Source organism: Microtus oregoni, unplaced genomic scaffold, assembly GCF_018167655.1.
Source record: "Microtus oregoni isolate MIOR12 unplaced genomic scaffold, Mior012 000000F_ref0000247, whole genome shotgun sequence".
Lineage (NCBI taxonomy): Eukaryota > Metazoa > Chordata > Mammalia > Rodentia > Cricetidae > Microtus > Microtus oregoni.
Genome location: NW_024543059.1, coordinates 41,063,607 through 41,135,695, shown reverse-complemented (window position 1 = coordinate 41,135,695; position 72,089 = coordinate 41,063,607). Strand labels below are relative to the sequence as shown.

The 72,089-nt window shown below is 39.3% G+C and overlaps 1 protein-coding gene and 3 pseudogenes across 1 annotated transcript; 3 read left to right on the top strand and 1 right to left on the bottom strand.

Moving 5' to 3' along the window:
• The first annotated feature begins 12,494 nt into the window (after positions 1 to 12,494).
• LOC121461989 lies at positions 12,495 to 15,330 on the top strand (annotated as a pseudogene).
• A 4,250-nt stretch (positions 15,331 to 19,580) lies between these two features.
• LOC121461911 (mas-related G-protein coupled receptor member B2-like) lies at positions 19,581 to 23,165 on the bottom strand. The gene is given in 2 exon segments (XM_041673311.1): positions 19,581 to 20,568; positions 23,155 to 23,165. Coding segments are annotated over 2 exon segments (999 nt in total).
• Positions 23,166 to 38,174: 15,009 nt separating this feature from the next.
• LOC121461829 lies at positions 38,175 to 44,047 on the top strand (annotated as a pseudogene).
• A 4,971-nt stretch (positions 44,048 to 49,018) lies between these two features.
• On the top strand, positions 49,019 to 64,752 carry LOC121461765 (annotated as a pseudogene).
• Positions 64,753 to 72,089: the final 7,337 nt, after the last annotated feature.

Genomic DNA, 72,089 nt, shown 5'->3' with positions numbered 1-72,089 from the left:
GAGGATGTGCCAATGAGTCAATGCAAATGACTGGGAAACTATCTGTGGAGTAGCATGTCAACTCCCATGAGGATGTGCCAATGAGTAAATGCAAATGACTGGGAAACTATCTGTGGAGTAGCGTGTCAACTCCCGTGAGGATGTGCCAATGAGTCAATGCAAATGACTGGGAAACTATCTGTGGAGTAGCATGTCAACTCCCGTGAGGATGTGCCAATGAGTCAATGCAAATGACTGGGAAACTATCTGTGGAGTAGCGTGTCAACTCCCGTGAGGATGTGCCAATGAGTCAATGCAAATGACTGGGAAACTATCTGTGGAGTAGCATGTCAACTCCCATGAGGATGTGCCAATGAGTCAATGCAAATGACTGGGAAACTATCTGTGGAGTAGCGTGTCAACTCCCGTGAGGATGTGCCAATGAGTCAATGCAAATGACTGGGAAACTATCTGTGGAGTAGCATGTCAACTCCCGTGAGGATGTGCCAATGAGTCAATGCAAATGACTGGGAAACTATCTGTGGAGTAGCGTGTCAACTCCCGTGAGGATGTGCCAATGAGTCAATGCAAATGACTGGGAAACTATCTGTGGAGTAGCGTGTCAACTCCCGTGAGGATGTGCCAATGAGTCAATGCAAATGACCGGGAAACTATCTGTGGAGTAGCATGTCAACTCCCGTGAGGATGTGCCAATGAGTCAATGCAAATGACCGGGAAACTATCTGTGGAGTAGCATGTCAACTCCCGTGAGGATGTGCCAATGAGTCAATGCAAATGACTGGGAAACTATCTGTGGAGTAGCGTGTCAACTCCCGTGAGGATGTGCCAATGAGTCAATGCAAATGACTGGGAAACTATCTGTGGAGTAGCGTGTCAACTCCCGTGAGGATGTGCCAATGAGTCAATGCAAATGACTGGGAAACTATCTGTGGAGTAGCGTGTCAACTCCCGTGAGGATGTGCCAATGAGTCAATGCAAATGACCGGGAAACTATCTGTGGAGTAGCATGTCAACTCCCGTGAGGATGTGCCAATGAGTCAATGCAAATGACCGGGAAACTATCTGTGGAGTAGCATGTCAACTCCCGTGAGGATGTGCCAATGAGTCAATGCAAATGACTGGGAAACTATCTGTGGAGTAGCGTGTCAACTCCCGTGAGGATGTGCCAATGAGTCAATGCAAATGACTGGGAAACTATCTGTGGAGTAGCGTGTCAACTCCCGTGAGGATGTGCCAATGAGTCAATGCAAATGACTGGGAAACTATCTGTGGAGTAGCGTGTCAACTCCCGTGAGGATGTGCCAATGAGTCAATGCAAATGACTGGGAAACTATCTGTGGAGTAGCGTGTCAACTCCCGTGAGGATGTGCCAATGAGTCAATGCAAATGACTGGGAAACTATCTGTGGAGTAGCGTGTCAACTCCCGTGAGGATGTGCCAATGAGTCAATGCAAATGACCGGGAAACTATCTGTGGAGTAGCATGTCAACTCCCGTGAGGATGTGCCAATGAGTCAATGCAAATGACTGGGAAACTATCTGTGGAGTAGCATGTCAACTCCCGTGAGGATGTGCCAATGAGTCAATGCAAATGACTGGGAAACTATCTGTGGAGTAGCGTGTCAACTCCCGTGAGGATGTGCCAATGAGTCAATGCAAATGACTGGGAAACTATCTGTGGAGTAGCGTGTCAACTCCCGTGAGGATGTGCCAATGAATCAATGCAAATGACTGGGAAACTATCTGTGGAGTAGCGTGTCAACTCCCGTGAGGATGTGCCAATGGGCAGTTTTGCTGAGCCATACAATTGCATACTTTCAGGATTTTGAGAATTCTCCATACTGATTTTCATAGTGACTGTTTAATGGTCACACCATGTCAGTGGGCAGCATTTTACTAAACTCCACTCCATTTTCAAATTCTTTTATTTGTTCCACTGCCCCTAATAGGTAACTTTTATTTTTTATGAAAAAATAGTCTTGATTTTTTTTTGATTTAGTTATGTGTCAGACATTCACTATTTAGCATGCCTTTTACAATGTCATGCAGGTGTTGGTATGTCTTACAGTTTCCCACAGAAGGACAAGCATCTTTCTAGTACCAGTGTAGTCTCACACAGGTGGCCCTGAATAGTCAGAGAGGTTGGCAATAGTCCTGGATATGTGAGTAATTTCTGAGCATAGACTGGCCTAGAGTGAGACCAAGCTTGTCCGAATGTGAACTCACAGACTATCACAATATGCATAGTTCTGAAATAGAATGGAAATGCATACTGTGTGAGGTTACACCTACACCATAGAGACAGAGTTGTGACCCCAGCATATTTCACTAAGCACTGGTTAAAATAGTTATTATTACCTGAATGTAATATATAATCCTTTAAGCTATTGTACAGATCTTCCCAGTATAAAAATTTATCTACTCAGTACAATGTTCCAGGACAAAGAGTTCTGCTTCTTAAACCAATGATTAGGCCTTACCACACACTATGTAGTCAAAGATTTATATACTATTAATAAAGGAAGTGTCCTTGGATTCCTAGATAGATTATAGGTAAAGTGGCACTGAGTCCCAAAGCTTTAAGAATTTTCAGAACCTGGGATTGATCCAAAGCTTGAAGGAGACATGTTGATGATGACCCTCAAAACATTGATCTGTATTACTGGAGCAGAGTTTTCAGCCTGGTTGGAAACACTTTTATAGTTTTGTATAGACCATTGGCTTGGTCATTGTTGTGTTACTCAAAGATGAAGGGCAAGTAATGGTGACACTCCCTTGGACACCAAGACTTCTAACAAGCTTATGTGTTAAGCCTCATAATCACAGCAATATGCACATTCTTTGTAAGGGACCATGTACCTACAGTATGATTTGCAGATACCCAGTCCTGTCTAATGAGTGCATAGGTTACAGTTAGATGTTTCTTTATGCTGCTCTCCCCAAGTCCTGATCTGTCTTCACAGTTTCTCTTCTGCTAGTGTGAGTTCATTTTCTGAAAGGCTTGACATTGAGCTCTAAATAAAACTCCCTGCTGTTCTCCTTGCCATCTGCACAGCAGGTAAATTCTTACCCCTTCCTTAGTCTGACACACACCATTGGAAGATGAGAATTAAAGAGAGATGTTTTCTTTTTGCTAGTGCTGCTCTAATGACTCTCCTGTGAACATAGATTTGGAGGTCGTCAATTAGGGACTCCATTCAACACTGAACTTCACAAAGCAGATCTGGTAGTGGCATTTGAATCAAAGCCTAGACTTAATTTTCTCTTAGTTCCCCAAAGCTTGTATTCCTGTACAAATCATGGTGTTCAGAGTTGGAAGAAATATTACAAGCAACTCTTTCCTTTCCATCTACATTAATGTTATCTACATTTTGGTCATATAACAATGAGAAACTTGCCTCTTACCCATTTCCTTAGATGTTGTAATAGCTGTGCATCTTCATGTTACAGACAGTGAAGAAATGGTCACTCAGAATCATACTGAGCAAAGCTAAAAGATTGCCTAACTTCCCACTTTTATGAACTCAAATAGTCATAAAAACTCTAGGTTGATAAATAAGTAATTCAAGTTTTAAATATTTATTTTGTGTAAGCTTTTGTGTTTTTAAAATTCAACCATGTAGATACTATAGATAAAGCTTGGAGGTCAAAAGATTACCCTCAGGACTTAATGATACCTTGTGATACCTTGGGAAATCCATAGCTAAACCCTGGTGGTTGGTCATAAGGCTGGATGCAAGACTTTCTGCCTTGAGCCAGCACATAAATAAAAAACATTGTTATAATAATATTCATTTGAGCAAAAGAAGAACAAAAATGATTGGAATGCAAAAGATTGAAATACTAAATAAGTTTGAGAACATAGTTCATTATTCATGAGAATCTGTGCTCAATACCCACAAATATAAACATAAATGAGTGAAATGTCCCAAACACATAAGAGCTATGTATTGTTCAACTGTAATCTATCTATATAAATATTCACTGTTTAATACAGAAACTTCATATAGAAACCTGTGGTACATTAAATATAAAAACCAACAGGATTATCTAAGAGACTCCTAAAACAAATAGGTTATTTCTCTGTTTCCTTCCCAGATGTGGAAGGTAAGACCATATTTCTGAGGACACAATACAATTTAGACACAAAGTCCAGAGGCCCCTGAGTTGAAACTTACTTCAATGCTTTCTCCCTGAGAACTAGTTCTACAGAGCAAGAAGAAACGATGCAAACTCTCAAAGAAGAGGAACAATCAATAGTCCTGTTCAGCTATAAACCACAACCATATGCAGCATTTCATGATAACCATAAGGGCAAATAGTGGTACACACGCCATGGTGATAACTAATAGTTCTCCAATTATACTTGAAATGAATTCATTTCATAAAGGAAATCATAACTGGCACTGAAAATCTAGCCATCCACCAGGGCTACTTAAGTAATTGATATTGGAGGAGAAACTACAACCACCATTTTACTAAACCAAGAAAACTATTAAATATAATCTATACTTTTGTTCTTGTAACCACTGATAATTACATTCCTCACCCTTCATCAAAAAAACCTTGTTTTTACAACAGATGGAAACCAATACAGAAAACCACAAGCAATCAAAATACAGTTGTGGAGGCCAGTCCTAGTAGATACATCTGTAAGGCAACCCATGCACCTAAGTCTTTGGTATCACTGAAGAACAGGTGAGGTGGGTAGCAGAAAGTTATTAAGATCAAGAGTTTCTAAAAATGTGTGAGATTGTGTCTCTGGGTAATATCAAATACTACACCCATGCAGTCTCACCAACATGATTGATTAAACATAAACTGAACAAAGACAGCAAAAATAAATATGCCAAACTAGATGGAAATAAAATGGGGATAAGCCATGATCTTACACAACAAACTACAGACAATTAAGGAATGCTGAAAGTGGAAGAAATAGTCTTCCCCTAGAAATGGTACACAAACTGCCTACAAAAGGTTCAAGTGTGAAAAAAGTAACATATAGCATTTGTCTGAGTTGGAAAATATTAGTATTTGATGGTGTTTTGGTACTATGTCAAAGGAGATAACCAACAGTAATAGGTTTCCACCTACGGAACAAGATTTCCTCCATCATGTTTTGTTGCCCTCATTCATAAGACTGTGCATGGATCTCTGTTTTGGAATGGCCTCAGATGCAACCAGGGAGCAGTTTTTTACTCTCATAACAGTTATACCACTATTGCACCAAAAGGCACATCTTGCCTGAAGGTTTGGACTATATTCCATAGAATTCATAACTTCTTGAGAAAAATTACACATGATTCCTTCAGTGCAAGGTTCCTGTTACATGTGAAGAGCATGTTTACATAATGCAAAGTTCTTGTTCCATGTGAAAAGCATGTTTACATGTTTGGAAATGTGGCTAGTTTTGGTCATTAGATGTTTACCAAGCAATAAGTTGCAGGAGAAGGTGATACTGAGAACTGGTCATAATTTATGAATGTGTTCAGTGATGAACTGTATATCTGCCACTATCAAGCACTGGTTCAAATAGTTATTATCTGAACCATATCCTTATGTAATCCTTTAGGCTACAGTATAGATCTTCCCAGTATAACCTTTTAACTACTCAGTACAAAGTTTCAGGACAATGAGTTCTGCTTATTCTTAACTCCAATAAATTAGGGCTTACTACACACTACGTAGCCAAAGATTTTAATACTTTTAGTAAAGGCAGTTCCTTTGGACACCTAGACTGATTATATGTTAGGGGGCACTGAATCCCAAAGCTTTAAGAATATTCAGAACCTTGGGATTGATCCAGGCATAAGGGTATAGGCAGAGGCTGCTCATTCATTTCCCAGCTTCCCAGACCCGAAATATTCACACAGAAACTATATCGATTAAAACACCGCTTGGCCTATTAGGTTAGGATTCATATTAACTAACTCATACATCTTAAATTAATGCCTTTCTCTGTTGTCACAAGGTTGTGGCATACTAGGTAATGTTCTGTCCCACATCTGTCTCCTTCAGTGGTTATATGGCATCTCCCTGACTCAGCCTTCTTTTTCTCTTCTGTCAGCATGGAATTTCCACCTGGCCCTGTTCTTCGCTGCCATAGACCCAAAGCAGATTCTTTATTAACCAATGGTAATAAAACATATTAAGAGAGTACAGATTGGAATCTCACATCATCTCCTCTTTTCTGTCTAAACAAAAAGTGATGTGGGAGTGTCATATATCAATCTTTTGATTTCATTGGTTAAGCAATAAAGAAACTGCTTGGCCCTCATAGGTTAAAACATAGGTGGGAGGAGTAAACAGAAGAGAAGGCTGGGAGAAAGAAGCTGAGTCAGGGAGTCGCCATGATTCTCCCACTCCAGGCAGACGCAGGTTAAGATCATTCCTGGTAAGCCAGCTCGTGGGCTACACAGATTATAAGAAATGGGCTAGTCCAGGTGTGAGAGTTAGCCGAGAAAAGGCTAGATATAATGGGCCAAGCGGTGTTTAAAAGAATACAGTTTCCGTGTAATTATTTCGGGGCATAAGCTAAGCTAGCCATGTAGGTGGCCAGGGTGCTGGGGATGCAGCCCCATCGCTCTTATTTCAACAAAAAAAGGAAGTTTTGAACTTTAAAGCTAGCAAGATTGCATACAATAAAACAATTATCAAGCAAGAATTTTAGTTACAATATTTAGTCCATTTATATTTGGCAAATTAAGGAAAGTATTCTATAATCTATCCTATCTTTGTGAATCTATAGTTTTATATCTAATTTATGCTTAGAAGGAAAACTATAACAATAAATATCTATTCTTTAACTTCATCAGAGACCACAGAAAGATATATTACCTAAGTAAACAAAAATGCATTGTAAGCAACATAAAACTCTAGAATTGACAGAGACATTTTCTGCCTGTTCAGTCACTCACCCAAAATTCTTCATAACATAGGGGCATTCATCTTTAGCCTACAGGCCAACTTTTCCATGATGCAGACTTTTCCATGGTGCAGGAAACTTAAAGACAGTTCAGCCTCTATTGACAATTTGTCAGTCACTTTCTTCTGTATCCTGTAGAATGTCTGGTGGGCTCTTTCATGAAGCAGGAGCCCTGAAGGACTATTTTACCTTCATTAGGCATCTTTAGTAGGTAATTTTCTGTGAGTACTGCATGTCCAGTTTGTGCACCATACCATCAATCAGTCCAGGCAAGAGCAATTTCTTGCCCAAATAGCTAACAAAATTCATAAGGATCCTCTTCAATGCCCATCATCCTCTTCAAGTAGATTGGTACTGCCATGAGCAGATGAGTCTTATTATCATGAAAAATCCTATGTTCTTAAAACATTTTAAATGCCATATTCTGTTAGCCACGTGGTTGTGGCTTACTGGGTAAAGTTCTGTCCAATGTCTGTCTCTTTCAGCAGTTACTTGGCTCTACTTTATTTTTCTCCTCTATCTGCTTAGAATCCCAACTCTGCTCTATTCTTCACTGCCACAGACCCAAAGCAGCTCCTTTCTTAAGCAATGCTAATAAGACATATTCACAGAATGCAGGGGGGAATTCTGGTCCAACTTTTAGAGTTTTGTATAATACTATTAGCTAGGTCATCGTTGTGTTACTCAAGGATGGAGGGTATGTGATAAAGATACTCCCTTGGCCAATAAGACAATTAACAAGCTTATATGTAGTCAAGTCTCATAACCACAACAATATACACATTCTTTGCAAGGTACCATGAGCCTACAATATGATTGGCAGTGATGTGGGCCAATAGTCAAGGTTGTCCGATGAGTGCATAGGTCTCAGATGTTTCTGCAGGCAGCTCTAGCTCTAGTCCTGGTCTATCTTTGGAGCTTATTTTTCAACTAGTGCTAGATCATTTTCTGAAAGCTTTGGCACTGACTCTGAACAAAACCCTCTGCTCTTCTTATCTTCTGTGCAGCAGGTAAATTTTTACTCCTCCCTCAGTCTGAGACACACTGTTGGAGGGTAGGTATTAAAAAAAGATGTTTTCTATTTGCTAATGCTGCTCTAATGGGTCAACTGTGAACATAGATTTGGAGGTAGTCAAGCAGGGTCTTTATCCAGCACTGAACTTTACAAAGCAGATCTGGTAGCGGCCTTTGAATCAAAGCCTAGACTTCATTTTCTGTCAGTTTCCCAAGCTTGTAGTATTTCCATACACATCATGGTGGTCAGAATTAGGAAAAGCATTGCAAGCAACCTCTTCTTTTTTATCTACATCAATGTGCCCTGTAATTTAATTATACTATAACGAGAAATTTTGGTTTTTTTACCCATTTCCTTAGTTTTTGTTAATTGCTGTGTAACTTCATGTTGTTATGATGAAATAATCATTCATAATCATATTGAACCAAAATATGGCTCTACTTCTCATTTTTATTAACTTCAAATACACACTTTAAACCTAGTTTGATAAATGAATACTTAAAGTTTTTAAATTTGTCTTTTTTGTATGCTTGTATATTTTTATTAATTTGACTACATAGATACACTGAATAAAGTTTGGCAGTCAGAAGAGTACCCTCAGGAGTTAATTCTCCAGTTATATCTTGTGAAATCTAGAGGTAAAGCTCTGGTAGTCAGTTTGGATGCAAGATTTTCTGAGCCAGGCCATAAATAAATATTGTAAAGTATATCAAGTCAGGGCAAAAAAATGTTGTGCTAATAATATTCAATTGAGCCAAAGAAGGGCAAAAAAGATTGAAATGCAAAACATCAAAATACTGAATAAGGATGAGAATATAGCTCATTATTCATGACAACTGTGGACAATACCCATAGTATGAACATAAGTGAGTGAAATGTCCAAAACATATAAGAGCTGTGTATTTTCAATAATAATATACCTATGTAAATATGCATTATCTAAGATGGAAACTAAATACAGAGACTTGTGGTACATTAAATATGAAGACCAACAGAGTTATCTAAGAGACTTCTAAAACATACAGGGTATTTCTTTTGGGTTCCCTCCCAGAGGCACAAGGTAAGGCCCTATTGATGAGGACATAATGCAATTCGGACACAGAGTTCAGTGGCCCCTGAGTTGGAACTGAATTGAATGCCTCCTCCCTAAGAACAAGTTTTACAGAACAAGAAGAAACCATACAAACTTTCAAAGGAGAGGAACAACCAATAGTCCTATTAAGCTATAAACCACAATAATGTCCAGCATGTCATGATAACCAAAAGGGTAAACAGTGGTACACATACCTATGAGATAACTAAAATCTCTCTAATTATACTTAAAAGATGAAAAATACACAGAGTCTGGATTCTGTATATTATTTCATTATCTTTGACTTTTATGACTGCTGAAGAAGAAGCAACAGCTGCTAAAAGACATTTGACTATAAATGCTGATGGATTATTCCAATATATATTTTGAAAATGCATTGACTTCAAAATTTAATTCAAAAGTTATATTACTTTGGAGAAGAAGTTTTGCTTTTGTTTCCACAGAAAATAAGAAGTTGTAGATTTATTCTGGCTAAGAAAAGTCAGGTTTGATCAAGGAAGGTCCCTATAAGATTATCAACACCCCTAATCAGTAGGAAGTAGCCTGGAAAACTATCCCCACATTCCCCAAAAATGGACAATGCATGCCTTTCTTTGTTTAGAGTGTTGGTTACAAGTTGTATGGATAATGGTCAAGAAGAAAGTTGAAGAAAGGAGATTAATTTCAGAGTTCTTGTTCTGAAAAAAAAAGGGTAAAGTTCTGTGGAACTTTAAACCCTATAAGAATTTGTCTCTTACACTTGTTTAATAAAATGCGGATTGGCCAGTGGTCCATCAGTGCTGCCGGAGCTCCTTCTGCTCCTTCAGCTAATAGCCACTGAGATACCAGCCCATTGGGGCTTGTTCTCTCTCTTTAAAAAAGCAGTGGCTGTCCTCCTTTCTCTCTCTGGCTTCCGGCTCTGCTTCTGGCTACTAGGCTCCTTTCCTGATCGTGTAGGGCTGTTATCTGTGATGGTGATCTGTAAGTTTTTCCCCTTTAAATAAATAACCATTCTATTAATCATAATTCCAAACTGGTGTGGGATTGTTTGTGACTTACACCTTCAAGGCAGGAAATATAGGTGGGGTGACCAGAACAGAAAAATTCTGAAGAGGAAAGGCAGAGTTTGCAGTCATCATCTAGACACAGAGGAAGCAAGATGAGAATGCCTCACTGATAAAAGGTACCAAATTACATGGCTAACACAGACATGAATTGTATCTAATTTAAGATATAAGAGTTAATAAGAAGGCTGAGCTAATAGGCCAATTAGTTTATAATTAATGTAAACTTCTGTGTGTTTCATTGAGATTGAATGGCTGCAGGACTTGGTTGGACATATATCTCTGTCAACATATAAGTCTGTTGTGAGATCGTGTCTCTAGGTAATATAAAAAGCTATACTCATACATTTTCACCAACGTTATTGACTAAACATGAGCTGAACAAAGATAAACTAGATGGGGATAAGACCACAAGGCCTCAGTCCTACACAACAAACTATAGACAATTAAGGAATGTTGAATGTGGGAGAAATAGTCTTTCCCTAGAAAGAGCAAACAAACTGCCTACAAAAGTGTCAAGTGTGAAAGCAAATAACATATAGACTGGCACATTATTTATAGGAATATATGTGTGTGTAGGTATATGAAGGCGTAAGTCACAAACAATGCCACATCAGTTTGAAATTATGATTAATAGGGTGGTATTTATTTAAAGGGGAAAAAACTTACAGATCACTGTCCCAGGCAACAGCTCTCTACGCAACCAGGAAGGGAGTCTAGTCGCCGGCAGAGCAGGAAGTGAAGAGAGAGAGGAGAGGGAAGTGGCCGCTTTTTTAAAGGGAGAGAGACCACGCCCCAATGGGCTGGTATCTCAGCGGCTATAGGCTGGAGGAGGGAGGACCTCCTGCAACACCTCCCCCTTTTGTTTAAATAAGATAGTTCTAAACCTACTATGAAATTATATACAATAAGTACAAATATCCTATTCTAACTAGCTTAGGTCTTGTATAATAAATAACTTGGCCAAGTCATGAGAGAAAAGTAACTACATCTATATAGTCTTCAACCCCATTGAAGATCTGAGAAGGGAAATAATGTTACCTGGGTAATTAGGAAGTTCAGTAAAACAACTTCCAAAACATGCAACAGATCACAGAGACAACTAGCTACCTGGGCAATCACCCAAAGTCACGTTAGCATCGTTGAAGCAACCAACTTTGGCTAAGGCCTAACATAACTGACATACCATTTTCAAAGGCAAGCAACTTTTCAAAACTATCTTACCCTGTCTTGGCAGGATATGACAGTCCTGTTTTATCCATTGATGCACGCTCTGTATCTTTGTCAGTGGTTGAGGTACAGGCATTTCTTTGTCCCAAGGCCAGTTCTGCCAAAAAGAAAGGCTCCAGGTGGAGTGTCTTTGGTGCTCAACATTCTCTTGGGAATAGAGCGGTGTTGCCAGGAGCAATTGTGTCTCACTACCACAAAACTCTGAGTTAGATTAAAGGCCATTTTCTACAGCTCTTTGAAGAAGTTGAAGATTATCTATCTATACTGAGTATAATCTCTATATATCTAAAGAACCTGATTAGTCTAATTATAAATGACAAACTTAGATGACTATTAGTCTATATAATTCTTAATATCTATCTAACTTAAAGACTAAGACAATAAACGACTGTGAAACAAATGAGGACAATGACCTCCAAATATAGACAATGTACAAATATACATTGCAGTAGGTAAATATATATCAATACACAAACATTATATAAGTATCTTAATCAGAGGTAGAAATGTACACTGCAATATGGTAAATATATACAATATATATATATCAATACAATATATGTCAATACATAAAAATGTTTTAAACAGAGGTAGAAACATGTATGCATACAATAGTCAATATATAGGGAATGACAATATTATAACACTTAACACTTTTGATGAATAAGGTACATGAAAGGAATAGCACTGGTCAATGACATTGAGTAATATAAATGCAAGATGAAATAAAATTTATTTTTTAATTCATTTCCTGTTGCTGTGATGAAACACCATGAAAAAGGTTATTACAACTTTCAAAAGGAAACATAATTTGGGCACTCATAATCCCCAAGGACAAGCCCATAGCACAAGTACAAGCATGAGCGTGCAAACGCACAATGAATAAGCAAATCTGGCCAAAACAACCTGTCAGTAGACCAAAAACATAGTAACTAATAATGCATACTCCTCTCCAAGCACAAAATGTGAGCAGCGACCACCCGTTTCAAAAGGACCAACCAAAAATGTTCCTGAAGCAGCTTAATTTTCCTAACTCCATAAAATGCACAACCTTTTTACAATAAAGAGCTTCTGTATTGGAATCTCATGGAGTCTGTGTCATTGCCTTCACAGGAAATGTGCTCCCAGGAAATGGGGATCACACAACAGGCAGCAGTAACAAGCCTGCAACAACCGGCACCCAACGTGGATGGACCTTTATCTTTTGCTCACTTTTTGTGTCCTCCTTATACTCTTTGGGACATTTTTCTTTCTTGTTTATTCTCTCAGCTGCTGTCCCAATTCTGACTTTCCACCAGAATCTTCAGTTTGCCCCCTTCAGCTGTTTTTGGTGAGTTTATCCCTATTTTTGTTTTCTAAGCCCTTGGTGACTTGGAACTTTCTTTACTGGTCCTACAGTTTACTTTATTTTTCCCTGTTTTCCTTCCTGATTAGGAGCTCTCCATTGTGATTTGTTCATCCTGGTACCTCCTCATAAGGGATGACCACCCAGGAGGTAGAAATAATAAAGGGCACCCCAACAGGTCCTATTCACCCAGAGACACCATGTAAGCATATGGCCATGGCCTAACAAATCAAGGAAGCTTCTCACTATAAACAGCATACTCTGTATGCTAACACTACTTTCCCTTGCCCTTCCATCCTTGTCCTTATGCAGACTCCTCACAGTCTGAGAGTAACTGATGACTTTAGCCTGGATCCACTCTCCAGGATTGTATAAAGGTGGCTCTCTTGTTTTACAGGGAGTCCTGACCATTCTTCTGAGTGTGGACTATTGGATTTCCTCTCCTAGTTTCTCTTCTCAACTAATCCAGTTACATGACCAGCTATTAAAGGCCATTAGGACAGTGGTGGGTCTCAGTTCACAGAAAGGCATTGACTGTTTGACTGTGGTTGAATACCCTTTCCCTTCCTGGATTGGCAAGTTCTCCTCAGACAGTGGCTACTTCCACTAGCTTGACCTTTGATCTGAATGCAGGGTCTGAGATGAAGTTGTTGCCTCTCTCCCTGTATCTTCTGACTGCTTTCTTCTTTGCTGTCCCTCATTACAGGATCCCCTGGGGCCTATCAAGAATGGTACCTTTTCCCCAGAGGATGGGGCCTTTCCTTCTCTACCAACACTGCCACCCCTTCTTCCCCTAAGTTGGCAAGAGTTCAGTGAGCCCCATGCAAGGGGCATGCTGCCCTGGCTCTCACCCACCATTTTTACTCTACCTAGCCTCCCATCCACAATGTGCAGAACCTGGAGCAGAAGCTGCCTTTTCTGGCCATTTTGCTGAGCTATTCTTGCAGCACTTAGAAGTTGAGGCGGACTCACTTTCCCCAACAGCCTTGGCCCAGTTGAGCCATGGTGTGGAAATTCTACCACCACATGACTTGTCCCTTGACAGCCACAGGGACATCTCTATCTTCTGAGGACCTAGCTGGTCCTCTTTTTTCCTCGGTATCTTTGTTTTCTACAATATCCTCAAAACTGAAGCTCAAGAAATGCTTTTTCCTTGGGTCACTCAGTCAGAGCTTCTGTATAAGCTATACTGCAGTGGTGAGAGGCTTTGACACTTTTTACTCAGATGGGCTTCTGGAGAGTACATCAGGCTCTCCAAACCTAGGTGGAAATAGCAACTCCAACTCCTCTGGTGGTGCTGGGACTGTTGGTAGGGGATTGTCTAGTGATGGCACATCACCTGGGGAGAGATGGACTTCGAGAGGCTGAAATTGAGTCATGGAGGGGGAACATTGAAATATGGGGCAGGAATAGTACAGAGAGAAGTATTTCTTGGTTTTATGGGTGCTGACGAGGTTGCCCCTGACCCAGCAGGAGTTGGTCATGGAGGAGGGGCAGCTGGGTTGACCTCAGGGGGAGTAGGACAGCCTCAGTTGGAGAAATATCATCTATGGCTCTGAAGTGAGGAAGAAGGAGGAGGAGAAATTTGCTTGGAGTTCTTCATACCATCCAAGGTACCTCAAGCCTGACTCAGTATTCCCTGTTCACTGATATGCACACAGACACTGCCCTAGAGATGCCTGTCAGGTTGAACCCATTTGTGGTTAAGATAGATGGCCCTTCAGAGTATACTCTGGAGACAACTGATGGGCTTCATGTGAAGGCCTTGGTTTCTGACATACAGCAGTACCTAAGCCCAGGACTCTGCCCTGCTATCAGCCCCCATCCCATGATCCTTCCCCTGGCCTTGGGGACCTCTTTTATCATAAAGGATAACACAGACATCCTGGAGTTGTGTCCTACCTGAATCATAGAGAATAAGCCCAGCTAGTATCTGCTGCTGAGACCCAGTGAGAGTAACGGCCACCTGTCTCAGGTGGCTTATGGGGACCTTTCTGACCAGCCATCAGCATCCTTCTCTTCGAGTTTGCCTCCATTGCTGCCTCCCACTTTGACTCAACAGAACTGCTTCCTCTGCATTCCTATTCAGTAGGGGTCCCTGGAGGGGAAATTCATTCTTTCTCTACACCCCTTCCTTCCCTGGATATTCCAGAAGCAGACACAGGGCCATTTATGTTCTGGGGAAGTCAGAGGGTGCTGAGGGGGGTTAGCTCCTACCAGGATATCCTTGGTTCCACGGCATGCTCTCTCGACTCAAGGCTGCCCAGTTAGTGATGGAAGGAGGCACTAACTCCCGTGGTATCTTCCTGGTATGTCACAGTGAGAAAAGATGTAGGAATATGTCCTCACTTTCAACTTCCAGGGCAAGGCCAAACAGCTGTGTGTCATTGAATGATGAGGGTCAGTGCTAGGTCAAACATCTGTGTTCCAGTCCATTTTAGATGTATTTGACCACTTCCAGGTGCATCCCAACCCTATGGAATCTGGAGGCTCCAGTGATGTTGTCCTTGTCAGCTGTGTGCCTTCCCAGTGGCAGCAGGAGCAGGTTGGGTGTCGTGAAACAGTGTGCAAGGGTAATCCATACTACCCTAATTCTCCTTATTTTGATCAAGCACTTAGAAAATGGACCATGCAGCTTCAAACCCATTATGATTGGTACTCTGTTAAAGGCCATTCTTGACCCCTCAGTTTTCCTCCAGTAATGTTCAGCCTATGTGGACACAATGGAAACCCAAGTCCTTAAAAATTTAAAATTTGGACTTAATGTCACACTTGACAAGCTTACTGACCATGGTCAATATACTGACCCTGTCTCACAATCCATGACAGGCCTACATGCCTATTTCCAACAAGTGCCCAACCTTAGCCTTCAAGGCCCTCAAACTTTGTATGACCAAGGACAGTGTAGGCTATTTCTGCAATCTTGTCCATCAGGATGCAGAACCATTTCCTGAATCTTTGACCCGTGTCACCATGACATATCTTACATGTTAGAAATGAAAATATTCATAAGTGAGTCTTGGCCACCTGTGATATTGAAACACAGAAGAGGTCCATTTATATATACCCTTATGGCTTCTATCAGTGCCTTGGTAAATGCCAAATTTGGCAAGGATAATAATTTTACCCTGTAAGACTGTACTTGCTGAGGATGTAGACAGTCTGGCCACTTATGTAGGGATTTCCCAGGGCTCATCCAAGACCTAATACCCTAAATGGCAAGAGGGCTATCATTGGGCATGAGTCTGTAGAAGCTCCTAGTGGGTCCTGATCTGAATGATAGACTGGACAATGGCTTCATACTCCTGGCACATGAAGTAAGTGGTGTGCCTTGCTTTGCAATGGTTAAGGTGAACTGTTTCTCATCCACTAGGCAGATATCTTTGATTTCAGAAGCACAGAGATGTCATTTAAAAAAAATGGATTGCCCCAATACTTTTGTTCTTTCTGCTGAGGTTACTTGAACAGCAATAGAACCCATCTTAATAGAGATTTTGGTGTCTTTATGAGCAAGCTTGAGAGCACTGTGGAACACCTTTAGGTCCTCTTCCAGTGCCAAGGGGGCAGGAAGGAGTTTCTGTTGCTCATGTTCTATGGGCTCAGGCAGTGTCCCAAGGTGAGAAGGGGAGGATGGGGGGAACTTGGGGAAATGGGATGATTGGGATAAAGGAAGGTTGGATAGGGGAGCAGGGAAGCACATATCTTAATTAAGGGAGCCATCTTAGGGTTGGCAAGAGACATGGACCTAGAGGGGCTCCTAGGTGCCCAGGGCGATATCCCCAGTTAGTTCCTGGGGCAGCTGAAGATAGGGAACCTGAAATGACCCTATCCTATAGCCATACTGATGAATATCTTGCATATCACCATAGAACCTTCATCTGGCGATGGATGGAGATAGAGACAGAGACCCATACTGGAGCACCAGACTGAGCTCCCAAGGTCCAAATGAGGAGGAGAAGGAGGGAGAACATGAGCAAAGAAGTCAGGACCACAAGGGGTGCACCCACCCACGGAGACAGTGGGGCTGATCTATTGGGAGCTCAACAAGGCCAGCTGGACTGTGACTGAAAAAGCAGGGGATAAAACCGGACTCTCTGAATATGGCAGACAATGAGGGCTGCTGAGAAGCCAAGGACAATGGCACTAGGTTTTGATCCTACTTCATGTTCTGGCTTTGTGGGAGCCTAGTCAGTTTGGATGTTCACCTTCCTAGACCAGGATGGAGGGGGGAGGACTTTGGATTTTCCACAGGGCAGGGAACCCTGACTGCTCTTTGGACTGGAGAGGGAGGGGAAGAGGAGTGGGAGGAGGGGGAGGGAAATGGGAGGCTGGGAGGAGGCAGAAATTTTTTTTCAATAAAAAAAGAAAAGAAAAGAAAAAAATATAACGTTATGCAGCACCATCAAAAATACTATTCTCCAGGCTAGTATAGCCTTTACAGATGCAAAAAAACTAATTTTAGGTTAATAATAATCTAAATGAATGATAAGGGAAGGGCCTATACTCAGCCAAATCCTGGATCAGTATAACTAGGGGAGTTATTGGTGCTCCTTAATGTGTTGGAAATGACCCAGTCAGAACCTGTAAATATTTTCTCAGATAGCTGTTTGGCCACAGAAACATACAAAATACTATCTTTTACAAAATTAAAGTCCCCAAAGGATTCCATCTCCAAAATCATTCAAACTAATCAAGACTTATTACAGTCCAGAGGACACAGTTGACACATATCCCATATCAGATTGTATACAGGACTGCCAGGAAAGCTAGAAATAGGCAACCACAGAGTAATCTGCCTAATTACTACTAAGACAGTGTATTGCCTTTGCTAGAACAGGTTAGGCTCCTTCTTCAGCAATTTTATTTGTCCCCTCAAATTTTGAACAAGCTTTTACCTGGTTTACCCTTGCTTAACTGTAACATTGAACCAGAATCCATACAACTTAACACAAATCAAACCATTGGATTTGTCTACCACATTGTTTGGCCAAGTATAGAATCACATAAAATCCCTGCTAGACCCCTCTAAAATTGTTGCACGGTATCTTATGGGAGGGGTGGTGGCGGCTCTAATATTTCTACTTAAGTGTCTCCTACAGCTAAGATTCTAACACAGTGGGTCAACAAGGCAACACTCCAGGTGTTAATGGTTACGGAGCACACTGAACCAAAACCTCCAAGGTGGTACATCCTTGGCTAACACAAATACAGGAGACCATTTAAAGAACTAGTTCTCTTAAGAGTCTCCCCATACTTATGACTTCTTGGGACCTTCCCGGGGCCCAAACCATTGAGGAATGGTGATCAAAAATGGGTAAGAGCCTGTCCAGTGGGTCAAGCTTAGACAGAGAGAGAGAGAGAGTTAAAGAAAGAGAGAGAAGAAATGGAAATAAAGTAGATTTTTGAAACCGTAAAGTGCACCCCCTCTAACACATCTCCACAGTGAGGTCTCACCTCCTGATCATTTCCAAACCTCTCCACAATGTAGGAACCAAGAATTCACCATTGCCATTCCAACCACCACAGTAATAAACAGCATGAGATCTCTACAAAATAACAGTACATTGCTCTCAAAACTTTTGCTAAATATGAAGTTTTTGCCACAAGAGAAAAGTGAGTATTTACACGAGATGATGTATGCAGCAGTTTGTTCAGCTGTACCAACCACTTCATGACATGATGTATGCGTCAGTTTGTTCAGCTGTACCAACCATTTCATGACATGTATACCCATCTTCATGCTACAGTCCTCCAGTTTGCACTCTACAGTTTAGTTAAGTAGAGAAATTTGGACAGTACTGATCTCTCAGGCAGAGTTTTTGACTGAAGAGGAAATGGAAAGGAGGAGAGTAAAGAGATCTTCTGGGACTTCATTGCTTCTTAGTCTTGTACCCAAACTTGCTTAAGGAAATTTGTTGGGTTTTCCTCTTTGATTTGGTCATATATTGCTCTCTTAATTGTGCTTCAGTTGAAATTATCACATACTTCAGTTTTAAAATTTACATATCATTTTATAGAAAAATGTGACTAAAATAAGCATAATTCAAGAAATAAAAGCTGTGGGCACTGGTAATGGTATAAATTTGAAGCATGGTTAATTTCAGTGGAACCTGGTATAAAGAACTTCACTGAAAATTTGTCTTAAGGGATTAGACAATGAAGAAGAGGAAATCATGGCAAAGAAAAGAGAGGAAGAGAAACAACTTAATCAAGGAATGCAAAGCAAGACCTTCTGAAGAGAATCACAGACGACAGTCTCCCTCTACATTCAGACGTGTGTGGAGGTTGACAGATCTCATTACAAAACCTGACCAGACTCTTCCAATGTGGAAAACGGTAGATATAGTGAATTTGAAACGAAGGAAACCACTGGGTAAAAAGAGATTCAAGATAGACTCTTGAGAATGCATATTTGTTTACTAAGCAATTTGTGTAAGAAAGACAAATAAATTACTCAAAACCTATAGAAATGAATAATAACTGGCATTATAAGGTATATCTATCTATATCACTCTTGAAGAACTGAAAAATGTTGTTTGTAAAAAGGGAAGTTTAGCAAATTATAACAATTATTTAAGCAGTATAGTTTCAGTGACTAAAGAAATGCATCAACTTTCTGCACCTTTGACGCAGTCAGATAAAGGAGGGATTTCTCAAGAGAGGAGCAGTTTTTGCCCCCAGAGTACTCACAAGGAGCCCCATCAAGTGGATATGATGAGGTCCTGTGTAAGACAGTTTCAGAAATGCTGCAGTCAGTGTTTGCAGAAAAAGTTTTGTGCCACTCAACTTTCACAGAAATGTTTGTTCTTTTTAAAAACTGACTGGGGTTAGGTGACAAACAGAACAAGGTTGTGAAATAAGCCTACACATAAGAAAAAATTCTCTATCAAAACTACTTGTTTCTGATCAGAGCATCTCTGAGAGGCTGCACTAGACTGTTCACAGTTCTCCTGGCTCTCATGAAGAGCCACTCTCTCCATCATTTTCCTCCTCAGGAGTGTCCTGCAGAGCTCTCTGAAGAAGCAATTTCAGAGTCTTCTGCTGAAACCTGTCATGCCTGATGGAGCCAACAAAGAAGTAAATGATGGGGTTGGCACAGCTGTTAACACAGGATAGGAATATTGTCACATAAAGGTAATGCCTTTTAAAATTATACAAATACAAAAACCATATGTAAAAAATCCAGTAGATCCCCAAGGGGAGACCAAAGATTAGGAAGAAAAGCAGAGTGAGTATAATAATAACAAACAGTCTGGTCACAGGGATCCGCTGTGAGCCACAGATGATCCTTACCAGCAGGGTGAGGCTGGACCCACAGAGAACCACAAATAAAACAAATAACCACAGTGCTGTGAGGTAATCTAATGACTGACACCATAAATGTGAAAAACTATTGAATAGAAAGCCACATGCCTCGCTATGCAGGAGACTCAAGAGCAGGGACAGAGCCCAAAGCAAGGCACATGTGACAGCTGATGTGTGCCTTGGGCGTCGGCAGCGATACCAGATGGGCCACAAAACAGACAGGCAGCGCTCGACACTAATGGCGCTGAGAATGCTCAGGCCAGAAACATAAGCAAATCTTGACACAGCAATAGAAAACCAAGAGGTGTAGATGGAAATGACCAAAAAAAGGCAACGTACAAATTGAAAACTCAGGAAGAGAAAGTCAGCCATAGCCAGGTTGAGGATGTAGACAGAGAAGGCATTCCTGTGCATGCGGAAGCCCAGAATCCACAACACTATGGCATTTCCTGCCATCCCAACCAGGGCAAAGATGATGGAAAGATAAATTGTGGCTTGGATTACGATTTCCCATTGTGAAGAACCAGAGTAGGTGCTTCCATTTGGTGCTGTGATGGTAGTCTCCCAGGTTAAGATGTTGGAATCCTTGTTTAGGAAATCTCCACTAGTGTTCCTAGAACAAAAAATAAAAAGACATGAGCAGATGCTGTGTACTCTCTGTTTCCCAGGACTACCCTGCTCTGTGGTAATGAGTGAGCTGATTCATGAGGAAATGAAACAGGATTATAGAGATTAAGTATAATTTATCAAATTCAGTATTTCTAGAGCTTTAATTTAAATCCAGTTTGTATTTTTGGGCTGTCTACAACCCATGGACTGTACTGATAAAGGTGCAGTTGGTGGTCCCATAGAGATACTCAGTGTCTCTGACCATGTGAGAAAGAAACAAAATGGTGAACCCAATTTTTTTTTCTGTGCTAAAATTGCTCCTTCTCTGGTACAGAAACTTGGAAGCCAGAAACATGACAATCAGCTGCTCTCAGTACTGGCAGGGAGAGTCTGTCAAATCTGAAAATATGAAAATCATGAAAGAAAGACATGAAGAAATGACAAATCTTACTAAAATATATATGAAAGGAAGCAGACCAATAGACTAAGACTAATAAGTCTCAATTTCAGATGTAAAACTAGAAATCATAAAAAAAAATCTTTGAAAATATCAAGAACATTTCTAGTTTGTTGTTATATCACAATTATCTATCTCTCTACTGAGACATATTAAGAAATTGAGACTTTTCACTGAACAAAAGAATAAATTAATGATAGACGCAAGAGTAGCTACAGATTGAGAGCAAATCTTTTACATAAATAATTTAGAGCAAGTTAGTAACACAAAACGCATAGAAAAGGAAGAAAATTTTATTGCTGAACTTTCTGTCAGTCGAAAATTCTAGTGTGTTTGAAAGAATGACTTATGCTTCAAGATGACAAATGATGGGCTTTCTCATACCCAAATCCATAAAAGTACAAATAAATGTTGATGCTCATAGTCTTGAAGAGTTTCAGTCCAGAATTTAGATATTGATTTGAGGTTAACTGAACTTCTAAACCTGTTAAAGTATAAACAAGAAATTTTGCAGAACAAGGAAAGAAGAGCCATCTGGCTTGATAGAGGGATTGTGACACAGAAATATCTACAGGGGAGACAGAGTGTTATAGAAACCATCTACAAGGCATGGTAGCTTCCCTGTGGAATACCAGACAGTAGAGAATGGGCTAGGAAGAGTTCCATGAATTCGCAAACAATCTAAATTACACAGTGCGGCCCAGAAATGCCTGGGCTGAAGGTAAATAAAGGAAACAATAACCATGAAAGAATGGAAGGAAAGAAAGAAAGGAGAGATGGAGGGAGAGAAAGAGAGAGGGAGAAAGGAAGGAAAGGAGGGAGAGAGGGAGGAAGAAAGAAATGAAAGGGGGGATAGAAAAAGACCTCCAATTTCGAGACCTCTGGGGCTTGATTTAGAGACCAACCCTGAGTATCCTTTCTGCAAATGATTGATCTGAGATAAAAAAAAAACAAAAAACAGAAGATTAATTCCATGACCTTACAGAATTAAGGATATCCTTTAATTTGCAAAAATACAGGGGCAATCCAACAATAGTGACTACCAAATGCACATGAAAAAGAGCCTATATAACATGATGCAGTGGTGAGTGTCAGGAGTAGATGTCACATAACAGAGCTGATGCTAAAGGATACAGGCATATGTGTCAGTTTACCCACAAAGTAAAACCTATCCCCAAATAACAGAGTTCTGTGTAAACATCTGAGAGCTGGAAGAGCACAGAAAGATAATGTTCCACATCCTGAGAGAATATGTAACTGTTTTTCAAGTATCACACCCATCCTGATTGAAACCACTCTCCTTGTTTACACCCTCTTGGGGCTATCCTAGCTATCCAGTTTGATAACCCACTTTGGCCTTCTCTGCAGATACGCACAGGCTCCTGATAAGAAACTCCCTCCCAAATATTGTTCTTTGGCATTCCCTCAAAAGTATGTAGTCCACAACCAACATGGGCACTTCAAAATGGTGACCAAAAACTTACCAAAATATATAAGCAAAAACTAAAATCCAGATGCCCAGGTCCCATTGTAAAATTGCAAACAATATGAAAAAGAAAAGCAATATATCTCTGCTAAAGTCCATGAATCCTATAATATGTAACCAAAGGAAGTACAATTTAGATGAAGCTCAAGACATGGGATTCAAAGAACAATTAAAAGCGTGAAGTGAATGTCCTTGAGATTCCATATTATCTCAATCAGAATGACTATCATTAAGAATCCAAAGGCAGGAAATGCTCATGAAGATATGGGGAAGGAGGAAGACTCAGTTACAGATGTTGGTGAGAGTGCAAACTGAAGCTACCACTACAGAAATCAGTATGTTGATTCCTCAGAAAGTGAGATAGAACTGTTATAGTAAGTGTACTAGCTAATTTCATGTCAACTTGACACAAGATAGTATCAGCAGGGAGGAGGGAGGCTCTACTGAGAAAATTCCTACATTAGATATGGCTGTCCACAAACCTATAGGGCATTTTCTTAGTGACATAGCAGAAGAGCCCAGCCTATTAGGAGTGGTGTCATCTCTGAGCTGATAGTTCTGAATTCTATGACAAATACAGTTATGAGGTCAGAGACTAAGAAAAATTAATAATACTTTTAGGAAAAAGGTCTCAGAAAACATCTTACCTTTCCTCCATTCTGTTTACTGGTCTGTGGCAAACAGAAATGTTCCATAAGTCAGTCATCAATATGAAACACGTCTGTAGTGCAGAAACTGTAGAGAGAATGATGTTGAAGAAAAAATAATCAAGAAAGGAAGAAAGGTCTGTCCCTTCCTATACTTGGATCTGGTTATAAATGAGGGTGTTTCCTTTGAGTTATGCTCTTCAATATTTGTTGGTCTCTATATTTTATCCAATGGCCAGGCAAATCCCATGACTCCTCTTCCTTATTTGTGTTTCTTGAACCCAAAAGGCTGCAAAGTCAAACTGTGTGAGCCAGTGCTGTCACATTGTCTGGGTATCCATCCTAACTTAATCTTTGCAAAACTAGGAAACAATGAAGCAACAAACATAAAGATCATAATCATATCTGATGGATTTGTTGAATAGTGACATGGAATCTATCAGGTAGGTGTCGTGATCTTCAAACTACAATGCTTCCATCACATAGCTAGCTAAGGAGGGACCTAAGGAACGAAGGAATGCAATCTCCTGAGACATAGATTTTACTTCTAATAGGCAGAAGACAGCCAAGAAAGAGGTCAATTAAAGACTCAGCAGCAGGGCCATAAAAAAGAGTCAATATATCCTCTCCAAGAATGCTGGATTAAAATAATTGTATGAAGGGCAAATTGAAGGAAACCAAAAAGGCAGCAGAAAAGGATAAAACTTCAAGTAATATGGTGCAACGAGACTCGGAACCAAGAAGCTGGTGATTTAATTGCAATGAATGGGGAGCAGCAATGTGGAGGGCCTTGACTCCGAGAAAGCAGGACAGTAAGAAGTCACATCTATGTGGTTTCAGAGGCATCTCTCATGGTGTCTGCCTCCCACTTGACCTTGTGAAACTCATTAACTGTTTTTGCAAAGACAATTTCTTAGTAGCACTAGAACATTTCTCTTTTTATTATGTTAGCACGTGTGTTGGTATGTGTCTGATAAAGTGTGTACAGACATCTCCACTCTGCTTTTGGAGGACAGAGCTCAGTGTCTTTTTTTTTATCACTCTCCACTCTTGAGGAAGATCATCTGTTTAAAACTGGAGCCAGTCCACTCAGCCAGTCTAGTTAATGGTCATTCCCCATGGACAGTCAAGTGCTATGAATATAGGCAGGCCACAACTCAGCAAAAATGTGGGTGTTGGGATTTGAATTCAAGTCCTCACATTTGCAGAGCAAGTGCTTTACCCACAGAACCACCTCCAGAGTCTGAGAAGATTTTATGATAGAGGATATCCAACCCCACCTTTACCACCTTTTAAATATAATGTTTTTGAAGAGATAGGATTATTCACCTGATTTATTTTTTGGTTTTTGCTTGCATGTTGGTTTGGTTGGTTGGTTGATTGGTTGGCTTTTTTTTGTTAACCAGGAAATAATGTGATATGGATTAAATAGTGAAGATATTCTTGCTTCTTCAGTGAACCAAAAGCACAACACAGTCTGTTTCCTGTCAGATCCACTAAAGCAAGAAAGCTCAACAACCAAATGAACTCATCCTGGGTCCTCTATTCTTTGACAAAAGTCTTATAATGAAGTTGGAACATTCAGTATTCCCAACATTGCAACCCAGTATCCTGAACCTTACTATGTCCTAAAATTAGAAGGGAGGTCTGAGCAGGCCATGTGGGGCAGTGATAGGACTCTGGGCCAATCACTGCTTCTATCCAGGAATAGGAGAGAAAACTGGGGCCCTCAGTCATGAAGCAATGTCACTCTCAGTGACTTGGAAGCTCCTTCCTAGAGGAAGAAAGGAAATCATGATGGAGACATTAAGGTGGTGTCTCCTTTTGCTCAGATGTATGTGCGGATACCATACTTCTTGAGTATGAATATCTAAGGGGCTTGGCATTGTGAGGAGAGGAGGCCTTTTGTATATTGTGCAATTGAGAACTTAGTTCCATGTCAGAGTTATATTAAGTGTTCATAGAATATAGAATCATTATTGGGAGTATGGCATGAAAAGCAGGAAGATACGTCAGAAAAAGGAAACAATAAAGGATGAAGGGAGAGGCTATATTGTTGTTGAAAATATGAGTCAATTCCACACAGTTATTTTGTTAATAAATTAGTTCTTTTTTACTTCCATATATATGCACTGCATTCTGGTTACTCTCCCTTTCTTCTTTCCCTCCCATTCTTTCCAGACCCACTACTTCTTTATGATTATCTATTTTATATTCATGACTTTTGGTTTGATTTTGTATCCCAGAGTTAAAGTAGGCTCAATATATAACCGTGAGTTTGCAATGAGCCATCACAGTCTAGTGGGCTCAAAGGAGCTACAAAACTTGATACAATGCTTTCCCCACTCCCAGAAACTGCTATCTGTCAATATTTCAACAGCAAGTGGCATCAAGCTATGAGTCCCTTCTCTCTTGAAAGCTGACTGTTCAGAGGACCCAGTGTGTTTAGGCTCAGAGCCAGTAGATAAAACGGCTGTGTGTTCATGATAGCCATAACCATGTCATGCTTACAATATAGCACTTTACAGCATTTTCCCTAGCATCAGCTCTTATATTCCTTGAACTCCCTCTTTGGGACCATTCCCTAATATCACGGGTGATGGTATAAATGCCTTGTTTAGGGACAAACTCTGTACCATCCTTTATTGCTAACACCTTGTATAGCCATAGGTCTCTGATTACCCGTGCACTCACTGAAAACCTTCTCTGCATATGTTTGAGAGGAGATATTTGTCTAGGTATATAAACAATAATATTTGAAGATTGTTTCATATTATGTCAACTTAACTATGAAACACTAGTAGTTTCACAGTAAGGATTTGAAATATCCTCAGGTGTAAGTACATGACTGGATTTACACTACAATGCTTGAATAATGAATCATTATGGTATGGTAGAAGAGAACTGAAAGCTTTTCAGAGTCCATTTAGGTGATTGCTGTTAATATTTTCATTCTAAGGTTAAGGAGAAAGAAGTACTTAAGGGTGAAGACAAGGAGGGAGGAATCTGAGGAAAAATGAACTCTCAAACATTGTAACATGGGGGCCTGCTTGTTGGGGTTTCTATCCTGCCCAGTTCCCACAGCTGGAAAGTCCCAAAGAAAACCACACAGAGGTATCCATAAGTTATAAACTGATTGGCCCATTAGCTTAGGCTTTGTATCAGTTCTTATAACTTATATCAGCCCAATATTCTAATCTATATTAGCCACATGGCTCAGTACCTTTTTCAGCGGGGTAGGACACATCCTGCTTCTTCAGTATCTGGACAGGACTGTAGAGGAATGGGCTTCCTCCTCCCAGAATTCTCCTGTTCTCCTTGCCCCAGCTCTATTTTCTGTCTGGTTGTTTCACCTATACTTCCCGCCTACCTACTGGCCAATCAGCATTTATTTAAAACATAATTGACAGAATAAAGAATTGTCCCACAACAAAATTTGTTTTTTTTATTCTCAGCAAAATCCAGAAATCAAGGAGAAAACTATCAAAAAGAGAAAAATAAATAAGGGCAAATAATATAGACAGCTAAAAGCACCATCTCTTTCTTGCTTCAGAGCAGACAGCTGTCAATCATCCACACAGCTGAATACTCATCTGGGCTGGAAGAATCTGAATGGAAAAAAGTTGTATTCTCATTAGAGATGAGAGTCAGGATAAAGCATCAGTCACATGCACTGCAGTCCTTCACCATGGCTGGTTAATGATTGGATGGAAAGCCACAGCTCTCTTTTCCTCTCTTAGGCCAACTTTGTCTTTTCATTCCCTGCAGGGAACACAGTTTGCTTGTCTATTGATGAGCTGGCTTGTTCATGTCCCTTTTGTTAAAACAATGCCCTATATATGTCTAGACTTGTCTGGTGTTTGTGACTGCAACCAAGGTTTCAGCACATGTGCATTAAAGAACCTGATGCTTAAGTACAAAGACATTGTTGAAATCACATGGTCCAGAGTCAGCTGAACAACAACCAGAATCACCTGGATAATTCTTTCAATTTTCCCCATTACACAGCCATGAGAAATGTTACTTGTGTGGTGTCCCAGAGAAAACCTTCACATACATGAAAAAAGTGACTATCAACCAGAAGAATGGAGATACTCTGTTTCTGATCAATTTTTGTATTCCTATACAACATAGTGATTCTTAGAGTTCATACTCAAAAAAAGTTATTCCCATTCTCAGCCTCTCTTGATACTAGATGATAGCACATGACTGATAAACAGGAGGTGAATAAACTTTTTTACAAATATTCCCTCGATCCTGGTGTCAGTATCTGTAGCACAGATTCCTTTTCCTTCAAATTAGACAGCTGATGCATTTCTGAGTCAAGTGGGACCAGAAATATGAGAGACCTTCCCATGTGTGTCAAGTTCTAACAATCTTTCCTTCTGTTGAAGTCACTATTCCGAATGTATAGAACCAAACTCCACAAGCTTTAAAACACAAATTCCTACATATTCCCATTTTCCACATTTCAATCGATTCTCAAGGCAGTTATACTATGAGTAAGATCATTCCACAGAAGTGATGCTGGATAAGGGGGATTAAACACCTGGTACAAGTTCATATAGGCTGATTCATCACACTGGATAAAGTCCCAGAATAGTGCCTAAGTAAGGCAATACCACCTTTCCTGTGACCCATATCATAGCTACTACAACCAATTCTGAATTCTTTTAGCTTTTCTCCATCCCATCAGTCCAGGTACTATAACTCTCTCTGCCACAACATGCTTCTGTGTTCCTCCTAGACATTCTTACCCCTTTCCAAAAATTCTGCATTAAAGATATATCTGTGACCATTTTCTTTCATACCTTCTGTTTTCTGAGGAAGAGTGACTATGTATGCATGCATGCATGCATGCATGCATTATGTATGTATGTATATATGTATGTATGTATGTATGTATTATGTATGTATGTATGTTTGAAAGTAGCTGTGAATAAATAGAAATCTATAATACTTGGAAATATTAATAACAGTTTTGGATTTGTCCTTTATTAACCTCCTCTCTTCTTAAAACCAAGACTTTTTATCACAAGTTTACTGAGGCAGCCTATGCCTGGGAATCCACTGACCATGCCAGTCTGGCAACTGTGTAGGCAGTTTTCACTATTCTTCCTGTCCTCCAATATGGTAGTCTCAATCCCAGCCTCGTGGCAGTCCATTTTCAGGTTCCTTTCCTATCTTTCTGGCTTTACTTCCTAGGGACTCCACTGAACTTCTGCACAGACCTAGTTTTCCCTTTTCCTAAAATGCACTCATGTCCTCCATAGTGCATCCTAATTCATTCATGTCAGCTCCCAATACCTAGAAACGTGTTCTACCCAGGACACCAATGCCCGCATCTTCAAAGGACTAGGGGGCAACCCATAGCCACCACTTTGTGAAGATCCACAAAGGGCAAAAGAAACCAAGCAATGGAACACTCACTCAACACAGACAGGACAGGGTATCAACACCTAGAATCACTACCATCCCAAAGATAAATGCCAAGATACCATCACAAAAGCACATTTATTGACACCTGAGAGAGTGTGGATTCAAGAGAACCCAGCAGCCCTATTACACTGGGTTTTAAAAAAATGCAATATAGTTGAAGTACAAAACAGTATCTTCAAAATAACTATCACAAATACATTCAAGCACATTAAAGGATATATGGATGAATACATTTCTTAATGAAATCTGAAAACACAAATGTAGTGAAGTAATAAGAAACAGCTGAAGACTTGGAAGTAGAAATAGAATCAGACAGCCCAAACTGAAGTAAAACTGGAAATGAAAAATTTAGGAAGTCAAACAAAACCCTTAGAGTTAAGGCTCACTAACTAACAGATTGATTATAAGACATGGAATAGAGAATCCTAGCCATAAAGCATACAAAAGAACTTATGGAAACGTAAGTCAAAGAAAAATTTAAGTCTAAAAAAAATCCAGGCACAAAACCTCCTAGAAACCTGGGACACTATGAAAACAACAAATTTAAGAATCTCAGGTCAAAGGAACATTAAATATCCTCAAAATATCCTAGAAGAAAATTTTTATAACCTAATGAAGGAGGTGTTTATCAAGGTAAAACAGTATAAAAGGTAATAAATAGGCATGAAAAGAAATTTCCTGAAACACATGATAGTCCATGTACTAAATGAAAAGAACAAAGAGAGAATATTATAAAGCTACTAGGGTAAAAAAACAAAGTATAAGGTCAGAAAAACACATGGATTCTTAATAGAGACACTAAAAGCCAGAAGGACATGAATGGATGTCATACAAACTCCTAAGAGTTCACAGCCATCAGCCAAGACCACCATACTGAACAAAACTTTCAATCATAAAAGATGGAGAAAAAACTTCCCAGGCTAAAATCAAATTTAATCAGTATCTAACTACAAATTCAGCCCTAGAGAAGATGCTAGAAGAAAAATTCCAAACTGCAGTGGTTAAGCACAGCTGAGAAAACCCAAGAACAAATAATTCAGACCAGAAAATCAGATACGGGGGGGAGGGGCAAACAATTTAGGAACAAAAAAGCAACAATCAGTAAACATTGCTCATTAACAGCTCTCAATAAAAAGACACAGAATAACAGATGGATTCAAATTAGAACCCATCCTGCCCTTGCATCCAAGAACAACCCATATTATCAAAGATAGATATCAGTTCATTGTAGAAAATGGAAAAAGATATTCCAATCAAATGGACCCAGGAACAAGCTGGGGTAGACATTTTAATATCTGTCAAAATAGAACTGAAATAAAAACTAAACAGAAAATATAAGGACAGATGTTATATACTCATCAAAAGAAAAAGGAAAAAGAGGATAATGAATGCAGTTACTGCCCTGTATCCTAGCTAGCCATGTGGGCGGCCAGGTGCCGGGGATGCAGCCCCGTTGCTCCTATTACAGCATCTTCTGGTGTTTTTTCTTTCTTATCTGCTGTTGTCCCCTGTTTTTGAAAATGTACCAAAAATCTTTATATAATGCAGTGCTTGAGAGAACTTTAAGACCTTTATTCACTACCAGAAAGTCTGAGGCCCTTAATTTATCTCTTAATTATTATCCAAGTTTTAAATTAAATTTGATCATATTTCACATTTCTCTTGAGTCTGATAACAAAAACATTACCAGAAATTGAAGATTCAGAGATGAGAGGAGAAATGCCACAAGGCTGAGTTACTTCACAGAAACAGTCCTCCTGCTCTACTGTGTGTCTTCCCTACACTGACATGCAGATGTGACTGAGAGACCTTCACCACAATCTGCTACTGCTTCCATAGTTCTGAGGACCAGCAATTCTGCAGCCCATGGGTGTGACTTGGTGGAGCTTCCAATCTGCAAGCAATAACATTCTTGACAAAATATTCTTCTACCTTTCTCTATTTGAGAAGTCACTCTCACACTCTAGCCTATGCTCGATAAGGAACAACAGGCATGAAAATGAATGATTTTTGGGAAAGTAGAAAGAGTCCATTGAAGCCAGGCCATCTCTGTTTCAATAGGAAGTATAGGTCTCATGCCTTCCCAGGAGGAAGTCTTAGATCCTGCATGTTGCATTCTGGGGTAGCATCATAAAGAAGTGAACTCAGAGAAACACCATGAGAATAACTCTCTAAACATTCTTGGAATATATCCTTACCTTCCTTCTATTTGCCGGTCTAGAGGTGATGAGCTGACCACGGCTGAAGAAGACCCTTCCGCGGATTGATTTTAGACTCTGCTTCCTTCTTTTGGACTTGGTATTTGTCTTCAGAAACTGAGTAGATGCTTCTGATGCAGAGGAGGCATATAAAAACATTGAGCACACCTTATGACTTCCAGCATGTATACTGGTAACAAGTTGCACATCAGATACCTTTAAGTCCAGATGTCCACTAAGATGTTTTCTGGCATCCGCCCCAATTACACTCATATATCAGCCTCTCCCATCGCATCCTTTTAGGTCTACCACTCTCCAAATAATTGCTCCTTCCTCCTTCAAGGACCAACTCCCATCACAGGTAGCAACATTGAGCAGTGTCAGCTTGCGGAGTGTGCCTGTGTAACTGAAGTATAAGCAGATCATGTCTCACATATCAGCCTCTCCCATTGCATCCTAACAGGTCCAGCTCCCTATAAGTGATTGTTGTTCTCTCCATTAAGGACTAATCCCCTTCATAGCACCAATGAGCAGTATAAGCGTGAGGTGTGTTACTGTATAACTGAAGCATAAGCATATTGTGCCTCACATATCAGCCCCCACCATTCCTTACTAAATGATCCATCTCTATGTAAGCAAACATTCTTTTCTCCATTGAGGGACAATATCCATCATAAATCATTGAGAAGTGTCAGTGTAGTGTGTGTTACTGTATTACTGAAGCATAAACACACTGTGCAACCTTGAAGAGCTCTGAAATGTAAAGGTGGTGTCACTATTGATACTGTCTCTTCCACTGCACTAAGTGTGGTTTTCTTCCGAATGACATTCAAGCTGACAGGTTTCTTGAATCATCTACAGGTGTCCTAGGTTCTAACTCACACCCATCTTCACACTTTCATTACTAATATTTGCAAATAGAAATGCTATTTTTGTTTTATATTGTCTATGTGATGAAGTGTATTGGCTCATCCTCATAATTTGCAGTTTAGCATTTTTACATTTCTTACAACACTACATAAAATTTGTTATTCTTTAATTGTAAATGTTCAGAGTCTAAGTCCTTTCAATAATTTGCCTTTATATTCATCAACAAATAAAAACAACACATATACCAAAGGACATTCCATACCATCTCCCTATTTTTTCTGATTAAAAAAGGAAGGTTTTAATTTTAACATAGAAAATTGTATATTAAAAAATAGGTTTCAAGCAAGAATTACAGTTACAATATTTATATCTAATTTATCTTTTACCATAGCTAACAAAACTATAATTATATCTATCTAGTCTTTAACACTATCGAAAACCCCAAAAGGATACAATAATACCTAAGTAAACAGAAAGTGCATTGTAAGCAAGTTCCAAAATTTTAGAAATGACAGAAACATCTTACTGCCTGGACAGTCACCCAAAGTTCTTTTACAGCATTGGGGCATCTATCTTCAGCCTACAGGCCCATAATATCTGACAGACTTCCCAGGGAAGCAGGAAATTTGAAGACCTCTTCTGCCTTATACTGGCAAAGTTCATTAGTTGCTTTACTCTGTGTCCTGCAAAATGTATGGCAGTATCTTCTATGAATCAGAGAACCCTGAAGGACTGTCTCCCCTTCTTTTGGCAAGTTCAGCAGTCATTTTTTGTGGATCCTGTGTGTCCAGTTCATACAGCATACCATCAAGCAGTCCAGGCAAGAGCAGTTTCTTGCTACATTGAAGGGAAATTTCATAATGAGTTTTTTCATGCCCATCAACATCTCAGAAGCAGACATGTCTCACTGTTGAGAGAAGTCTAAGTTCTTAAACCATTTTAAGTGCCATATTCTGTAGGTCTTTGAAGTATTGAAAAATTCTAACTGAAATATATCTCTGTACATCTAGAAAACCTAACTAGCATGCCTATAGACTGACTATTATAGATGACTACCTACTTATCCCTATTTTTATTTACACTACTGTCGGAGACCAGCCTGGACATAAAACACTTCTTATACCAGAGTGGAGGCATGGGAATAAATGAGGCACATTTCACATGATAGCAATGGGAGGAAGTTTTCAGGGATCATCCAAATCATAACTTCACATCCTGAAAATCCCCCACATTTATTTCCAAACAGTTTTTATATCAAATGAAAACTACAGGGGAAGTACATTAGCATTCTGTTTCCTAGGTAGCAGGGGAATAACTTAGGTCATATCTATACCTATGCCCCATTTTGTCACGTCCTGTCCATGTCCATTTTTTCATGTACTAAAAAACACCTCTTCCCCAGGTGACCTCCTAGTTTACAATAGAAGGAGCAGAATGATGTTAGCATATCCTGATCAACTGTTTAAGATGGTGTCAGGTTGTTTTACTATTAAAAGCCAGGTGACCACCTTCTGTGTGGCAGGTGCAAATTGTGCCTTGTAGGTCACTCAGAATTTTCTGACCACCAGACAATGTAGAAACATTGGCCTGTATAATTCATCCCCTACACATTACATTTTAAATGGTATAAACTCTTAATGCTCTTGCTTAAGGTATAAACATAATACCTTAAGCAAGAGCAGAAATACATATACACGGTGTAACAATTGTTCATAAGGAAAAATTACTTATGACAGCATATAGGGATTATGCCGTCATGTTTGCAATTACCAGTGAATATATGGTCATAATAGTCACCTGGAGTAGTTTAAGACAAGAATTAGGATTAGGATTATGCGCTGAGTTGAGTTACGAAGACTCTCTAGTAGTAAAATACAAATTTGGAACAAGGGTGAGCTGTCAATGGCACTCAATAAGGGTACTGCAAGGAACTGCAAGGAAGACCATTGATAGTGAAACATCAAGAGAGCATTGGGGAAAGTATAGGAAGACTAAATGAGGCATGGTAAAAAAAAAAGACTTATGTGAGCTAATTTATTTTATTTACCCTCAGATATCTTAGCCAGTTTCACTTGCTACACACATCCTGCTCTGAACCCTAAGGGAGTGCTGAGGATGGTACTCAGAAACCCCCATTAAGCTACCTCTCCCAGGATTTGACAATGCAATTTTTTCTTTTCAGGATGCCCAAAAGATACTGTGCCCCAATACAGCAAGAAGTAAATTTAAGAACACAATGCCTACATCCCCAAAAGGTAGGTTGGGTGGTTTTAGATCATTCAATGTGTTATGAATATTGTCATTGTTTATAGGGATTGATTACATACAAATTGTTATTGGCAATGGTCAGGAAAAAAAGCTAAGTGAAAGAAATTAGATTCAAAGTTCTTGTTTTGAAAGAAAAAAGGGGGTACAGATATTATAGGATAAAAGGGTAGAATCTACTTTGAAAAAAGGAATGATGTAAATATGATAAAATAAAAAGGTAGATTATTAAATCTACTTTTAGAAAACAACTACTAGTTTTAAATGTTTTACATTGGATTGGACTTTTGTATATTGTATGCAAAATTTGTATATTGATACAAATTTGAGATTAATATTGTTAAAACATATTGTACATGCATTTCTACACTTGTTCAAGGTATTGTACCTCTACGACTCATTTAACAATGTAATGGAAATTTCTAGTCCTTGGAAATTATTATTACCAATTGTTTAGGATAATAAGAAAATACAGGTCAGTAATTAATTACCTATTATATTCAAAATTGTAGACTCACATTAGAGAGTCAAGCAGAGATGTATTTTTTTGACAAAATTCAACATCCATTTATGATAAAAGTATTGGAGAGATTAGGGATACAAGGGTGATACATAAGTATAATAAAAGCTATATACAGCAAACCGACAGCTAACATATAATTAAACTGAGAGAAACTCAAAGCCATCCCGTTAAACTCAGGAACACGACAAGGCTGTCCCCTCTCGCCATACCTCTTCAATATAGTGCTTAAAGTTCTAGCAATAGCAATAAGACAACATAATAGGATCAAGGGGATTCGAATTGGAAAGGAAGAAGTTAAACTTTCGTTATTTGCAGATGATATGATAGTGTACATAAGCGACCCCCAAAACTCCACCAAAGAACTTTTACAGCTGATAAACACCTTTAGTAATGTGGCAGGATACAAAATCAACTCCAAAAAATCAGTTGCCCTCTTATACACAAAGGATAGGGAAGCAGAGAGGGAAATCAGAGAAGCTTCACCATTCACAATAGCCACAAACAGCATAAAATATCTTGGGGTAACTCTAACCAAGGAAGTGAAAGATCTATTTGACAAGTACTTTAAGGTATTGAAGAAAGAAATTGAAGAGGAAACCAGAAAATGGATGGACCTCCCTTGCTCTTGGATTGGGAGGATCAACATAGTAAAAATGGCAATTCTACCAAAGGCAATTTATAGATTCAATGCAATCCCCATCAAGATCCCATCAAAATTCTTCACAGATCTGGAGAGGACAATAATGAACTTTATATGGAAAAACAAAAAACCCAGGATAGCCAAAACAATCCTATACAATAAAGGATCTTCTGGAGGCATTACCATCCCTGACTTCAAACTCTATTACAGAGCTACAGTAATGAAAACAGTGTGGTACTGGCATAAAAACAGAGAAGTCGACCAATGGAATCGTATAGAAGACCCAGATTTTAACCCACAAACCTATGAACACCTCATTTTCGGTAAAGGAGCTAAAAGTATACAATGGAAGAAAGAAAGCATCTTCAACAAATGGTGCTGGCACAACTGGATGTCAACCTGTAGAAGAATGAAAATAGACCCATATCTATCATCATGCAGAGATATATTTTAAACAGACAGGTCATCCTCAAATATTTCAGAGATATACAGAATATGGTATTTAAGATGTTTTAATAACAAGGGTTCTTTTTAATGACAATGAGACATGTCTGGTCCTGGTAACACCAATCTACTTCAGAGAGGATAATGGATGTTGAAGAATCTCTACATGGAGGTTGCTTTCTTTGTGGCAAAAGTAAGCCACTAGGCAAGAAAGTACCCTTGCCTCAACTGCTAAGAATATGCTGTCCTAGTGGGACAAGTAGGACACAAAAGAGAGTGACTGACAAAACTTGCCTAGACAAGACAGGGCAGTCCTTCAAAAACTCTGCTTCATAGAAAAGTTCGTCAGATGTTCTAGGCAGATAGGCTGAAGATGGATGCCCCAAAGTTGCAGAGGAATTTTGGTTGATTGTCCAGGCACCCAACATTTTCTGTCATTCCTCACAATTTTTAGAAGTCGCTTGCTTAAAATTTCTTCTAACTCAGTTAATATTATTTCCTTCTTGGGTATCTGAGGTAATTGTAGACTAGAGAGTTATAGTTTTCATTGTTTATGAGACTTGGAAAAGAATTTCACTAAGGTAATATAAAGTATATAAAGTTGAGAGATAGTTTTAGATGGTAATGTAAGTTATGATAGTTTTAGATGGTAATGTAAGTTATGATAGAAAGTAAACTAGAGGGAAGATTCCACAGCGACTTTACTCCTAAGTCCCTCTTGACTAAAAGACCAGAACCACACGGCTGATACCGCCAAGTTCTATATTCTGCTTAGTATGTAGCCTGACCTTTTCCTTGAGTAACTGTTACATAAACTTTAATGTGTTGCTTTCATTGTTGAACAGTTTTTCTTTGTTTTAGGATAGTCCTTAGGCATTTCCATTTTGTGATATGGAACTTTAGCTGGGTAAGTTCTTGCCCTGAGAGCAGCACTCCTTTATGCCATTGCACATCAGCGCTTTCTTTAGACTACTCTAAGCACAAGACTTAGCTCCAACATTAAATAACCTGGTGATCAATTTCTCTACAATTGTATTCTTTTTGCCCTGTTTACTCATTTTCATTGTAGACATAATATCCTTTGCAAACAAAATTAGTCCCAATCTCTTCTATTTACACTCAGACAGATTCTTAAAACAGGACAAAAAGAGGCAACATTCTTTACAAAATATACCAATAATGTTCTGTAGCATAATTGCTAACATTGTTCCCTACTGAAAACTCTTAGGCTGGGCCTCCACAGTCTACAGTGATCTCCACATAATTGTCATTCAAGTTCCCACTACAATGGCTTGATACGCCCCACTTACAACTTTCAACTACTTCCCTAATCCAAACTTCCATAATCTGCTGCATTCCTTGGAAAGCAGCATGGTTAGGCAGGTTACAGCAATAGCACACTCCGCAACCAGCTTCTGTCTGAGTTACATTTATGTTCCTGTGATGAGAAACTATGACCAAGGCAACTTACAGAAAGAAGGCATTTAATTTGGGTGATCACAGTTTCAGAGAGTGAACGTGTGTGGCCACCATGATAGGAAGCATGGCAACATGCAGGCAGACAGGGTACTGGAGCTGTAGTTGAGAGCTTGCATCTAATCCAAGACATGGGGTGTGGGCACTGAGAATAGTTACAGTGTTTGAAACCCCATTGATGACCCCTAATGCCACTGTTCCTGCAAAAAGATTACACCTTCTAACCCTGTCCAAACAGTTATGCCAATTCAGACATCCAGACATATGAGCCTATGTCAGCCATTCTCATTCAAACCACAACCGTAACAAACAGCATGGGATCTCATTGTAATAACAGTAGATGGCCCTTGGGAATTTTTCTAAGTTTCAAGTTTTTGCTCCAAGGTGAAAATCTGAATATTTATATGAGATAACATATCAGTTAGTTTGTTAAACTCTAACAACCCTTTAACCACATGTGTATCAAGCATTATGCTACACAATTTCAATTTGAACTTTAAAGTTTAGTTTAGAACAGAAATATGCACAGCAGTGATCTGAAGCAAAAAGTTGTGCCTGGAAGGGAGATGCATATTTAAAGAGGTATGAGAATGATTTGTGTCTTGACTGGGTTCTGAGTCCTATAGACACATGAACTTAAGAAAATCTGTGGATTTCTTTCCCTTGATAAGATTACAATGTGCTGTCCTATTTCTGCTTCAGTTGAGATTATCACATACCAAAGCTTTAGAATTGAAATAGTCACAGTGAACCAAGAGGTGAATGATCAGCCAGCCGGCTGGGCACCCTATTCTCTAGAGCCTTAATACCAGGGCAAAACCCCAGGTCCCTCCCCCACCTGCCTCAGCTTCACTAGCCAGCCAGCAGGCAAGCTTCCTACAGGTAGGCTGCTCCAACACCCCCCATCGATCAGACCCTGTAAGTTACAAGGTCCACTCTGTCCCTAAACCCACCTATCACCTGGGACCTCAGAACTCTGAAGCACAGGGTGCAACTGCACAGAGCAAAACAAGAGAGTGAGCCAAGAGAGACATCAGCAGCTCCCTAAGACACGAACAGCAACTGCAACGATTGGATCAAGAAGCAAAGACAATGCCGGCACCAATTTGAGGAAGACATGGGTAGGCGCCAATGCAAAAATTCATTCAACAGTCTAAAAAGAAACATGGTCATACAACAGGAAGAACTGATCACCATCACCGAGAAGAAGCAGAAGAAAATTATCTTAAATATATTAGAACTTTTGGTTGGGAATTCTGATGAATTTTCAGAGCTTAATAAGAAGTTATTGTAGGAGCTTAGATGATGAACTTTGGAGGTTTCAGAAAGAACAAGGATTTAATTAAGAATCGGGCCAGAGGTCATTTGTGTGAAATTTTGTATTAAGAGTCTGTGACTGGATGCAGAGATCCACAGCCAAACACTGGGCTGAGCTCTGGGTAATCCTTCTGAAGAAAGACAGAGGACTGTATAAGACAGGGGAGTCAAGGTCATTATTTGGGAACCCACAGAGACAGCTGACCTGAGCTTGTGGAGGACCACGGACTCTGGACTCATAGTTAGGGAACCTTCATGGTACTGACTTAGGCCCTCCTGCCTGTTGTGTAGCTTGGTGTGGTTGTAAGGCTTTTAGCAGTAAGATCAGGACCTGTCTCAGGCACATAGCTGGCTTTTGGGGATCTATTCCCCATCCTGGATTACCTTTGCCAACCTTGATGCAGAAGGAGTAGCTCAGTCCTACCTAACTTGATGTACCATGCTTTGTCCAAGCACATACTTGGAGGCCCGCCCCATTCTAAATAGAGACAGAGGAGGAGTAAATGGGGAGGGGAGCAGATGGGAATGTGAGAAGAAGAAGAGGGAAGCAAAACTGAAAAAAAAAGGTATGTACAATAACTGAAAAAAAACTGTTAATTAAATAAAATAAAATTTTTAAAAAGAGTCTGTGGCTGGTTGTCAGCTGGGCCTTCAGAATCAGCTGTGATTAAAACTAAGTCTGAATCACTGAGGATAAACCTGTGTTTCTCTTGAACAAAAGGAGTGTTGGTCACCAGGTACTGAAGAATCAGCTATGAATAATAAGAGCTCAGAATTACTGGGGCATTAGGAATGCATTTTCCTTAGGGTCAGCTGACAGAAGTTACAGTCCAAGAGAACCAAGGCTGAATCTTCATCTGGCAGCCAATCTTGGTGATGTGTAAGAGTCTCTTAAGTGATACCAGTTTTGAATGTGTAACAAAACGCATGATTGAATACATTCATGGATAGGAACCGAGTCTTGGTACTACATGGCAGTCGGACATTTCTTTGGTGAGATCAGGTGTGGCATTAGGAAAGTTACAACCTTAATTTTAATGAAGATCCCAGCAAAATGGAGATGTCAGGCCCATGGGATTTCTGAAAAGGGCAGTGGCAAATGTGGAGAGGAGGTAGCATGAGCCTAGGAGCCAAGTCATGTGTTCTCTGTATGGAAGAACTAGAGAAAGGAGACTACTTAAACCTTTTGGAGATAGATTACCCACTAAGAAGCCCCAAATGATGAATATTGAGCAGCAGAAATTGGATTTACACAGTGGGATTTGGGGTTGCTTTTCTACAAACTTATTCTTCTTTCATTTTGCAATAAGAGACATGTAATTTGGTTTTAGTTTTAGAGGAACCCATAATTAAAATACTTTGTAGTTTTGAAGAGCCTTGGACTTTTAATATGTTTAAATTTTTAGATGTTGTGGAACTCTTAAATCCAGCTAAGTTTCATGTAATCGTGTTGACATGAGATCTCAGGGACAAGGAATTGAAAGAGGATAGCTTAAGGTAAGGTGATTGGGTTTCAAGTTGACAAGTGGTGCAATGATCAAACTGTCATATTGGCATAGTGTTGGCTCTCTTGAGAAAAGAAGTCTCGGTTAAATAAGAATGTCCAATGTGAGTGATCAGCTTTCTCTTCCTACCTCCATGGCTGCTGCTTGCTGCCTTGCCTCCCCATACTGGTGGACTGTATGTCTCTGGAAGCATAAACCCAATTAAATCCTTTCATCCACAAGTTGCCTTTCATCACAACAGAAAAGTAAAAGATATAATTCTCATTAAGGATTTTCATGTGTTTTTTTGTTACATAATTTCTAATTGGTCTAAATAATAAAAACCTGGATTCAGATACTGGGATAAATATTGGAAGATAAGAGAAGTAAAGGAGCAGCCATTTGAGAGACCTTTTACCTCAGACCAAAGTGGGAAAGATCCTGTCTCCACTAATCCTCAGACTGAATGCCCTGGGCTCCTTTCTCCTCCCAACTTATATTCCTCTCTCTGCCCAGCCATATCCTTTCCTGTCTCCACTTCCCTAGTGCTGGGATTAAAAGAATGTGGCCCCAAGTACTGGGATTAAAGTATGAGCCACTACCACCTGGCTCTGTTTGTCTTTTAGACTGGATCAATCTAGTGTAGCCCAGGGTGGCCTTGAACTCATAGAAATCCATCTGCCTCTGCCTCCCGAGTCCTGGGATTGAAGGTGTACACCACCAGTGCCTGGCCTCTACGGCCAACTAGTGGCTTAGCTGCACACTCCGATCTTCAGGTAAGCCTTGTTTGTTAGAACACACACAAAATATTACCATTGATTTTCCCATTTGATATCTATCACAGCAACTCAGGACAGCCATTGGTCATGATGGGAATTCCATACACCTGTACCTGGGAAGAAACCTGAGTTCAATGAGAAAAGGAAAGTTGGATTCAGAGTCCTGTTTCCTTCTCATTCATTCTCAGCTGTTGAGTGGCTACCCTGGAGTCTTTACTACAGTAGAGGACATGGTTTACATAAAGTCCAAGTCCAATATAAATTGGATTTGAAAGAAATTTGAAGTAATTTCAGGGTTTTATAAATTTCTTAATTTCTGCATTCCTGGTTTCCTTGTTTATGAATTAGGGACAATCATCTCCACCAGTCAGTGTGGTTCTACAAGTCAGAATATACAGAAAATATGCTCTTGTGTTGATATTCTTTTGCGAAACACTACTGGAAAGTTCTTTTTTATCCTTTTTTAATCTCTCATATATTAAATCCCCACTGCACTTTCCCCTTGTTCCAGTCCTCCTAATTTACTCCTGCCCTTCATCTCTCTTCTCCTCCAGATCCACTCTTAATCTTTTTCACTTCAGAAAATGGCAGGCTTCCCAGGAATATCAACCAAGCACAGCATAACAAGCTATAATAAAACTAGGCTCAGAAACCCTGTCATGAAACCATTCCACAAAACTAGGCTCATATCCTCATATCAAGGCTGACTGAGGCAACCAACTAGGAGTAAAAGGGTACTGAAATCAAACAAAAGATTCCGAGCTCCTGGTCCCCCTTTTAGGAGTCCCATAAGAACACCAAGATACACAATCATAACATATATGCAGAAGACATAGCTTACGTTCTTCTTAATTGTTGCTTCAGTCTCTGTGAACCCTTATGAGTCATGCTTAATCGATTCTGTGCAGAGCGTTCTTGGGATAGCTTCAAACCCTCTGTCTTCTACAATCCTTCCTCCCCATTTACCAAATAGGGTTCTTTGAGCTCTGCCTAATGTTTGACTGTGGGTCTCTGCATCTGTTCCCATCAGTTGCTGGGTGAAATCTTTCTGATGAATATTATGCTAGGCTCAGGTCTCTGAGTATAGTAGAATGTTACCAGGAAATGTTTCATTGGCTTTTTTTCTACTTGTCTTTGGTTCTATCCTAAGTCTCTAGGGTATACAACCTCTGCTTTCTGGTCATCTGGACAATGTCAAGAATGGCTCCCTCTCATGGTGTGAGTCTTAAGTTGGACAAGTTATTGATTGGCCACAAACACAAGTTCTGTGCCACCTTTACTCCCAGAATATTGCACAGGCAGAACAAATTGTAGGTAGAAGGTTTTGTGACTGGATTCATGTCCCAGTACCACCACTGGAAGCCTTGCCTGGTTACAGAAGAGGAACAGTTCAGGCTCCATATTCGCCATTACTAGGAAGTTTTACTAGGGTCCTTATCATAGATTCCAAGGAGGTTACATTGCACTAGGTTTAATTGAGAGTTTTTAAGCATGGGCCCCACTAGCCCAACCTGCAGGACTGATATTACCACAGTAAACAGAAGTTACTACATTCTAACCACATCTTGTGACACCAGGAACTTACTCTGAATTTTTTTGTCATTATCATTTCCCTGGTTGGGGGTGGCAGGAAATGTCAATGTTGTGGTTTCTGGGCTTCGACATGCACAGGAATGCCTTATCTGTGTACATCTTCGACCGGTCAGGGCCAACTTCTCCTTTCTCTGTTTTAAGACTTTGTATTCACTGCAGAATATATATTGTCACTGAATATATACTATTCAGTTCTTCTAATGCAATGACACAGGTGTTAATACAGGATAGAAAAAGTTTCATTTCACAAATGTTGAAAGAAAATTCTAATTTACACCATCATCCCCAATTATTTGAAAGTTTTGTTCACTTTTTCTTACCTTGCAGGTCTGAACCTGCTTGACATTATTAGTGCTAGGTGCTGCTTGTCTGTTATGTGGCCCATCTGGTATCTCTGAGGATGTTGGAGACACATACCAGCTGCCATATGAATCCCTCAATGGGCATCCAAGAATGGAAGTCTTACGGTTTCTTCTCTAATGGTTTTGGTCTGGGAGGCAAAAGAGCCTAGATTTCATCATTTTGCTTGTTTAATTGTGTTTGTGTTTTTTTCAGGGTCCAGCCTGACCCTGCTTTCCAGGGTCGTCTGTGATTCACAAAGGTGCTCAGGTTGTATGTGATCACTGCACTAAGTGCTGGTCTTCCTACTCTTTTGCTTGTTGTATGGGATCAACTGGTGAGACTTACATGCGATTTTTAATGTTTATAGCATTTTCTTTCAATGTTTATGAAATGAAACTTTTTCTATCCCGTGTGAACACCTGTGTCATTGCATTAGAACAACTGAATAGTATATCCCATGTCCTTGATCTTCTTACATTTTAGTTGTCTTTCGAGTGCTTCTGCAAATTAATGAATGTTTCCTAAATAAGTCATTTGGATAATGTTCTGGTTTCTTTTACTGTGTCTTGGTAAGTTACTCTGATAAAAAGCAGCTGATGAGAAGAAAGGATTTATCTGTCTTCCACTTCCATGTCACTGTCCATCACCGAGGCAGTCATGACAGAAACTCAAGCAGGACCTGGGGCAGCAACCACAGAGAAGACTGCTTACAGCTCATTCCTTCATGCTTAGCTAGCATTCTCATACAGTTCAGGGCTCTAGCTTAAGAATCATGCCTGTCACAGAGGATCGGGCCACCCACCCAAAGACAAGTCCATAACCCAATCTGATTTAAGTAATTTGCTAATTGACATGCTTCCTCTCAGTTGAATCTAGGTTGTATCAATCTGACAATTGAAGTTCACTAGGAAAATTAATCCCTTGCCAATTTGACATACAAACATCTCACTGGGAAAGGCGAAGAGGCACCTCGAAGGGGAGGCCAGCGTCGTGTCGTAATCTGGGACGTCGAAGAACACGGTGTCGTCTGCCCGCTTCCGGAAGGTGGACGTGGACGAATATGATGAGAACAAGTTCGTGGATGAGGAGGACGGCGGCAATGGCCAAGCCGGGCCCAACGAGGGTGAGGTAAACTCATGCCTGTGACAAGGAAACGTGACGGCCGCGCTGCAGGCAGCTCTGAAAAACACCCCTATCAACAGGAAGAGTCAGGCCGGGAAGGACCGGGCAGGCAGCATCGTCTTGAAAGTGAAAAGGCCGTTCAGTCTCTGGACAAGAATGGTGTGGACCTGCTAATGAAGTATATTTATAAAGGCTTTGAGAACCCATCCGACAATAGCAGTGCTATGTTGCTACAGTGGCATGAAAAGGTACTTGCTGCTGGAGGAGTAGGGTCCATCGTTCGTGCTTTGACTGCAAGAAAAACTGTAATCCTCCAGCTGGAACTGGATGGCGTTCACAGCAATGGGAGTTGCTGGTACAAAGACCAAAACAACCAAAAGGCACCGCTGCTCTGTGGGTAGCATCTGTTTCTCTCAGCTTTGCCTTCTTGCTTCCTTTTTCATATCTATAAAGAAGAAAATTACATATCAGTTTCCTTTATGAAAATTGAAATAATGTGGAGAAAATTTTGTTTTAATGGGGGTGTTTGATCCTTTCATAATCATGTCGATAATATGTATACCATTCTGTAATTTATATTCAAGTTTGTGCAATTTTTAACTCTTTTAGCTAGTTTAAGGGTTTTACTTTGTTTTTAACCAATATTGAGAGATATGATCAAATTTGAGGCCAGTTTCCTGACTCATGCTAGCCAGAAAGTGATCTTTATTTTTAAAAATGAGAGACTGGCAGCTATTAACATTGCAAAACTGGACCACACTTCCCTTATTTAAGCAAAATGTGTTTCCAGAGCAAGTAGTGGGTGAGCCCCACTACCAGTTTCCAGCTTTATTTCTGCTTGCCTCCAGGTGATGCTACTTCCTGTTAGCCTCCGATTACCATGGCCTCTCAATCTCTTTGTGGTGACCCAGGGTCCAGAGCAAGCAGTCTTGCTCTACATAAATGTATTTGCAAAATATAAGCGCTTCTTTGACACAAGCATCACATTTTCCTTCTGATAATAAGGCTGTCTGGGGAAACCACCCCAAGTCAGAGAAAGGACATCGAAACTGATGTAATTCAAACTCTTATCAGCCTCTGGATGAAACCCTGCTTTCTTCAGAAACAAGGTAGCTGCCTTAGACATTTCCACAGGTATTCACTGTCATTTCATATGCCCAGTGATGTCTTCAGTTTTCTTGAGGTAATGGGGAGCTCAGAAAATTTGGTTCTGATCCAAACAAATACATACTCTGTGTTTCAGTTCAGTGTTTTTTAAGAAAGAAAAATGCCACACAGAAAAAAAAAGTGTTTACTTTGTTGGACAAACCAAATTGGTTCTCAAAAATGACCGGTGCTTGTAAAAAGTTACTATTATGAAGCAGTTCCAAGGGCAATCATGTGAATGCACATGTTCGAGAGGGAATCACAAGGCACCAGTTCCAGAGTCACTGACTGAGGTGAGAACCAGTGCAGAAATTTTGTAAACTGCTGTTTTTGATACCTGCTTTTTTTGTTTTGTTCTGTTTTGTAAAATTATGATAAACTTCAGAAAATAAAATGTCAGTGTTGAATAAAAAAAATCTCACTGTTACTCACTGTTAAATCATTCCCTGTCCATTATTGTCCTTAAAATATCCTAGTAACATTATACGATAAAAAAAAATCCAGCCTTAAAAGTCCAAAACTCCTGAAAAATTTCAATACTTTAAATGTTCAGTTTCTACTTTAAAGTCCAACATCTGAGCAAAGTTGAAGTGTGAGTAGGCTGTCTTCCCATGGCTCCATTTCAAAGCATTGATTATAATCCCATAACATGCCTTTCCTCTTCATTCCCCTTCCTTTATCTCTGGGGAATCTGGTACCTCAGGTCAAATTTGTTCTTGTTGTAACAAAACTTTTATCACATTTACGTAGTTTTTAGGGACTCAAAATTTTAATACGTGGCTTATCTATATTTAAATTATATTTTCTATAGAATTCTATGTTAATTTTAAATGTTGGAATATTTGAGAATATCAGTTGAAGTACAAACAAGAGAGACTCCAAACAAACCGAGATATAAAGTTCTTCTTTTAAGGTTCTGTGAGTTCCCATTGCCCTTTCTAGTCATTTTCCTTGCATTATAGATTTGCACTTTCCCCTTTTATTTTTTAAACATAAACAGTATACGGGGCTGTAGAGAGTGCTCAGGTGTTAGAAACACTTACTGCTCTTTTGCAATCTCTTGAAATTTGGTTTCCAGACCTAATGTGGGACTCCTTTCAAACACGTGCTACTCTAGATACTGGGAATCTGCTAATCTTCTGGCCTCTCCAGGCAGCCACATGTACGGGTAAATAGAGACACAGACACATGACTAAAAAGAAAATCTTAAAAACCACAGGACATAAATTGAAGCAGTATATCAAGATGTTATAGGTTATATGTGTGTGAAAATTGTGATGAGCCTCGAACTTCCAGACACACATTATGACTAGACAGTCACTTGTGGGGAACAGGCTGAGATATGATTCTCACAGGGAGGGAGAGGGCCAGGGAGAAGGCAACAGTACCTGACAAGACACCACAGGGCTTGGGTGACCCAAATCCAGTTCAATAGATTTGACAAAAGCAAATTCATGCATTTGTTCTCAGACTCATATGTATATTAGCACTGATAATACTCTATCCATCCTGTGTCCTCTCATTTCCTGCCATCACTCCCAGAAAAGACCAATCATTTTGCTGTCACTATAGGGCAGTGCTTCTGAATATTCCTATTGTTTTCACACTTTAATACAGTTCCCCATGTTGTGGTGACCCTCAAACCATAAAATTATTTTGTTGCTACTTTATAACCGTAATGTTGCTACTATTATGATTTGTAATGTAAATATTTGATGTGGAGTATATCTGATATACATCATCCCAAGGGGTTTCAGCTAACAGGTTGCCAACCACAGCTATGAGTTTTGTCTCACAGCATTTACTTAATTGAAAGATTACAGGCTGTATTAGACCAATGTCATTCTGTTAATGTTTAGGCTTCTTGCATGACTTCTCACAGTGTGTTCATTTATTAATGATAGTAAATGATCTTTCCTTTATGTAGATGTTCCATTATGTACTTATCTACTCACCTGTGTGGAACATTTTGATTACTTCTAGATTGGCCAAGGAATAAAGAGGTGGCAACTTTTAAAAGAATGCTTCTGAGGTGCTGATGATGGATTCCAGGGCCTTAAGCTTGCTAAGTAAGTTCCTAGGTAACGCTCTGTCAATGGGCTTTAGCTCCTGGTACTTGTATAGAAAATTTCATGGCAGTATATTTTAACTTAATTTGATGAATTCTTAGGAGCTTGGCTGATAATGCCAATGATAAGCCTCTATTATTTATTGTTAGGAAATCTTACCTGACCATATAAGTGTCTCTGCAGACTTGGTTCCACTTACTATGTGTGAGAACTCCAGCTGCACCTTCTATCCAGAACTTGGTGTCGTTGATATTTTTACAATTCAGTGGACATATTCTGGTATCTTATTGTGTTTCTCTTTATTTTTCAGTCCTTTATAGCATATCAGAAAATTCTTTTCTATGCACACTTGAGCCAAATACATCTCCTTTATAAAAGACATGTTTCATTTAAAATTATTTATATGTGTAGGGGTATGTGCAAATGCCCAATGAGGTAAGATGTGAGCATCAGATCCTCTCCAGTTGGATTACAGGTTGTTATGAGCTGCTGTACATGCATGCTTGGAAATGAACCAAGGCCTCATTTTCAAGAACAATCTGCACTTAAATCAGTGACCCATCTCTCCAAACTGACACCAGAGACTATGGCCCCAATATTCCCAGAGGCATCCCCTAAGCTTTGGCTATTAAAACTCACACAAGAGCACAGCCTCCCCCCCCCCCACCAGCTCCTGCTGCAGGGTCTTCTGTGTTCTACTCAACCCTGCCATGCCCCCACTTTACCCTTTTGTTTGTGGTGTCCTTGGACTACCAGGTATCCCTGTTTCAATGCTGAGGAGTTCCATCCAGAAGGAACCTTCATCTGGCGATGGATGGAGATAGAGATAGAGACCCACACTGGAGCACTGGACTGAGCAGAAGGAAGGAGAACATGAGCAAGGAAGTCAGGACTGCGAGAAGTGTGTCCACTCACTGAGATGGTGGGACTGATCTAATGGGAGATCACCAAGGCCAGTTGGACTGGAACTGACGGAGCATGAGATGAAACCGGACTCTCTGAATGTGGCTGACGGTGGAGGCTGACGGAGAATCCAAGGACAATGGAGCTGGGTTTTGATCCTACTGCTGGAATGGACTTTGTGGGAGCCTAGTCTGTTTGGATGTTCACCTTCCTGGACCTGGGAGGAGCAGGGAGGACCTTGGACTTCCCATAGGGTTGGGAGCCCTGACTGCTCCTTGGACTGGAGAGGGAGGAGGAGGGGGAGGGGGAGAGGGAGTGGGGGGAGGGGAGGGAAGGAGGTGGCAATTTTCAATAAAAAATAAAATAAAATAAAAATATTTTAATAAGTTAGGACAGTGAGACACATCTGCTCCTGGCAGCACCAATTACTTCAAGAGGAATATGGGCATCAAAGAGGCTCCTTATGGAGTTTGCTAGCAATTTTAGCAAAAAGCTGCTCCTGCCTGGACTACTAAACTGGACATACAGGACCCACAGAGACACTTTGGGCCTGTAGGACAAAGATGGATGCCCCAATTGTGTGGAAGAACTTTGGGTGACTGTCTGGACAGTGAGATGTCTCTGACAATTCTAGAGTTTTGAAAGTTGCTTACAATGTACTTCCTGTTTGATTAGGTAATATTATATCCTTCTTGAGTCTTTGATGGAGTTAACGAATAAATGGTTATAGTTATAGCTTTCCTTAATTATAGTAAAAAATAAAATAAATATAAATATTGTAACTGTAAAAAAATAAAAATTAAAAAATTCTATACTCTAGCATATAGGAAAATCTAAAATAAATTGATAAATTTATTGATATAAAAGACCTTCCAAACTCAAATCAAGATCAGGTAAGCTATGTAAATAGACTTATAACCCCTAAGAAGGAAAAAGTAACTAATACTCCTAACACAGAACCAAACCAAACCAAAAACAAACAAACAAAAAATAAGTTCAGATGAATTTAATGAATAATTCTATCAAATTTTCAAATAAGAATTAACACCAATACTCTGCAACATAGAAACAGAATGAACGGGGCTAAGCCTTTCTATAAGACAATTACCCTGATAATAAACTACCTAAAAAACTCAGTGAAGGAGAGCTTTTAGCCAATATCTATTAAGAACATAAGTGCAAAAATTTTTGATAGAATGTTTCCAAGCCAAATCCAAGAAATATTAGAAAGAAACATTAGAAAGATCATTCACCATGATCAAGAAAACATCATCTGAGCTGGACAGAGATGATTCAGCATATGAAAACCAGCCAATGTAATCCACCACATAAACAAACTGAAAGAGAAAAATATACACAATCATCTCATTTGATGCATAAATGGCTTTGATAAAATCTAATATCCCTTTATGATGAAAGTCCTGAAGAGACTAGAAATACAATGTACATATGTCAATGCCAAAAGGTGATTTGTAGCATGGTCACAACCAACATAAACCTAAACAAAAATAAAGTAAAAGTCTTCCCACTAAAATCAGTAACCAGAAAAGGTTCTCCACCCCCCTCATACATATTAAAATGTACTAGAAGTCTTAGCTAGAGCAATAAGACAGGTAAATGCAAATCAAACTGGTGTAGGAATTCCTACCACCAGTAGCCTTTAAGTTACCCACCCACTTGTGCGTGGCCTCTTATACTATATATGTTGACTTAAAGCGTGCATCTGGACTCTTTCCAGGCTGTGGGATTTTGCTTGCTTTTCCCCTTTCCAGCAGAGCATTGTGATCTGTGAGTCTACCCCCAAATAAATAACCCTCTATTATACTCAAAAAAATAAATAAATAAAAATAATAAAACTCACACAAAATTTCCATATTTATACCTTGAGAAACAAGCACCAATAACTTGAAGCATAGGGGAGGAAACAAATTCAAATCAGGTTACTGTCACCACACCCACCAAATTGATGCCCTTGAATATTTCCTATGAGATTAAGTTTCAAATTAACAATAAATACCTAACGTGTTTGTAGCATTAAGAACAAAAGTAGAAATCATAGAAAATGATCTGTGAGCATGTATATTATAAGAACATAAGTAAAGAACAAATTTCCTGAATGAGAGAGAAGAAGAATGAGTTCCATGTATGGGATTCTGCATTTTCTTAGACAGTCTGTAGATCCATTTCATATGGACATATCAACAAGCAAAATAAGTTTATATTCAGAGATACTACTAATAAAAGTAATTAGATCATGGGATTAGGATGTGGTAAATCTGGTCAATTGAATTCAGACTCTGTTCAATTGTGTATGTTTTATTATAATTTGAAGGAAAGCTATACAGATGGATATAATGTATATGTAACTTTATTGTGGCCACAAGGTATTGAGTGTCATAATAATACACTTACTCTTTAATCACAAAATTTCAGAAGACAGCTAAAAATGCTTGATGTTGCTTCTTATCATGGGAGTTCACCATCAAAGAAAATCAGTACTTAGAGATATGTAACAAATATTAATGGAAGAGTTTAATGTGTTAGGGGAACAGGGAGAATATTTTAATGAGGACCAGGATTTAAAGCTTTCTGATCTATCATTTACTCCAGCACGTGTATAGGAACTCACATGTCATATCAGAGTTTTTACAAGCCTCAACTGGAAAGTTTCTATGGTTACAGTTGATCTCAAACACTTCTTAAAAGTCCCCCCAAATCCCCTCCAAGCTGTCATAATGAGAGAACAATTGCCCACCACTGGCTGGGCAGGGCACAGTTAAGCTACATCCCAAGCACAGCGTTCTTCCCATGGCCTCCAAAGGACACGCCCCTTGTGTATTCTAAGTGAAATGGCATTTTTAAAAACCTGAATGGAAACCTATGGTGCCTGTGATTTGAAGAATATAAAGGTGAATCATTGAAGAAAGGGCGTAGACTCTGAGCATTTACAAAGTAGAGGTTAATGAATTTTATGTAGTGGTATAAAAATGTACAAATGCTAAACTCTGCAAATTATGAGATGGATGGGCCAACACACTTCATCACACTGACAGTGTAAAACAAAAATAACATTTCTATTTGGAGATGTTAGTAATGAAAGTGTGAAGATGGGTGTGAGTTGGAACTTAGATACCTATAGAGCATTCAAGGGAACTGTCAGCTTGACTGTCATTTGGAAGAAAAACACACTTAGTACAGCACTGCTGGGGAAGAGACAGTATGAATAATGGCACCAGCTTCATCATGCAGAGCCCTTCAGACTGCATGGTGTGTTTGTCCTTCAGGAACAGAGTAGCATACCCTATGCTGACACTGCTCAATGATTGTATGATGGCGATTGTCCATTAGTGGAGAGAAGAATGTTTACTTACACGAAGATGGATCATTTAGTAAGGAATGGTGGAGGCTGATATGTGAGACACAATATGCTTATTCTTCAGTTATACAGTAACACACCTCACGCTTATACTGCTCATTGGTGCTATGATGGGGATTAGTCCTTAATGGAGAGAACAACAATCATTTATAGGGAGCTGGACCTGTTAGGATGCAATGGGAGAGGCTGATATGTGAGACATGATCTGCTTATACTTCAGTTACACAGTCACACTCCGCAAGCTGACACTGCTCAATGTTGCTACCTGTGATGGGAGTTGGTCCTTGAAGGAGGAAGGAGCAATTATTTGGAGAGTGGTAGACCTAAAAGGATGTGATGGGAGAGGCTGATATATGAGTGTAATTGGGGCAGATGCCAAAAAAACATCTTAGTGGACATCTGCACTTGAAAGTACCTGGTACGCAATTTGCTACCAGTATACATACTGGAAGTCATAAGGTCTGCTCAATGTTTTATGAGCCTCCTCTGCATCAGAAGCATCTACTGAAGACAAATTCCAACTCCAGAATGTTGTTCCTAACGAGCATAGGCTAGAGTGTGAGAGTGACTTCTCAAATAGAGAAAGGTAGAAGAATATCTTGCCAAGAAAGTTGTTGTCTGAAGATTGGCAGCTTCACCACGTCACACCCAAGAGCTTCATCATTGTTGGTCCCCAGAGCTACAGGAGCAGAAGCAGATTGCAGTGAAGGACTCTCAGTCATTCTTATTAACATTTGCCTATATAGGTCAGTGTCTTTTCATACTGGTCTTAGCAAGATTTGCCATTTCCTTCATTACTCTCTTTCATGATTTCCATATTTTCCCATTTGACTGCCTCTCCTTGCCGGGAATGAGAGCAACTGATGGTCATGCTTCTGGCTTCCAAGTTACTGTACTCAGAAGGACCAGTTTTAGGACAGAAAGATATTTGGGTTCACGGTTGTGTTTCTTTCTCACATAGTCCGAGACACTGAGTGTCTTTATGGTACCACTGACTACTCGTATATCAGTACAGGGCACGGGATATAGATAGCCCCAAAAATGAAAACCGGGTTTAAATTAAGGCTTTAAAAATATTGGATTTGGTAAATTACTTAATCTCTACAATTCTATTTCTACTCCTCATGAATCAATTCATTCATTACCACAGAGTAATATAGCCCTGGGGTATCAGAGAGTACACAGCATGTGCTCATGTTTTTTTAAAATTTTGTTCCAGGAGCACTACTGAGGATTTCCTAAGCAAGGATTCCAAAATCTCAACCAGGGAGACTACCATCACAGCACCAAATGGAAGCATCTACACTGATTCTTCACATTGTGAAATCATGCTCCAAGCCACAATGTATCTTTCCCTCTTTGTCTTGGTTGGAATTGCAGGATATGCCATAGTGTTGTGGCTTCTGGGCTTGCACATGCACAGGAATGCCTTCTCTGTCTACATCCTCAACTTGTCTGTGTCTGACTTTCTCTTCTTAAGCTTTCAGTTTGTATATTTCCTTCATCCTTTCCTTTACATGTTCTACTCCATTTTCATCTATATTCCTTATTTTTTTTAATGTTGTGACAATATTTGCTTATCTTTTTGGACTGAGCATTCTCACTGCCATTAGTGTTGAATGCTGCCTGTCTGTTTTGTGCCCCATCTGTTATCAATGCCAGTGCCCCAAGGCTCATATCAGCTGTCACATGTACCTTGCTTTGGGCTATGTCCCTGCTCTTGAGTCTCCTGCATGAGGAGGCATATGACTTTCTGTTTAATAATTTTGACTGTTTTCAGTGTCAGACACTAAATTACATCACGGCTTCCTGGTAAATTGTTTTATTTGTTGTTCTCTGTGCATTGAGCCTCACCCTGCTGGTGCAGATCTTTTGTGGCTCACAGCGGATCCCTGTGACCAGGCTGTGTGTGATCATTGTACTCATAGTGCTGCTCTTCCTGATCTTTGGTCTCTGATTTGGGATCATATTTTTCCTCTACCAATGGTTTGGGTGAAGCCGCAAAAACAATTTTGCACCAGTTAAGAATTATGAATAATAAAAGGGGTCATTTATTTAAGGGAAAAAACTTACAGATCACCATCCCAAACTACAGTTCTCTTGTCACAAAAAGGAAACAAAGTCTAGCCACCAGAATAGGAGCAGGAAGCAAGAAGAGAGAGTGCCTGGTTCCTACTGCTTTTTAAAAGTATAAGAGGCCATGCCCCAGTGGGCTGGTGTCTTAAAGACTATTGGTTGAAAAAGTAGAAGGAGCTTCTGCAGCACCTCCCCCTTTAGTTTAAATAAGACAGTTCCAAGCCCGATACAAAACAATATACACTAGGAACAAATATCAAGTATAAGATTAGAATTACAATCAGCATAAACAATATTAAGTAAGGAACATATGTTAATTGTTTTAATAAATATTCTATCCTATGGAGTCTAAGTCTTGTATAGGAAATGGCTTGGCTAGATCATAAGAGGATGGTAACTATGACTATCTAATCTTCAACCCCATCAAAGGTCTGAGAAGGGAGATAATATTACTTGTGCAAGCAGGAAGTACAATCAAGTAGCTTCCGAAGTGAGCAATATATGATAAAGACAATTAGCTACCTGAGCAATCACCCAAAGTCTCATTTTGTAACGGTAAGGCAACCAACTTTGGCTAAGTCCTAGTGTAACTGACAGAACATTTTCAGAGGCAGGAAATTTTTCAAAACCATTTTAGCCTGTCTTAGCAAGATTTGACAGTCCTGCTTATCCATTTCCAGATATTATTTAACTTGTTGAGGCATTGTCTGTTCCTTGCCCAAAGGCCAGTTTTGCCAAGAAGAAAACAAGCTCCAATTGGAGTAAATTTGGTGCTCAACATTCTCTCAGGAATAGATTGGTGCTATCAGAAGCAATCATGTCTCATGTCAACAGAAACCTGAATTATTTAAATGCCTTGTTCCACAGATCCTTGAAGCTGTTGAAGAATCCCTATCTAGACAGAATACAATGTTTATGTATCTAAAGAACTAATTGATCTAACTGTATATACAACAAACATGAACAACTATTGACCTATAATAATATGAAAATATACCCTAAAATGGTGGAGGAGGTCCTTCTTTCTATGCGTTGCTCTCATTGGTTGAATAAAGAGACTGCCTTGGCCTTTTGATAGGACAGCCCTTAGGTGGGCGAAGTAGACAGAACTGAATGCTGGGAGAAAGAAAGCAGAGTCAGGGAGAGCCACCACGGAGTTGCCTCTTAGAGTCAGACATGCTGAACCTTTCCCGGTAAGCCACAACTTTGTGGTTCTACACAGATTATTAGAAATAGGTTGAATCAAGATGTAAGAATTATCCAAGAAGAGGCTAGATATAATGGGCCAGGTAGTAATCTAATTAGTGCAATTTCCATGTGGTTATTTTGGGCATAAGCTAGCTGGGTGGCCAGGAGCAGGGCAGGATGAAACAAAATGCCACATTCCTACTACAGAGTGGTGCTCCAACATGATGGACTAAATCCACTTAAAAACCTGAGAGAGCTTAAAAAGAAGAGAGAGTTTAACACAGCTTTTTGCGGTTTGTTGGCAGCATGCCACAGAGAGAATTTCCTGACTCAGCAGCCATAACATTAAAAAAAAAAGCCATGCCATTTTAAACCACTATTTTGTGGGCCCTACCGCCAGTGCAATCTATGGCTATGGAGCATTTTTGGGCCCGGATGTTTGTGTGCCCATTCGGGGTCAGGAACAAAGTAGCTGAGACCATTCCAATGTCTCAGCTCTTCCTGCCTGAGTAGGCAGCGGGATTAGGTCTACTAGAAAGTGGCAGTTTTGAAATGCCAGTTTCCGGGCTGTGCCACCAGCGTGACCTCTGGCTCCTGCGGGAGACAGAATATTTGAATGGGGTTTTGTGAGTAAAATGCTATGGCTTGCTTGATGGCAATGTGGACTCACTGTGTGCCTGGAACTGCTTGCGGGTCTGGGGCACCAAATGGCTCTGAGGCAGGAGCTGCTCCCCCATGCTGAACTGTGCTGACCTCGGGCAGTAACTATCATAATTATCATAATAACAGTACAATTAAGGTTTAGACTGGGCAGTAAACAGGCAGTACCTTATTACCCCTACTTGGCACAACTTAAGTTTTTAAGAAGTGCTTAGCATTTTAAGAAATGTTCCTGGATAGTAAAGAATTACAGATTCACAATACGCCAGGTTGCACAGTGCACTGCATGGCAGATTTGGCTATAACTTGGATGAAAAGAGTTTCTGTGCTGCACGCTCAGTCTCAGAGTTAAACTGCTGAGTGTAGCTCCTACCTGGCGGCCCCAGAGATAGGAGAAATGGTACGTCCACTAGTTTGAAATTGGAGAGAGGTGGAGCCAACATCCAGAGCAGCCCACCACTCCATGGCTCAAAGGCACAACTGATTCAGAGGCACAAGTGACTCTGCCATGGTGGACTGGGTGGGGCAAGCAGGCAGTACCTGTATTTGACCTGTGACTGTTGCAGCAGCTTAGATTCTCAGGAGCTTAGCATTTTAAAAGTTCTTCAAGACAGTAGAGAATTAAAGACAATGCAATAGGACAGATTCAGACATAAAAGACCTCTAAATGGGTCTTAGTGTTAGATAGACATATGTAGGCTTGGAAGAGAAAAAAAGAGTATTAAAAAGTCATAAAGTAAAGATAATGCCTTAAAAGGGGTAAATTCTTTAAAGAGACAGAGTACAGATAGTTATAGATTAAAAAAAATAAAGAAAAATAAGCCTTGTAAAACTGGAAAATTCTCAGAGAGCCTGGATTCTGTATAGTATTGTGTTTTCTTTATTTTTTTTTTTACTGTGAAGGAGCTAAATACAGAGAGACATTTCATTGTGTGGTCTGATAAACTAAACCAGCATATATGTTCTAAAGGTATCATGACTTCGGAATTTGGGTCTAAGGATATGATGTTTTGGAAAAGAGGTTCTTCTTTTGTTTTCACAGAAGATGAGACCCTGTGGATTGCTTCTAGACCAATATGGTGTGATAGACCACACCCTCCTGAAAGGTTGCTATGAACACCCTCAAAAATTTACTTTGCTCAACTTCTGACTGAGAGGAACCTAGCATACATGATACACCATGAAAGACCTGAATAACAGCATCCCCATACAGCACAAAGCAGTTTGGAGAGAAAAATTATGCCCATATTCCCAAATATCACTTATAATTTTTTTACATTTAAAGGGGGATATGATATAGATATGAATAATTTGCATTGGCATGGATTTTGCTTTGTTGATATAAATTTCAGGTCAATTTTGTTATATGTTTATGTATTTCTGATATTGATTAAGGTATTGTGATTGTGTAGTTCATTCAAAAATATAATGTATAATTAGGAAATATAGGTTGTTAATGGATAATCATCAATAATAGTCAAGCTTGTAATCATGTTAGTTAGATTTTCTAGATATATAGAGATATATTTCAGTTAGATAGGTATTCTTGAAGTCTTTCAAAGACTACAGAATATGGCATTTAATGTTTTAATAACTTAGGGTTTTTCATGACAATGAGACATGTCTGCTCTTGGCAGCACCAATCTACTTCAAGAAGAAGATGGCCATTGAAGAGGCTCCTTATGGACTTGGTTAGCCATTTGGGTAAGTAACTGCTCTTGCCTGGACTGTTGCATGAACTAAACACAAAGAACCCACAGATAGAGGACTGCTGAACTTGCCTAAAGGTGAGATGATCCTTCAGGGTTCCTGATTTATGAAAGAGACTGCAAGACATTCTGCAGGACACAGAAAAAAGTGACTGAACTGTCTTTAAATTTTCCTGCTTCATGCAAATGTGTGCTGGATATTATGGGCCTGTAGGCTGAAGATGGATGCCCCAATGGTACAAAAGAACTTTGGGTGACTGTCCAGGCAGCAAGATGTTTCTGTCATTTCTAGAGTTTTGGAAATTGCTTACAATACACTTCCTGATTACTTAGGTAATATTATTTCCTTCTGGGGTCTTTGATGGAGTTGAAGAATAGATAGATAGTAATAATTTTACTTAGTTTTGATAAAAGATAAAGTGGATATAAATATTGTAACTGTTATTCTTGCTTGATAACTGTTTTGTTATATGTAATTTTACTATGTTAAAGTGAAAGCCTTCCTTTTTTGTTTAAACAAAAGAAGGGAAATGGTGTAGGAGGTCCTTCTTTCTATGCATTGCTTTCATTGGTTGAATAAAGAGACTGCCTTGGCCTTTTGATAGGGCAGCCCTTAGTTGGGCAGGGTAGACAGAACTGAATGCTGGGAGAATGTAGAGTCAGGGAGAGCCACCATGGAGTCACCAGAGTCAGACATGCTGAATCTTTGCCGGTAAGCCAAACCTCATGGTTCTACATATTATTAGAAATGGGTTGAATCAAGATGTAAGAAATTATCCAAGAAGAGGCTAGATATAATGGGCCAGGCAGTAATCTAATTAATGCAATTTCATGTGGTTATTTTGGGTATAAGCTAGCCGGGTAGCCGGGAACCAGGTGGGATGAAACAAGGTGCCACACTCCTACTACACTAAAAGTTGTATCAATATACAAAAAGTCCTAAACCAAGGTAGAAGCATGCATATATATAATCTGACAAAAATCACTTTGTATATATGTACAAATAATGTAAACAAATCTAACAAATATAATTTGAACTTGTATCAATATACAAAAACTATACCAATGTAAATTATCCATAAACAATAGCTCACAAGTATTCACTCTATTAACCACTATTACCACGCTCCATTTTTGAACAAACATAGTTTTCACCCCAACCCTCTATTTAGTACAAGTAATAATCAACAACCCCTAATCAATGTTCCCAACCCTATGGACAAACTTTTTGGGACAGGGGTTGTCGTCTTCTAGAATAGCTTCCAGCTGTCATAGGGGTGATGGTCTTTTAATGGAATCCTGCATAAATTAAGTGGTAGTTAAGTTCCAAAATTATTGTCTAATATAGTTGAAAACAATTTCCGATCAGTCAACAGGTTTTTTTTTTCAAAGTTCTCATTTGGAGTTCTGGCCAGAATATGAGAAGTTGCACGATTTCAGCAGCTGGTACCCAAAACAGTCTTATAGTAGTGCTGTCTATGTCATAATGTCATCTCAACTAGGTAGAGTGGTTGCTGTGTGTCCCTATCTTCTTCCTGGAAACTTCAAAGATTACTGTAGGAAAAGGATCTGTAGGTAAATCTAATGTTCATCATGAAAAACTTAAACATCATTCATATAAACCTATATACAATGAAGAATATGATATAGACAAAATAGGCATGGACTAAAGCAAATTTTTTCCTAAAGTCTTCCTTTTGTCCCAAACCAGATGGTTCCCAATATGAGACAGAAACGCTGAATGTTCCTTTTAACAACAAGCTTGGATTTTGAGAAGTACAGAGTCATTGTCCAACTCCAAAACCAGCTAAATATATTAATATAGATAGATAGACAGACAGTAGATGTGTGTGCATGTGTGTGTGTATAAACGTAAGTGTAGCCAGTACCTTTATACATAATCCATATTTTGTTTTCCAGATAATCCTTAGTGGATAACTATTTTTCGCTCTATCAGCATCCAAACATCCAGGGTCTCTTGAATTTTTGATGACATCTAATTTTCTGATGTGTAATTTTCTTGAAAAGAGCAGAACCTTGCCCCAACCCTATATGGCTGTCCTTACCACCTGTATGGTTGTTACCATTGTAAATAAGCTGTCATTTCTCTGTTTCAATAGGTTTCTCCTAAATGAATCTTTATTAATTTTGATGGTATCCATAATTTTTCTTCTTCCCCCAACATAGTACATCTCCTGGTTTCCTTTGTAAGGTTAGCACATCCTTGAAATAAACTGGTTGATTTAATTCAGAAGACTTTTCTGTTATCCAATGTCTCTCTGCTGCTGTGGTCCCCTTCTCATTAGCGTAAAAAAAATTGAAGGTTAATAAAGCATTATGCAATCTATTTCTGGAGGTATTTTCCATCCCTTTCTGTTTGTTGAACATTTCCTTTATAGTACGATTTGACCTTTTTATAGCTGCCTGACCTGTAAGATTATTAGGTATACCTGTAATGTACTTTATATTATAATAAGCAAGAAACCATTTCATTTTCTTATATATGCTGGACCATTGTCTGTCTTTATTTGTGCAGGAATGCCCATGATGGCCATAACTTCTAATAAATGTGTAATTACTGAATCAGCCCTTTCTGAGCTCTAGGCAGTTTCCCATTGAAAACCTGAATACGTGTCTATGGTGTGGTGTACATATTTTAATTTACCAAATTCTGTAAAGTGGAACACATCTATCTGCCAGATTTCATTCGAGTACCCTTAGGGCTACTCCCAGCAGGCAATGGCGTTTGATTATAGAAAGAGCAAGTAGGACACCTCTTTATAATCTCCTTAGCTTGTTGCCATGTAATAGAAAACTCTTTCTTTTAACCTTTGCTATTGACATGATTTTTTAAATGTAATTCAGAGGCCTGGAACACAATTTCAATCAATAATTGATCAATTTCTGCATTACCTTGTGCTAGATGACCTGGAAGACTTCTATGGGATCAGATGTGTGTTATGTGGACAAAGCTTTTTCCTGATTATGTCTTGCACCTGGATGAATAATGAAGTCAATTTTGTATCATCTGGTATAAATTCAGCAGTTTCAATATGTAAGGCAACTCTTTCTGCATATTGTGAATCAGTAACTATTTTGAGAGGTTCTTTAAAATCCCGTAGTACCATAACAATAGCATATAATTCTGCCTTCTGGAGAGAATTATAAGGGCATTGTTCCACCTTACTTAATTCTTCTGATTTGTAACTAGCCTTCCCTGTTTTATTCACATTAGTATAAAATGTACAGGCTTCTGTTATTGGTGTATCACATACAATTCAGGGAATAATCCAAGAAGTTCTCTTTATAAAATTGTCTATCACTTTTGAGATAATTGCTATTAATCACTCCCAAAAATTAGCATAAGCCCTTTTTCAGGATTCATTGTCTTCCCATTATTTTTTTCATCAGCAGTAAAAGACACTATAATCTCTGCTGGGTCTATACCTGCTAATTGACAAAGTCTCAATTTACCTTTTAAAATCAATTCAGAAACTTTTTCCACATAAGTTTTTAATTTTTTACTTGATTTATATTGTACAAAGATCCATGCTAAGAAATTATTGTCCCTCTGTATTAAAATTCCTGTAGAAGAAATTCTGAAAGGCAATAGGACTAGAATACAATTATGATTTGGTCTCACCCTATCCACATGTGTCTCCTGCAATTTCTCTTCAACAATTGCCAATTCCTTTTGCACTTCAGTTGTTGATTCTCTGGGACTATTCAGGTCTTTATCATCATCTAAAGACTTTTGTTTAAATGAATTATAAGATCAGGTGTTATCCGAACAGCCGGTCATAGACTCGAATGTCTCCCAATAATCTTTGAAAGTCATTAAGAGTCTGCAACCAGTCTCTCCAAATTTGTGCCTTTTGTGTTCTATTTTTCTGTAAGCCTACTCTGTAACCTAGGTAATTAATAGAATTTCCTCTTTGAATCTTTTTTAGGAGCAATTTGTAATCCCCATTTAGGCAAGACTTTCTTTACTTCTTCAAACATCCTTTCTAAAGTATCCATATTTGAATCAGATAACAAAATGTCATCCATGTAATGGTAGATTATAGATTTAGGAAATTGCTTACAAATTATTTCCAATGGCTGACTGACAAAGTATTGGCAAAGGGTGGGACTATTGAGCATTTCCTATGTGAGGATAGTCCATTGATATCACCTAGTAGGCTGAGAATCATTATAAGTAGGCACTGTGAAGGCAAACTTTTCCCTATCCTTTTCTTGTAAAGGTATAGTGAAGAAACAATCCTTTAAATCAATAACTATGAGAGGTCATCGCTTTGGTAACAGAGAAGGCAGAGGAATTCCAGATTGTAAAAAGGCCCATAGGTTGAATAACCTTCTTGATAGCCCTTAGATCTGTCACCATTCTCCATTTTCCAGATTTCTTTTTAACAACAAATACAGGAAAATTCCAAGGGCTAGTAGATTCTGCTCTATGTCGAGCATCTAGTTGCTCTTGTACCAGCTATTCCAAAGCCTGCAACTTTTCCTCAGCTAGAGGCCACTGCTTAACCCATATTGGTTTTTCAGTTAACCATTTTAAAGGTAGGGCGGTTGGTAGCTCTGACAGTTTATCAATTGCTTTGTGTTCTTCTACAACCTGAATGCCTGATGTCTGTTGTCTGTAATATCTTCTGATATTTTCTTCAGAAACATAAGTTTTGGGGGCTTCAGGAATGTTAATCTGAGTATTCCATCGCTGCAGTAGGTCACAACTCCACAAATTCACTGCAATATTGGCTATATATGGCCTTAGTCTTCCTATTTGCACTTCTGGCTCTATGCATTCAACCCATCTCATGCTTTGTTTTACCAAAGATAGGGTTTCAGTCCCCAGGAACTGAACATCTACTTCTTGAAGAGGCCAATTTGGATGCCAAGATTCTGGAATAATGATACTTACAACCACACCTGTGTATAATAAGCCTTCAATAAAGATGCCATTTATATAAACTCTTTAGCTTTGGTCATTGACTATTTATAGAAGTCTGCCAAAATATACATTTCCTCTGTCCCACTAGAGTTTTTGACTCATTGTTCACATTTAACCCATCATTCAGACCAGTATTGCTTTTTAGAGCACCATTGGATTTTTTAATTTTCCTGGCAAGACATGTTCTCTGCAGTAACTGGGAATTACTGGATCACATTCATCATGAGGGCCTGTGAGAGACCCCCTCCCATGGCATTTCCCAATGTTATGGGTTGCCTTGTCTATCTTTTGTTGACTTACATTCCTTGGTCTAATGTCGACCTTTGCCACACCTCCTACATATACCTGAAAGCTGAGTCCTCCTATTTCTGCCATTCCCAGAGGAAGTATTATTCCTAGGAATCCATTGTCTACAATCCCTTTTCATATGTCCCATTCTACCACAATTAAAACATCTGATATTCTGATGTCATCTCTTGCCATTGGAAATTGCTTCTCCTACCCACACTTCAGTACCATAGTCAATGTCTTGACATTCATTGTATCAAGACCCATTCATCCATGGGTGCTGATATGATCTTTAAAGGCCCAAGGATCCTTTTGCACTCAATGTTGGCATTCTCATAAGCCAAAAACTTAATTATTATATGTTTAGCTTCTGGGTCAGTTACCCCTGTTTGTGCAGCTCTAGTTAGTCTTTGCAAAGAGTCACTAAAAGGTGCTCTCTGACCCTGTTTAAGCCTAAGATATGATTCGATGCTCTTTCTCGGTTCCTGAATCCTGTCCCAAGCCTTTAAAGCTGCTGTGCTACATAGAGACAAGGTGTGTTCATCATAAAGAGCTTTATCCTGAGGATCAGAGTAAAGCCCTTTACTTAGAATTTGATCTAGGGAAATCTCAAGTCTGTTTGTTTTTTCTTGTTGCTCTAAAATTGTTTCTTTCTCTTTTAAAAAGCACCTCCAAAGTAATTGTGGTACACTTTCTAGAAATGTTGAGATTAACTGAGCTCAATCTTGCGGTGTGGCTTTGTTACTGAAAGCCCATGTTTTGACCATTTCCCTAACAAAAAAAATGTAGTCCATAAGCTACAACTGCTTGTTTAATTTATTTTAGATCAGTCATACATATGGGTTCCCATGTGTATTCCTTGACTTTAGGGTACTTGGAGCCAGATCCTTTTTCTGATGTTATTACTGGAAAGGCAGGCAGAACTCTGAGGAAGCTATCCTGGAGATTTTTACATACCAACAAGGTTAAATTTTGCCTTTTTACCTTTTGTTCCTGGTCATCAAATTCAATAATTTCCTCAATCTTTCCAAATCTGCTTACCACTGTCTTTTGTAATGTCTGGATCTCCTCATTGAGGATTCCAAGGTATAAAGTCTGTCCAGTATAGATAATGTCTCATCCTTGGACATAATTTTTATAGCATGCATATTACCTTTCTGGAGAGATATTCTATCAATCAATCTGACATACCCCTTTGACAGAGTCTGATTAAGACATTCAACAGTGCAAATTCTCTCAAATAACATTTCAGCACCCACTGTCACTGACTGCATTTTATGTGACAAATCAGCTGTTTCCTTCTCTAGAGTGCTGAATCTTTCTTTAAATAAATTTCTATCAGTCTGTACAATTTCCAAAAGTATCTCACTTGACTGAGTTTTGTTAGTTAAATTGGCTGCATCCGTCTTCAAATTTCCAATCTTTTCCCCAAGAAATGTGGCTTCAGTCTGAAAAGATTATACCATTTCTAAAAATGCCTAATTTGTAGCTCTATTCTCAAACTATCTTTTAAAGAAAAAAATATTGAGAAGACTAATCCCCAGAAACAAAAATAGTAATGTAAACAAGACATCATATAAGTCTTGAAAAAAACCTCACACATGGTGTAATTAAGGAGGCTATTGATAGCTTGGATGGTTAGATTGTCTGACATATTGTCCTTTTAAATTAGTAACTTACACTCTCTAGTTAGTCTATTAAATCTTACCTGTGGTTCAATTTGCTGGATTAGGTGCAATAACCATAACCTTCCAACCAGTAGGCATTGTGGGCCACCTACAAAACTAATCCAGCAGGGCATATTGGTGCACGTGAATTCACTTGTGGCCAGTCTGAAATCTGATTTTAGAGCAGAATGCTAAAAGATAAATCACAGACTGTGTGCTCTCTGGATGTCTAGAGCAATGGAATAGCCAAATGCAAAGAAATCGTTAGAATGCAGCAGAACAGCTGGCTCAGATGGGGGAAGTCTGCATCTCACCAAATGTCTGCATTGCACCCCGGTGGGAGGCAAACGGTAGGGTGTGTGGGTTCTTAAAGCCAATCTGAGGTGTGTAAAGAGTAAATAACTACAGTTGATTCATCTGTGGAAAAGATGCTGTGCGAGATTCTATATTAAACTGCTGGCTCCACACACAGGCTGAGGCCTGCTGAGGGAAGGCTCGTGCTGAGCCAGGCTGACAACGGGCAGTAGAGCAGGGGGTTCTAAACCCAAACACTGGGCTCCAGATGAAGCCACGAAAACAATTCCACACCAGTTAAGAATTATGGATAATAAAAGGGATTATTTATTTAAGGGGAAAAACTTGCAGATCACCATCCCAAACAACAGTCCTCTCATTGCAAATAGGAAACAGAGAGCCTAGCCACCAGAATGGGAGCCATAAGCAAGAAAGAGAATGCCCTGTTCCTGCTGCTTTTTAAAAGTATAAGAGACCTTGCCCCAGTGAGCTGGTATCTTAAAGGCTACTGGCTGAAGGAGCAGAAGGAGTTCCTGCAGCAGTTTGGGTATTTGCTTTTTGTTAAAGTTTGTAATATTTATTTCAAAGTATTCCTATCCTGTGTGAACAGCTGTACAAACTGCATCATTTACTTTGTTGTTGGCTCCATCAGGCACTGCAGGTATCAGCAGAAGACTCTGAAGCTATTTCTACAGAGAGACCTGCAGGACACTCTTGAGGAGGAGGAAGGTGGAGACAGGGGCTCTTCAGGAGAGCCAGAAGAACTGTGAACACTCTAGTGTAGCAACTCAGAGATGCTCTGATTAGAGAGAAGAGGTTTTGAGAGAGAACGCTTTTCTTTATGTGGGAGCTATTTTCATAACCTGGGTAATTTGTCACCTGACTTCAATTAGCTTTTAAAAAGAACAATCATTTTTGTGGAAGTTGAGTGACACAAAACTTTTTATACAAACACTGACTGCAGCATTTCTGGAGATGTCTTACACAGGGCCTCTTCATATCCATTTGATGGATGCTCCTTGCCTGTTCTCTGGGGGCAAGAACTGTACCTGCTGTTGAGAAATCTAATAAATTAGAAAAATCTCTCTGTATATAACAGTTGTCTCGGAATCTGCCCCCAGAGAAAAGTGCCAGAAAGTACGCTGAGATGACTATCTTGTGAAAATGTTATCAGAAGAAACAAGGGGTAAGTTCCATCTTTATAGATCCTATGTGAAACCAGTCTTCATCTGATCCCTGATGTCATAGTTCTATGGGAAATTCTGTAGAGATGTCCAGATTGCCAAGACTAAAAGTCTCTTCTACTGCTTTCCTAAACATCTCATGAGAAATGTACTGTTTGTAAATACTCTCTGTTCCTGTTTATCCCATGTCATATTTTCAAAGCCTAAGAAATCCCTGGGACAAGCCAGGAATATTTACTTACGACACTGGACTCATCACTCTCAAAAACAAAAATCAGAGAAGCTAGCATGCTTGTCTCTTTGTCTAATTAGACTTGTGGTCTAATCACTTTGCTCAGATCTGTATCCATCAAGATGCAGGGGTTTTATTATGTCATCTATAAAAAGCAATTAGCCAGTGCAGGTGACTATCATTCTTACCAGGAGAACAGGGAAAAACTGTGACACAGTATATAGCAAACCAATCTGTCCTGCCTTCTTCCAAGAAAGGAAGCCTTCTAGATCTTCCTGTAATTGAAACGTAGCATGTGTGCTTATTGAGTACATTCCTGCAGCCCAATGCACATGTCTATCAGGTATAGGGTCCCGGAGTAAGAAGGTGTTCTGGATTTTATGTGTTGGAAATTCTGGATGCTTCTACTCATTTTTAAATGGATCACAGATTATTTGCAACAGTGGTTGTCCTTTGGTGGGTTAGAAAACTGGAAATTACTCTTCCTATTTTTGCTTTTATGTTTCTTATCTAACCACTGCTAGTCTCCTCTCCCTGGAACCTTCACTGTCTCTCCTGACCATTGCTCAACTGCATTCTTCTGTGACACTAATGTTTACATTCAGATTCTGTCTCTTAAGACCACTTTATATCACACCCAACAGTCCCATTCTTATTTTTTGCAAATGAAAGAATTAATTATTTTTCCCCAATGTGAATGTGACTCAAATTACATACTCAGTGATGAAATTCAAGATTAATTTCTGGTCTTAGCTAATGTGACCAATGAAGAAATAGCTGTTGCAAGGAACCGCTTGTTTGTCCCAGCCACCCAGAACCACACAGAAACTATATTAATTAAACCACTGCTTGGCTTATTAGCTCTAACTTCTTATTGACTAACTCTTACATCTTAATTTAACACATTTCTATTAATCTGTGTATCACCATGTGGCTGTGTCTTACTGGCAAGATTCTTAACCAGAATCCATCTCAGGCAGAGGATCCATGGCTTCTCCTTGACTCCACCCTTCTTCCTCCCAACATTCAGTTCTGTCTTCTTTGCCTACCTAAGTTCTGCCCTATCAGTAGGCCAAGGTAGTTTCTTTGTTCATTAATGCTAATCACAGTACACAGAGGGACTCCCACATCAAACAACCTCAGGGGTACATTATCTCTCTGGCTTAATGATCTACTCTTATATGTCAATGCATTTAGCATAATAAAAATTATATTTTTGTATTTTTAATGTTTAGGAAAATATCCATACTTATTTCCATAATAGATGGATTTATTTATATTTCTGTCTAAAATTCAGAAGAGTTCATCATTTCTTCTTCTTTCCTGATATTTGTTATCTATCTCTGTAATTGAGATGAGAGTGATATGACCTGGGAATGATGTTATCTTATTTGGGTGGAATTTGTTTCCCTGATGATTAGAGTTAATTTCCAGGATTATTGATTGACTCTTTGAATATCATCTTTTGGAAGTTTATTCAGATCTTTAGTCCATTTTTTTCTGTGCACATGTGGTTTTGCTCTTATTTTCTTGAGTTCTTTGTGTATTCTTTCTTGAGTGTATAACTTTCATGAGTGAGGAGTGTAGGTTTAAAGCTTTATTGATTATTTCTTTTGCATGGCATATGCTCTGAGCTTGAGATAGGATTACATTTGTTCATTTGTACCTTTGTTGCTTCTGCTTTGGGAAACCTACACAAACATTGTGCCTATGTCAAAATTTTAGTGTCTTCCATGAATTATCTATAGAAATTTTATAGTTTCAGATTTTACAAATGGAGTTTCAATCAATTTTTATTGAGTTTTTATGTACTATGATAAGGAAAAATTCATTCTCCTGGTAATTTATATCCAATTTGTCTTCCACTGCTTGTTGAAAAGTCTGTCTGTCCTGTGTATGTTCTTGATAGTATTTTCAAATATCAGGTGTCTATACTGTGTAAATTCTGGTTCTGTATTCTGTTACAGTGTCTATGTCTCTGTTCTTATGGCAGTACTGTGTTATTACATTTACTATAGCTTTTGCTATGCATACATTTGTACAAAATTACATACGTACATACATACATACACATATATATACACACACAAATATATGTATGTGTCTGAAACTTTTATTTTCACACATTTTAAAAAATTATGTGAGTTCTAGGGAGCGAAATTGAAGGATTCACTGTAAACATGTCAGATAAACCCATCTCTTCATTCCTTGGTACTGACACCTCAACCTTAATTACCAGGTCCTAAAGAATTTTTTTTTATTCCTAAACTTAACCTTGTCCTTTTCCCTGCCAAAACCTCACCAGGTCCAAGAGACACCAGACAGTTCCACACCAAACATCCTAGACAGGAGTAAAGCAACCAGCTACCCTAGGATGCAGCCAGCATACCAGCTTTCTTAAGTTCCCCAAGACTTTGATGCTCACAAATCAGCAGAGAGCAGTCTCAAGAACCAGGTGCCTTCATCCTTTTAACCTGCCATGCCTAACTTTTTGCCTTTATTATAAGAAAAGGATGGAAATATCAAAATTACAATTATCATGGCCTGGCCTGTCACTTGGGTACCCTGTGCCTTTAAGAGACATGCTCTCGACACTCCCAATTTTCCCCTCCCTGCAGAGGCAAGCTGGTCTCCATTCTCTTGTCTATTCTCTCTCTGCCCACTCTTCTTATGAAGAGGTGCCAGCCCTCTACCTCCCATCTCCCCCAGTACTCCTTCTCTCTTCCTCCATACCCACTATGCTTAAACCCTCCAATACCCAGTAAATAAACTCTCCATACCCATGCTCTCTCTGCATGGCTTATGTATCTGTCACTTACCCATCATGTGGTCCCCCACACTAGCAGGAGGAACAGCCAGGGTCCCCCATGCCATAAATCTCATCAGTGAGTTTTCTCATCGTGATCTTGACCTCCTTTGCTCATTTAATACCTCCTCCCTTTCTTTGACTAGACTCCTAGTGCTTGACTATGGATCTCTGCATCTACTTCCATCAGGTACTGGATGAAGGCTCTATGATAAAAATTAGGGTAGTCACCAATCTGATTACAGGTGTAGGCCGGTTCTTATTAATTTATTAAAAGTAAAGTGTTAAGATCCCGAGATCACCTCACAAAGACCACCAATCATATAAGCAATCAGCAAGAGAGTTTATTTCCAGCATACTGAAGTCAGTCACAAAACAAAATGGTGGTGACCCCCAGAGAAGCTAGCAGGCTTCTTTTATATACAGCTAGGGGAATTACAGGGAAAATTAGGTCACCCCCAACAAACCTGATTGACTGAGCAAATACATTTCTGATTGTCTGGGCATATCTGGGCAAGTCCAGACAGACCTCAAAGTGAGAGGGGAGTTACAGGGTTTGCATTGTATGAGATGAATCAGCCTGGTACTTGCTGGTCCCCTTGCTGTCCTGGGGCATGATTGGTTTGTTGCCCATGGTTTATTGGGGGCAGGAGAAGCCTACCATGTGGGTACCATGGCTTCTCACCTGTACCCATTAAAAATGGGTTATGAGAGCATTTGTGGTGCAGATGCATGAAAATGCCAAGATCAGATCCATGGCTTTTGTATTCTAATGACTATAACAAGTGTAATGGATCATGATCATCGCTGCTTCTGTTTCTTTCTTTTAGGTTAACTTTTTTCTTTAATTATGTGTATGTCTGCATATATGTTAACACTTGCCCATGAGTGCAATGTCTGTGGTCAGAACAGGACACTGGATTCTCAGGACATGAACTTAGAGGTAGTTGAGTGTCTCTTGATGTGGGTGCTGGGATATGAACTCAGGTCCTGTGCAAGAGTCTTAGCCACTGAATCACCTCTAGTCTGCCTCTTTGTTTCTTATTAATAAATAATCAATTAGATAATGGTTTGCTGTTTGAATATCTCAAACTTGGGTTATTTAGTGTCTTATGAGTCTGAGAGAAGAATGTATTTCATTGCTGATGAAAACACTGTGTTTCCACAGGAACTCTTTATGTATTTATTCTTATCTCCAGCAAAATCTCAAAGCCAGTATGCTGTTAGATAATAACTCCAGTCCCATCAGCTCTTCCCACATGTTCAACAATTCTTTCTTTACCCATCTCCCTTTTGAATACAGCCAGTCTATAAGTTCACTTGTTCTTAAGTCAACACCACTCCACAGTTCCTCAATAGCTGGGCTCTCAATGATTTAGTTAGAATTGTAGAATGGATAAAATGAGAAGCTCTATATTAATGCATTCTGAGGAATGTATGCTCTAAAGTGTTGGTTTGATTCAGTATGAGATGCTTTTGGAGATTCAAGGTCCATGATGGTCAGTGGTTTATTCCAAATGGCAAAGTTTGCCTAAGATTACTTACAACAACAACAAAAGAAAATAAAAATAAAATCCTAAAGCTTCTTTGTTGGAACAGAAAGGAAACATTGTCTTTGTGTTTCTACCTTGTAGTAGTTAATGACTGGTGCATTGAGACAAGAGTGCCCACATTATGCACTGGTACAAGGAACATAGAGACCAGATTGCAGTAGGGGGAATGAAATTTGCATAGTTTTTGAAGCATGTGAAACTGACACACTGAGTCCATTGTACCAGGAACACATCAAAGTGCTGGATATTTACTATGCATGGTAGAGAACTGGGTAGTACCTGGAAGGGATGATGATTTGAAAAGTGACACAAGACAAACAATACCTTTCTGGCTATGGGCATAATGTTTGTTTTTAAATAACAAGAGAGGGCAAAAATGGAGAGGTTTAGTGACATAGAACCAGGGAGTAGGTATCATAACCTGCCAGCTCTGGTAGGGTTGAATTTTGTGGTGAGATCTGGCTTAATTTCCCAGAGAAAGGGTAAGGGAAGGGATAAGTATACACATTTTAGGACCATCAAAAGGACAAAATGTAAGTACTCCAAGGAATACTAAGATGCTGAAGAAAATCAATGGGAAGATGATTTAGAGAGATTAAACACCACAAAAAAGTGTGATAGATGTTATGCTTACAGATTATGTAAGTCAGGCAATGTAGTCATTATATATCATATTCCAAATTATTCCGAGACAGAATGAGGGAGATGAGTACAATCCCAGTCCTACTCATTACAGCTCAGTAGCACAGAGATATCAGCTGATAACTGGCAGAAAGAAAGAGGTGGGAACTTTTTTACTGCCAAGATTTCACAGAATGAAAGAGCTGAAACAGATAGGAAAAAGCCTTTTGATTGATAAAAATAGTATAAAGTTATTCTTGAAGGAAAGACAGAAGGTAACATTTCAAATATAAAAGAATGATAAGACGTGAGCCAAATAGTCTTCCATTAAGAAATTCATGGAAGTTTTCCAGTAAAGTGGAGCTGTGAGGCCTATGAAAACATCTGCTATAAATTTATTTATTTGACAATAAAGAATTGGCATAAGCATCATTCTGCCATCAGCAGAGATGCTTCCTCCCTGCAGCAGATGGGAACAAATACAGAGAACCACAGTCAGACATTATGCAGTCAAAGAGAAGACTTGAAGCACACAAATCTAAATGGGATATGTTCACCAATCCCTACCTTCAGAACTCAGGGAACCCTTAAAAATAGAAGGTAGAAAGAGTTTAAGAGCCAGAGGGTATGGAGGATACCAGGAAAACAAAGCCACCTAAATCAACTGAGCATATAGCTCTTATGACCTTATAGAGATGGAAAAGGCAAGCATAGGACCTGCTCTGGCTATACCAGATTCTCCCCAAACATATTCTAACTTTCGGATTACTATTTTTATTGAATTCCTGAGTTTGTGAACAGATGTGTTTCTGATTCTCATAGGTTCCTTTACTTCTGTTAGTTTTCCTTTTCTAACTTCAGTGTGATGGGTTTTGTTTTTTTTTCTTTTTATATTTTATTATTTTTATTTTATGTAGGAAGCCTGTTTTTTTCTAATGAGAGACAGAAAAGGGCTGGTTCAGGAGAGAACAGAAATGCAAGGGATGTGGAGACATAGAGGGAGGGGAAACTGCAATTAGGATACATTAGATGAGAAAAGAGTCTATTACTAAAATATGAAAAATATGGAGGATGTGGCTCATTGGTGTGAGATTTACCTCACATATAGAATCTCTTTGAGTGATTCCCAGGATTCTAAAAATGACCAAAGAGTTTATATAGTTTTTTCTCTTATTAGATAAATTAATTCTAATTTGGTTCTTATCAGAATATGCTGTCCAAAAATCTTTTTTGAAGAGTAAATCATATTTCCATCAATCACCAATGTCTATTTTCCCAAATGTTAACTTGGGTAACAAAATAATTTATTGGCCAATTTGTGTATAGGTGAGTTTTCCAGATTTCAGCCTGCAGTCATAGATATGACAGCAAAAGAAACTTCCTTGGCAGAACAGACAATGACAGCACAGATACTTTCTGTTGGCAGCAGGGACCGAGGGCACCCACATGACCTCCTGATACAGATCATGAAGGTCTTTCGAGGAACTCTCCTCCACCTCCGTTAGTGTGAGCTTCAGCGGCTCTAGTTTCCCTTCTCTCTGATCCTTGCATGGAGCTCTCCTCCGCCATTTATTTTTCAGTTTTATGAGAGCACTTTTAAAAGGTGTCTTCCCATTAGAATTGCTTTTTTAGTTATTTCTGAGGTTTTGTGAACTCTGCAGACGCATCCTCTGCCACCTCATCTTCCCTATGAGCCCCCATAGCTCTCTCAAGCTCCTTG